The sequence below is a fragment of the Papaver somniferum genome, unplaced genomic scaffold (genome assembly GCF_003573695.1).
Source record: "Papaver somniferum cultivar HN1 unplaced genomic scaffold, ASM357369v1 unplaced-scaffold_67, whole genome shotgun sequence".
Lineage (NCBI taxonomy): Eukaryota > Viridiplantae > Streptophyta > Magnoliopsida > Ranunculales > Papaveraceae > Papaver > Papaver somniferum.
Window position 1 is genome coordinate 733,589 of NW_020649526.1, and position 72,089 is coordinate 805,677.

The following is a 72,089-nucleotide window of genomic DNA, read 5'->3' on the forward strand; positions in this document are numbered from 1 at the left end:
CATTTAAGAAAGATATCTTTCCATCTATCATAATTAACATCTTAATAGAGATAATTTTAGTAGTAATTCTCGACTAGTCAGGCTTTGCCTTTAGACGTTGAACTAGAAATTGAACCAAAGAGGATTCTTATTGAGGCACCTACGAGAGTAAGGTTTTTAAAGTAACGATTTTTTTCAAAAAAAAATCAGTATTCCATGACTCTATAACTGTGTTTTGAACATTATATCAGAAATTTTAAAACATATAACTATGAACCAATGCACTAAACTACGCAACATACCCAACAAAACACAGTCTTGCGTCTTACCTTGGTTTGTTTTTCTGGTAGCATCAAGTGATCTGATGGTTCTCATACTTTCTACCATGTGGGAGGTTTGGGTTTGGACGCAGTAATTTCTTTAATTCCTAAACTAAATGAACAATTCAGGAAGTAGTGTAGGGACCACTGTTTTATGGTATCTTGGTTTGTTTAGGATGAGAGATAACCACCTTAGGAAAACTCCTACACACATTGAAGTATACGTCAAAAGGTTTTGGAGCTTTCCATAACTCATATGGGATATTACATGACCCTTTAATGGGTACTATATTCAGGATAACAAGTTGAGAATAGTGTTCTAAGAACCGGTCTGACGAACCGGTCAAAATTATGGGCGATTCAATATCAACTTAATGTTTTCTCCAAAAATTGTTTTAAATCTTTTGAAGCGGTGAACCTAGTAACCTGTCTGGCTTCGACCGATTTAATCTAACACATTAAATATTCTTATTCTACAAATTTTTGTGATTGTTGATCAGGAAAAAAAAATGAACACCAAATCGTATATATATAAGTTATTTTCATTCATCAACAAAAGCTTAATTCATCTGACATATCTTTAAGTTATGATGGATGGCATATATTAAAATAATTATATTTATGGATATTACCTTATGCTCTCTTAAGCTCAAAGGCTAGTATTATTATAAAACATTAATCTCAAATCCAAGTCTAGGAACACTCTAGAATGTATATAACTTATTAAATAGTGTACCTATTAAGGAGCACCGGATTATTGAAAAGATGCTCCCTCAAGCTTATAAATATTTTATTTTATCGACTCTCCCATGAACACAACTTGAAGATTCTGCCAATGAAGTGCGGGTTCTTTTTCTAGTTAATGTCTCTTTCTTATGTTTTAGCTTAGTTGTGAGTTTATCTCTATTTAGATGTAGTGGTTGTCTTTTGAGTAACTAAATTTTGGCGCCGACTAAGGAGATCTTCGATTCAACCTTATACAATTGCTAAAAAGTTAATTAGCCGTGTTCTTAGTTTGATTTTCCTTTAATGTTCTTAACTTTTCTTTATTTCTTTCCAAGATCTTTAAGTTCGTACCGCTTATTACCTTATAAATTTCTGCATTTTTAACATTTTATTTGAGTCATTATGTGTATCTTAAATTTTATTATATGTACTTCATTTACGCAAGATCACGACAAGAGAAATAGTTTTGTGCGTTCTCTGTTTGAGAAACAAATATAAGAAAACTCACGAGAAGATTACTGTTTAAACCCTTGTAGAGAAGAAAGTTAAATTTTCCAACTAAAAACTACCAACGGTTTTGTTACTATTCAATTCATGCAAGAAAAACACATTTTCTAAATACATGTGTATCATGTCTGAGAATAGTATAAACAATATAAAAGCGTGTAGGTACGCCCGTAAAGCGTGTCCAGTTGGGATATTAGTTCGAAGGGACCTTGAAAAAAAAAAGTAAGCACGTGCAGTCCGTATACCGAAGAAAGTGTTAATGTTTATGATTTTCTAATGTATTAGTCCTTGTCAGTTTGGTAAAGTTATCTTGAGCTACGGTGCGCAGACTAGCTAATTGATAACTATGTCTAAAAGTCAAGACGATATGATTCCCTAAAAAATAGTAATTATAGTGTTGATCCACTCGATAAAATCTACGACCGGACACTAAAAACTTTTAACGGAACCACTACGGTCCGCCTAGGGAAACACTTCGTAATCACCACGAAAATAGAGGCTACAAAGTAAGTCAAAGAAAAATGATGGAAGAAAACGAAGACGCGGTTAGGAATGACAACATAAAGTTATCGTCAAAGACATGGCATAACAACAAAACGGCATGACGATGAAGGACCATACAAATCTCGCAACCAGTGGATGTCAGAATCGAATGACAAATAAATGACTCAGGTACAAAAATCTACCCGAAATTAAACTCAACATTATATTAAGCAGACTTATACACCTAACAAACTCCGTTGCATAGAAATTCACAACTGTAAAGACGCTAGTCGAAGCAATTGCAAAGAAAACAACGGAGGAGCGTAGCTGGATAAGAAAGCAAATTAATCCAAAGCATGAAAGCGGAGTATCAATGGAAGACAAAATACAACTTCATGGTTAGAGAGCAAAAGAAATAATTATCCTCGAAATCCAGAAACTTTTTTACATTATGATAGAAATCACTAATTAACATCACGATTAACAATTACGAGCATATTTATTAAAGGTTTATTTTCTTAACCTGTTTCCTCCGTTATAGTACCGCGTCCGGAGATGGTTTATTTCTTCACATCTTTTCTCTGAGACGAAGTGCCGCGTCTGGAGATGATTTATTTTCTTCACAAGTTTCCTCCAAAATGAAGTGACACGTATGGAGATGATTTATTATCTTCACATGCTCCTTCGATTCCACTTTCACAGAATTCTCCTGCCACGATAGAGTGTGCATATATGAAATAGTCTATAATCATAGGCAAACAATATGCAATTAAACTAAGAGTTAGAAACCAAAACTTCACCTTGTACAGATTAATAAGAAGCCAAAAGTACGATAAGAAGCTGAAAAGCACTAATAATGAAACCAAAATGACACAATTCCAAAAATATAATTACAGAAATTTCAGGTACATAATCCAGCGAGAAAGATGAGCAACCCAACGCTGAAATATAAAAAAAAATTGTGTAAGAAATACCCCGTTTACGATTGGAATTATGAAATTGGGTACTCAACGCCCCCTAATACGAAAATATGAGGGCGACAACAAAAATTTCGACCATCTCTGAATGGCGTCACGTGTATATAGGTGAGGAAATAACCATATTGGACAAACAGAGGCAAGATAAAATCATTAGTGGTAAAAAAAGAAAATCTTTATTCTCGATTGATACAAATGCTTTATAAGTTTGATATGTTTCTGGATATAGCAGGATAAATAACGTGTCGGGATGTTAGGTGATGTTTAAAGTCTACTCGACCTCGGATGGAATTTATAGTAATGTAATCAGTCCAATATTATGTGGAACCAAAATAAGAGGGACAGTGCAGCCAACCGTAAGGACAAAGTAAATTGATCATTCACTAAGAATAATCAAAGTTACATATTGAATACAGGAAACGAAAAACAAATTCTAATAAACAAAAAATCAATAGAAGCCATGAGAGGAAAAGCGAGTGGAGGATATAACAAGTAGGGAGCAGTGTTCTAAAAATCGGACCGAATCGACCAGTAAACCGGTGAACCAGTCAAAAATCTGGGATGGTTCAATATCGACCCAATATTTTCTTAAAATTAGTTTTAAATCTTTTAAACCATGCGAACAAGTTGAACCAGTGAACCTGATGACCCAAACTGGTTCTGACCTGTTTGATCAAACATATCATATATTCTTACATTTGGGCGAAAAAAATATTATTTATATAGGGTGGAAGAGGTGACAAGGAAATCGATGACATTAACGACGAACATTAAAGGTTACAAAGTTAAATACTCATTAGTGCACATTATGATTTTCGAGAAAAAAAAACAATTTGGTAAGAAAAAAGTTTAAATCTTAAACGTGCACCTTTTCAAAAATTATTTTAGTAAGAACTTAAATTTTACTTTATATTTTATTAGAAATACTTTAAAAATTTAGTCTAAAAATAGGTTCTTGATGAACCCACGCTCGATCCCAAGCCCACGATCATTTTCGGCATGCTGACAGACCGACGACGTACATGTGGTTGTGCTTTCTACCATACTAGTCTTTCCTAAGTTCACCCTTTCACGCACAAGTGTATTGACCCAAAGAGTATACCTTTACTATGTTATAACCATTGTAACAATTTGAGATAAACAAGGCAACCTTTATTGTGTGGGACCAAATATTTCATTCACAAATGAAAATAAGACAATATACCTTGAGGTCTCAACATCAATCCTCACTATAACCATTTCGTTTTTCAGAAACCTCTCATTTTCTCCAACATTTCATTTTTTAAATGTGATTCTGACCATGCAAAGACTTGTGTTACCACTTGCATAGGTGCATGATGAACACAAACTCAACAATCAGGTTTGCTATAATAGAAATACATGTAAATGAAAGTGAAACCTGACAAAGTGCTCGCGCATGTGATAACACGACTTTTCATGTAAATAAGTTAGATGTGTGGATTGGTAGTTTATTTTTTATATTGGAGAGGTATGGGAAAACTTCACAGCACCGACCTCTCCCCTCAGCAGGTTTAGCTCCAAAACCAGTTTATTTGACAACACGCCTTAGCGGGCCCATTGTCGACCATATATATATGGGAAGGGTTGTGAATTCCACTACTCTTGCCTTGTTGTTATTCATGAGGAGAAAAAAATGAGTATAAATTCCACAGTTGTAGCATCACATTATTCTTTCAAGATTATCTGGTGTTTTCTTTAAGTGAAATTAACAATTCACTCATGATGGAGAATTTTGTGGAAAATGCCGAAAATTACTTGTATTTTTGACATAAAAAAATATATGAATACTATTTTCTTTGATAATCACACTCTAGGTAAATCAATTTTTCTTTAGAAGATAATGAACGACTTAAAATTATAGCAAATAGGTCCATGTTAACATTAGGAAACTTTAAATAGCCGTATGAGATGTGACCAATGGAAAAAGAAAAAGTCAAACTACATGCTTTCACTTGGTACTCAAACTTGTACAGTTGTATCCTTCTAAGATAATCCACAAGAGCAAATGCTAAAAGCTAAATTTATATGGTATAAATAGCTATTGTTTCAGCTTTAATGAGTTTATAGTGGGAAAATAACAAAAACTAGTCGGGCTTTATCTGAGATAGGGCTCCAAATCTTTATAGGCTTTTAAGATAATCCACAAGAGCAAAGCTAAAAGCCAAATTTATATGGTATAGATAGCTTTAGTTTCAACTTTAATGTGTGTGTTTTTGTTAGTAAAAAGGTTGATATATTAAAAGAAAATGTAAAAAGGCCTAAGCCCCAGTTCTATGAGTTTCTTACATTATCTGCAGTTTATGATCACTTTTCAGTGTGTTACAAGCTCTCTAAAGGAGTTAAAATGAAACCAGTTTTGATTTGTGCCCCAGTTGTAAAGTAAGAGCTTCACTTCTGTAATCACTACCTTATCCTCTCTTAATCTCATGTGTGCCATGACCCTTCTGTTCCTTTCATCCCAGATGGACCAACAAATTGCAAATATTACTAAAGGCCACAGTTTTCTTCCCATGTTCCTTCCTCTGCGAAATTTCCAAGCTTCCAATTGAGCAATGAGGGTTTCACCCTGTAACCAGCTAACATCATATCCTTTGAGAAAATAGTTCCACACTTTAGAGGCATATGCACAATGTAGAAATAGATGGTTCACTATTTCTGAATGCATCTGGCACATGGGGCATAATTGATTTTGTACCTGGCAACCCCTTCTCATCAAATTATCCAAAGTTGGTATAGCATTTAAAGCTGCTGACCATAAGAAGAACTGTACTTTAGGAGGAACATATTGAATCCAGATGCAGGAGACTGGAATTTTATTTGGAAGTGCTGGCAGCTGCTCCACCAACCAATTATAGCATGTTTTAGCACTAAAGCCTCCTGCAAGTGTGCATCTCAGCTCATCTGTAGCCTCATCATCTAAAACTGGAGGAGTACCCAAGTCTGCAAATAGTGCAAGCATTTCTGTAGTCTCAATCTGTGCCAAATTCCTGCTCAGAAGTATGTTCCATGTATCATTTTGTACTATGTCTTTGATAGTGGCCTTCTTCTGTTTTGACAGTTTATATATTTTTGGGTATTTCATCTTCAGTGGCTGAGTCCCAGTCCAATTATCCCACCAAAAGCTAACTGCATTACCTTTTTAAACTTCTGTGACTGTAATTGCCTCTAGAATTGGTTTACACTTTTGTATTCCTTTCTAGATGCTTCTTCCTTGAGGTTCTGAGTTATCCTTGATCCATAAATCTTCTTCCTGAGCTTTCATTTTTTCTTGTATCACTCTTCTCCATAATAATTTTTTTTCCCTAGAAAATCTCCATGATCATTTTGATAGTAAAGCTTTATTGGTAAGTCTGAGATTTTCTGATTCCAAGACCTCCAATTTCCTTTTGTGTGCATACTCTATCCCAAGCCACCCATTTGATCTTCCTTGTTTCTGTTGTTGACCCCCATAAGAAGTTTCTCATTATTTGATTGAGTTTCTTTTCCACACTTGCTGGCATGGGAAAGATAGATATATAGTAAATGGGCAGGCTTGGAAGTGATGTTTTAATCAACAGAACTCTCCCAGATTTAGTGAAGAATCTTCTCTTCCAAAGTGCAAGCTTCTTCTAAAATTTTTCAATTATTGCATCCCATATTTCAGTGCAAACTTTAATGTGTCCATAGTGGGAAAATAACAAAAACTAGTCGAGCTTTATCTGAGGTAGGGCTCCAAATCTTTATTAGCATGGATTGTTCTGACAATGAGTCTCATGTAATTAATATTAATAAGGATTGTTCAGAAATTGAGTCTCACACAACTAATATCAGGAAAGCTCGTTCTGAGATATTCAGATATTTAATCTCAATTCGTGCCTGGATACTTATATCAATGAAATTTTCATATGCTAATTTGAAACTTCCAAATACTGTAAATTATAAGTATAGCTATGCTTTGACTTAGTATCGCTAATTATGATAATAATTTGATTATGTGATGGAGTTATGCAGTCAATTTTTATGCACGCTCTTTTAAAGAGTTTTAATTCGACATGTTCATCTAGTATACAGAGTAGCTAACGGATGGTCCCATTACCTCATGTGCTAAGAATGTCGTCCATCGTTAAATAACTCCCAAAATTAATCAAAAGATAAGATTGGAATGTCACTTGATAAAAATAGGACTCGTATAAAAATCTCTATCGCAAAGAAATAAAGTTTAAACCATGATAAAATCATGCATATGATATTAATAAATGGTCTTATATCTGATACTATGCTAAAATCTGACACACGGGACTATGATATTATTTGGTCCATTTAGAAATTTAGAAATTTAGAAATGCGGTCATCTTCGATGTATAAAAGCGAGACCCACGAGACTGATCAAACATTTAAAGTTATATTTTTTTTTGGATGTTCCAAGTAAAAAGTTGAAACAAGACATAGGGGAATAACATTAGACAATTTGCGAAATGAGGAAAACGATTACGAATGGATAATCACTTTTGATGCTTCTTATTTGGATACTGATCATAGTATAGGTTTTGCTATTCTTATTCATGGAAATATAAGTGTAAGAAAAGATGTTAGGGTAGGTTCTGTTGAGCATCCTACCTACTAGATGCGGGGGTTAAAGGTTTTCATATTATTGTGGACTAAAGGCAAAAAATATCACATCTTTTTTCTCGTAAAGTGATCGTAAGGATTTGGTGTCATCCAGATTAACCTCTTCCACTCCTTTGAGAGCTAAAGATAATGTTATGACGTGTTAGCAATTTTTCAACACTTTTTTCGATGTTTGTTTCAAGTTTATGTCTAAAAATTTTCTTTACTTTATAGACGGTATTGCTAGAAAATTATTTCCACTGAAAACATGTTATGTGATGAAAAGGCTTCTTTTTCGGTTATGCGAAACTTTTGTTTATCTTTTTCTATCTCATGTAACAGTCTTTAATTTTGTCCACCCTCCTCTAAAGACTGTATTATTTTTTTCTTTTTTTTTTGAAACTGATAGATTTAATTGATTATAGAGAAGTGATTACAAAGGTTTTATCTTCCTGCAACTGAGTAATTATGTTACCAGGAGGATCAGACAGCCAGACTCCACTTAGTTTATCAACTCTTGCAGACTTATAAAGAATGTATGCGACTTTATATATAAAGATTACAAAGGTTTTCTCTTTCGGCACATAGATACATTTTCAAAAGGTAAATTTACTAAATAAAGATTTTATATCTAAAACTAAGTTTCGAATTGTCCAATCTATGTTGAACGAAGCTTTATTCACTGCATCAACAAATATTTTTCAGTCTTATTCAAATTCCACCTTCTCGAGATTTAATTCCTTCGCCCATTGACATGCCTCCCAATGACTCTGCATTCTACTTGATTTGGACCTGATGAGTCTGCTAGACATATGCATTTTGAGCCCCTGTGACAACCTGCAAAATCACGAATAGTAAAACCAATGCCTCCATTTTTTATTGTATACGAAAAGGAACCATCACAGTTAAATTTAAAAGTCCCCCTTGGTGGGGGTGGGGTGGGGGGGGGGGGGGGGGGGACCAATGGAGGTTAACACGAGACTGCACATGAACTAGGCCACGAGATATCTAAGGCTTAGTTTCAAATTTAGATATCTCTTTCCTGCAACAATGAATAATTTTTCTGGGATTGTATTACGTCCTTTGAAGACCTTGTCATATCTTTCGTTCCATATGCACCACGCCACAATAATCATTTTGCGGAGTTCATCTTCTTGTAACTGATTAGCAAGAAAATTCTCGATCAATCCACAGAGCCAATCTTGCAAGCTTATACCAGAATGAATATGAATTCCAAGAGTTACAAACCAAACTCTTCTAGCTGTGTCACATTCCAGAATGCAATGAGAAGAAGTTTCATCACGTTGAGTACAGAAAGGACAACTTACCAAAGTTGATGATATGAATCGGCTTATCTCTTGTAGGTAGAATTTCTTTAACGCATTTCCAAGAAAACTGATTAATCCTTGGGAGAAAAGGAAGTCTCCAAAGTCTATTGAAATAGGTTGCATACTTTTTCCAACTGAGTTATTAATATTTTCTCTTCATACATTCTCTGGTAGGCTGATTTGACAGAGAAGAAACCATTCTTTTCAAGAGTCCAGATCATTCTATCTTCATGTTGGTGGTAAATATTGAGTATGAGCCTTGTTGTAGTTGTATCAAATAGATCAAAGATTAGATTATAATCCCAGCTTCATGTATTATGATAAACCAGTTAATGGAAAAAGATATAGGTAAGATGGTTAGCCACTTCATCTTTAGGTTGAGGTGGACCTTCTAACTGAGCAATCCATTTGTGCTTCCAAATTAAAATCTGTTTCCATTTCCAAGAATCCAGCAGCTATATCTCTTAATAAACTCAAGTTCACTGCTAATGCTTCTCCAAAACTAAGTAGAGTTATTGCTTTTTTAAATAATGAAGACTTCTCCATTTGAACAATATTTTGCTTACAGGGATTTTGCACAAATTGTAGTATTATCTGTGCATAGTCTCCATGCAGATTTGGCTCAAAAGGGCTCTATTGAACAGTTCTAAGTCCCTAAAACCTAAGCCTCATCCTTCTTTGGGTTTGTTGACACCCTTCCAAGAAATAAATTGTTTTCCTCTATTAGTTTTCTTGTTCCTCCAAAAATTTTGTTGCACTGAATTCAATTATTTGATAGTAGTATCTGGAAGTTCGAAACTGATCATATGATGAACATGAATTGCATTGGTAACATTCCTAATCATTACTGATCTTGCAGCCTCAGACATATTTCTACTCCTCCATCTAGATAATCTAGAAACCATGTTTTCTATGAGAGAAGAGAATGGGATTTTCTTATTTCCTTCCCACAAATAAAGGAAGACCCGGGTATTTTTCTTGTTTGATATCAAGCTACCTGACTTAGAGAATACCACTAATAACTTGGCAGGAAGAATGACTCATATTTCTTGAGAAAAAAACAACAGACTTGTGAAAGTTGATAAGTTGACTTGAACATGCACTGAACTCCTTTATCACCTGAAGTAAATTGTTTGTTTGCACTAGGTTTCCTTACAAAAGGGAAGACAATCATCTGGAAATAAGAGATGATTAATTTTTGGAGATGATCTTGAAATCTTCATACTTGTTAATTGATTTGTAACTTCATGATGATTTAGTTGTCTTGAAAAAAATTTCATGGATATGATGAATATGTAAGGAGAAAGAGGATCTCCTTGCCTAGTTCCCTATTAGGTCTGAAAGATCTTGAAGGAGAACCATTTATCATCATTTCTACTTGACTGGTGCTTATGCATTGGTGAATTAGATGGCACAGCTTCTCACTAAAACCAAACTTCCTTAGAACCTCAATGAGGAAATCCCATTCCAACCTGTCAAAATGCTTTTGACATGTCCCTTTTTATGGCAAGATGACCCGTTCTTCCTTTTTTTCGTAGCTTTAACTAACTCTTGGACAAGGAAAATGTTCTCACAAATTAACCTGCCAGGAACATAAGCGGATTGCATGGGAGAAATAATGTTGATTATGCTTTTTGAGTCTTAAAGCAATGATCTTTGAGATCAATTTCTACACAGTATTGTACAATGCAATGGATGATGTGCAGTTAAAGATTCGGGAATCAAAGTAACTCTACTATTGTTGATCTTCTTCAGTAGAAAACTAGAACTGAAGAAAGATTTTATTATCTTACAGACATCTTATTTCACCAATTGCCACTGAGTTTGATAAAATCCAGGTGGAAATCCATAAAGCACCATATATTTCTTCATCTAATGGAATGAAAATCAGTTTTTCATTATCTGAATCAGAGATGTAAGTTGGGACATGTTGGAGAAAGTGATAATTGTCAGCAGGATTTAAAGTGGTACTAATCTTCTTAAAATGAGTTACAAGAAGATTTTCAATAGAGTATCTATCTTGACACCAAGTTTCATTTGTAGATAAAAGAGAATCAATCATGTTTCTAGATCTTCTTTGCTTTGCTCTAAAATGGAAATATTTTGAGCTTTTATCCATATCATTATAAAAGTGATCTCTTGATTTTTGTCTATTAGATCTTGCTTGTACCTAATTTAGAGCATCAATTTCCTTCTCAATCCTCGAAACTTCTTAAGTATTACTACCCTGAATAGCAGTGGCTTGCAGGTGTGATAAGTCTTGTTGAAGTTCACTGTTTCTAGCTTTTATTTGACCAAAAGTATTCTTACTCTAGATAGATAATAAATGTCTAATATTATACAATTTATCATTTAAAATGTAAGTTGCAGATCCTGCCATGTTAGACTTCCAAGTATTTTAAATTTCATTTAAACATTTTGAAGCCAATGTTCTAAGAATTTCCAGTTCTTTCCTGTGATGACACTGTTGTTATAAATAGATAACAAGATGGGAGTACGATCTGACCCTAATTGAGGACGATGGATTAGTTTAGCATCAGGAAAACAAAGAGTCCACTCACTATTAATCAAGGCTCTATCAAATCTATATTTAATTTTTATCGGTGCCATGACTGTTGCTAGACCAAGTATAAGGGTTGCCGCTAAAGCCCATATCATGAAGATTAGAGTTTATAATATAATTAAGAACTTCAGTAGATGTGAGATTGGTACCAGTGTTTCTTTCAGATGTATCCATAGTAATATTTAGGTCTCCTATGAGAACCCAAGGAATAGAAACAGTTTTACTAAGACTATTAATGTACTTCCATTGGATTGGTTGTCTTTCTCTATATGAGGTGTGATAGACATACGAGAGGAACCATTCACCTGTAGCAGGGTCATTATTGACAATGTCATGGATCATATAAGTGGAAGAATTTACTACTTGTAGAGTGAAGCCATCTTTCCATAAGAGTATGATACCACCAGCTTGGTTAATAGAGGGAACATAACATTCATTTTGTAAACCTAGAAAACTGGTGAGCTTAATAATTTTGTCATCATTTATTTTAGTTTCCGATAAAAAAATGATATCAGGGGAGTAAACAGAGTTTAGATGAAAGAGATGGTCTCTAGTTTCTTTACTTAAAAAGCCATGGCAGTTCTAACTTAGAATTTTCATGGTTAAAATACAAAAGATTGGCTATGACTTGATACTCAAGTCACTCTTAGGGTTGTTTACGTTATTAAAATAGGTAAGCAATAAATGACAAGCAGAATGTACCACTATGAAGTTTAATGATCTTATAGATAAATTAAAAAAATTAAAATTATACTAATGATTAAGAAAAAAGTTTTTTACCAGAGTTGTAGGGGCCTCAGTCAGCGCATGAGATGTCTCATTCGTATCAAAATCTCTCTCATCAACCAAATCGTGCACGACTGATGAGAAGAGTTGTAGGTTAGAAGACTTCCATTGTGAAAGCAGCTGATGAATGGAGTACCACTCTAATAGAAAGGCTTTTGTCAAAAGACCATATTGATACTGATGTAGTTAGAAAAGAAACAAATACTATTTGAAGCAGATACAGAACTAAAGAAGTTAGAACCATTGAAAAAAATATTTTTCTCTTTAAATTCCACACTATGGAAGTTATGAATGTTGTTCTCACCAAGGGACCATGGAATATCAAAAAATGTCATCTAAATCTTAAGAAGTATGATGCAGTCATCGCAGCTAAGGATTCGGTTTTTCACATCAAGAATGGACCATTCAGTTCAAAAACATCTTGTTTGAACATAATTCTGAAGAGGTAGTTAATGAGGCAATAGAAGAACTAGGTATCATGATCTGGGTTGATCCAGAAAACTGTAAACCATTTTTTGGAAGTACAATCATATCTAGAATCAACATTGATTTAAGGAAGCCTTTACACATAGGAGGACGGTGGAATACAGCTGCATGAGGTTCAAAATGGGTTTGTTTTCATTGGGAAAGGCAACCACATAACCTTTTACCAAAGTGTTTGATAGGTGTTGTAAAACACCGTAATATCTCTCTATTGTTTATGCTTTCTTTGCGAGTTTTCTTGTAAATTATGTGTCTTATGTTTGCTTTTGAGTATTTAGGTACTTTGGAGTCATTTGGAACAAAAGATGGAGAAACTATCTATTTGGAGCGTAAAGGGCACAAAGATCAATTCACAAGCGAGTACTAAAGGCAGTTGGACCAAGGTTAAGGGTCGACCAGTTCTATAGAAGCACTAAAGACAGGCCCAACTGAAGTTAAGGGGATGTCACTTTGGGATGGCCTCTATACGCTATCATGGTTGTGGTGTTAGCACCCAAATCCCAACCCTACGTCTAATCGAGAAGATATTTTCTTCTCTTGTCATTTTACTTTCCTCTCATTCACCTGAAATTGAGAGATAACAACAGTTGCTACCGAAACCAAGAGAGAAAAGCTGCTGCTAGAGATTGGATCGAGATTCAGAGAAATTGAGATGCAGTCGAGAGTGGAAATTGAGGAAGCTGATACTTTTCATGGGTGTGAGGTGATAGACGCATTTATGTGTCTATTTTGTTCTCAATGTTATGTATTGTTAGTGCTCGATATTGTACTAATTATGGTTTTTTGTGTGTTTGTAGGTATTTTTTAGCAATAATCATTTTTGGAGAAATCGGCTCGAAAAGATGCTAAAGGCACCTCCGGAGGACACCTGCTATTCAGAACCTCATTTTGGATAAGGGGTACCCTAGTGATAAGGGGCATCCACCGCTATTTGCACCATGGAGCTACTATTTCCACCTGCGGCTAAGTGCACCCCTACTCTGGTTAGGGGGCGCACCTTCTTCATTTTCAGAAAACCAGAAAATGGCGGGAAGAATTGGTTTGAAAAAAACGAGAACTTCTGGAAGAATTCGGAGGAGATTTTCTCGTGATTTTCTGTTGGACTTGGATATATTTCATCCTGTTGCGTTCTAACAGGGTTGGTAATTGTCTTGGAATCGAAAAACCTGGGATGTGTACGTGGATTTCACAAAACAGAGTTATTGAGGAGTTCTTGGGTTTCTGGGAGTTATGTGTGAGATATTCACGTGGATATGGGTTAGAAACAGTCTGTTATGACATAACAGGGTTGTTTACGTGTGACAAAAACGATAAATAAGGAGTTTACAGGGGAATTAGAAAGAATATCGAGATGTTGTTGATTATTTTTGGGAAGAATTCGTATGTTTGACTTAGTCTGTAGTAACTGGCAGTGTGTTGGAGTATGCTAGATTGAATATGACCAGACGAAGGAGATAAAAAAAAGGAGAATTCAACAGCTGCATGAGCGTGTACAAGTCAAAAAGAAAAGGAAATCTCGGTGATTCCCGTAGGAGCAAAGAGAAAATATTCTTGCATTCAACCGAGAAAATTTAGAGATTATGACGAGAGATTTTCTCCCCTGTTGGCTATATAAAGAGGTTACGTGACTCATAGAAGGGATGGAGAGTTAAGGGACGAAAAAGGGTGAGAAATAGAGTTGCAGATCTTGTCTCTGCTGCTGCCATTGAAGGAGAGAACGAAGAACATAAGACCCTAAAAAACTGTCGTTCATCTACAGTGACAACGACACAACACTGGAGGGTCGTAGTGCTACAGTGACAGTCACAGTTATCATTTATCGTTCTCTGTAACTGTTTGGTTTGTAACAATTATATTTGTTACAAACCCGGTTTTAATCATTTTCTCCCATTTTCATCATTTGTAAACACCTTTTTGAGCAATAAATTATCCTTTGAGCGTGTCTACAATATGAGGAGCTAAAACCCAACATTGGGACAACGGAAGAAGCTGGATTTCACCATTGGGGTAACTTAATTGATTATTTATTTACTATTTGCTTTGATTTTAATGAATTATGATTTCTATTAAATACTCGTGACTTTGTTTGATGGAGCATGCTTAGTTCTAGGTAATTTTGATGCGCCATGCTTATGACCTACGCGTAACATTTTATGAAATCTCCTTTGGCAAAGAATAGAGTTGGTATTTCCTTTGTGTTGATCTATAAATGTCTACAATTAATTTCTGAACCCCATGAACATGAAAAACAGTGAAATCCTGAGTCCCAATAAATTCTTCATCCCGTGACATTTTTTTGTATATATTTTTATTTTATTTTAATTTATTAATTCTTAAAATCAATCTCATCAAGCCTGAGTGAACGACAACTCTATTTACCACTATAAAAATTCTATCATGAGGCTAGGTTGAGTTGCAGATAGCCGAGAGAAGAAGATTTGAGAAGAAGGGTTTTGATTTGAATCTGAGAAGAGCTCGTTCCTGCTGCTATGGATCTGTCGATTGATGAACAAACAAGGAGAATTGATGGGCTTTGATTTGTGTGATACTGTTGTTGAATCGAGAGAGAGGAGTAACTGAATCTAAGATTAGAAATTGGGGTTTTGCTGTAATTGAAGCGAATTGACATATGGGTTCGAGTGAAGAAGAAGAGCAGATGGGTTTTGAATGGAGAAGCTTGAAATATGAGAAGATGGGTTTTTGGTGGAGTTGAGATGAAATTCAGAAATGGGTTTGATTATTCTGCTGCTGCTATGAAGATGCAGTCTGGAGTTGATGTTGTAATAGCAAGAACAATAGAGATGATGAAGCAGATTCAGAAATTGGGTTTTGTGTTGGTTTCTGCAGTGAGTTGAGAATTGAGAAATCAGTTAAGAAGAACAAGATTTTGTGTTGCTGTTGCACAGGGAGTGATGAGAATGAATGAAACAATAGATGTATGTTAGGAAATTGTTGCAGGGAAAGAAGAATGGCCTGAACTCGGCCTGAGAAATGCCAGAAAACAAACGAAACTCTGCCTGAATTTCTTACAGGCGAGTCAACTCAGCGATGACCGACCCATCCGAGTAAGCCAACGCATCCTGACTAAGATCAGCTGATTCATTGGCTGACTCTCTCCTCCCTTGACTCTCTTGACTAACGGTTGACCATATTGACCGTTATATTTAACAGAACATTTACGGAATATTCAGTCTCTGAGGAGATACTCAGGAAACCGGACCAGCATTTTCAGGGAACCGACGACCAATTTGGACGAATTTGGCAGAGATTTACACATGGGTATTTCTTACACATGGGCTTGGTGGACCACTTGGAGATGGGTTTTGAGAAGACCTAATATTAGAAAGAGTATCCTTTTGGAATGAAAGAAACATATAAATAGAAAAGTCTTTCTCTAAACATATAAATCTCCATGAGAGAGGTTTCTACTTGTTTTTCTAGGGTTTCGCATGATAGTTCTTCTTTGCTTTCTATGATGATTTCCAAAAAACACAAGTAACTAAGTTTTATTATTGGTTAAAGATGTAGTTGGATTTTGCAACCAAGTTATTGATTTTATGAATTAGATTTCTCTCAATATTATCGTTTGATTTCTACTGCGTATAATAATTGCATGATTGATGTATTGCAATATGATTGAATGTTTGTTTGGTTGAGTCTAGAACTGATTGAACTCACATCCATATCTATAGCTAATTTAGGGTTCATCATCGAGCGATAACCTTGAATACGAGTAGCATGATATGATTACGGTTTGTAGTGATACACTCTTGTAATCATATGTAGAAATTGACCATTGCCCGAGTTGTCATGCGCAATGTATGACAATTGCATTGATTAGCCTATTTCTTAAACTTAATGCTCCTAGGAATTGAACTTCATTAGCGCAAAGCGTTAGGTTATTCTTTAGGTAGAATTCAAATACGCATCTCTAATGTGTGTGTTGATGACTTAGGAAATTTACGGAGTATTCTTGCAATAAGGTATTCTTTGGCTTTTGATGATAACGAGATTAAATACGAATTTTAATCATACATTCAAAACTTGTTTGCTAATGAAGATGAAACCTTTATCCAATATTTTCTCATCCTTAATTTGAGTGCTTTATTGTTTTGTTTGCTTTTATTTTACTTTTAGTTTATATAAAAATCAGAAAACCCCCATTGTTTTATATAGGAAACCATAACATATTGACAACCTAGTCCTCTCTGTGGGAACGATCCTTTCTTACCCTTGCTATATTATTTATTTTGAGTTGTGAGAAAGTAATTTATTTTTGACGCCTACGACAGCGATCAGTGTTTTACTATAGATCACAAAGATGACGAGTATCTCAATGTTGCTGATGACCTAATGATAAGAAGATTCACATAGGAGGGGTATATTTCCTATATCCATGAACTAGCTACAGCCTATGGAGTTGAAATCATTGAAGATTTGGAACTTCTTGTTCAACAAATATGTGAAGCGAATAGAAACCAGTCTAATCAGAGTATTGAAGAAGCTGAAGAATAAGACATGGAGGAAACAAGGACTAACAAAAGATCTAGAACTCTGGGTGGTGACCGTCATTTTCCCCTTTATGAAATTTGTTGATCTTTATTCCTTTACTCATGGCCATAATTTGTTTGTTAACTTTCGATCATGTTCTTGCCCTCATATACTTTAATTTTTATATGGCTGCCGGTGAAGATACCCTAAAGCTTTTGCTCTTTAGGGGTCCCCATTGTTTGGAATATTCATCCGGTAATTGTGACCTCTTTGAGTGTCGTTGTTGATTTGTTTCCTTTCAACTTAAACTGCATTAAATAGAATAGATCATCATTTGAGTGTCATTAAAGCAAGAATCAAATATTTCTTATGATTAATTCGATACGATCATTACAAAAATTATTTGTCCTAGAATTTTGCTTTTCAATTTTCTGAAAATAGAACATGGACGATAACTTTACAAATGAACACTATGACAACAATTTACGTGGCACTGGGATCTCTTGATTTATTCGTTAAAAGGTTCACCATTTTCACCTATGCAGGTTTTAGTTGAAACTTGATATCTAGCTAGGTGTAATAGTTAGTTGATGATATATTTAGCAGTAGTTGTTACATCAACACCTCGATTTTGTTCGCAAGTAAAATCGATGCCTATTTGCCCAATGCCCATGCCCATCTTATCTTATATCTTCTATAATACAAAACAGAATGGGTTTTTGAGCTTGGACGGTCGGATAACATTTTGAGAGACAAACGTTGCATCCGACCATCCCAGTCTCATCCCAGCGAAAGACATCCGATGGTCGTCATTTCTGTAACCCCTCTCATTATGAATCAAAATTTATTAATCTTTAATTATTGCATAAACTCTTAACTCAAGATATTCAAAGAAACATTATATGAAATCATAATATATCATACATGCATTAATTGGATTTAGTGGTGGCATGATGAATCTAATGGGAAATGAGATTTATTTGTTTATCTCTATTCATAACTATAAGTGAGATATGCATACACACCATTACTTATATGATTTTGTGTTCGTTTTTAGATAATGTATATGATTTTGGAGTGATAATTAGGGGAAAATAAAGAGGCAGACAGAAGATTTCATTGATAAGAATAATAAGGTTACATGGAACAATATTCTTTACATACATGTTAAGGGAATACCAAAAGTCTTCCGTTTTGGACCGCACATCCATGGGCATGGGACCTTTAACACTCCCCTTGTGTGGTTCAATAAAACTTCATATGCGGTGTTTCACATATAGGCTTCGAATGTTGATCTTCAAATGTAGTTCTCTCCTTTATGACTATTGTGCCGAAATCAATTGCCTTACTAAAAATTTGATAAGGAAAAACCCAGTGGGATAAAACCTTGGTATCTCTCTTCACATGTAGTACTTCACATGTTGTCTCGTACTTCACATGTAGTTCATCACATGCAATACGATCTTCAAAGATCAACGATTCTAAGTTAATTGCCTCGTTAAAACTTCGTTAGGCTAACCCAGAGGGACAAAACGTGAATTAAAGAAAAAGAGTACAATATTAAGCAAACTTAGAATATAGTTGGACTCGAATATGTTGCCTCATTAAAACCTTGACAAGGAAAACCCAGTAGGACAAAGCCTTGACGAAGGGAAAAGAGTACAACGTGGCAGATGCAAGTAAAGGTGATTCGTTCCCGATAATCACTTTGCTCTGTTGAAGTTGACTAGTTTCTTCACAGCTCCTAATGCAGAAAAAGCTTGTCGGAAAGACAACAACCTCAGCTAGGAAATTACTTCGTGGTGTTTTGTTGTTGTCTCATTAAAAACCTTGCCTAGTAACAAAACCCTATGGGGAAAAACAACCTCGGTGAAGGAAAATAGTTCAACACACCATTAGGTGCTCCCCCTGATGTCATACAATTTTCATTAGTCTAATGCAGTCAAAAGGAGTTTATCACACTTTACTTTGATGACTTGAATGTTTATAGGACCATGTTGTTGATTCTGGAAGTTACGTTGCTTAACAAACAAACTATCGTGTTTCATTTCTTTGATTCAGATATTTTCATTAATATCAACGTGATCTTTATGTTTTCGACGTTGAACATACTTGATTCTTTTAGTATTTTCTCGCTAAAAACCTTGTCGATTAACAAAACCCTTTGGGAAAAAACTATTCTCGATCGAAGGGAAAAAGAGTACGACACAGCTTCAATTTCGAAGTAAATTATGTCGACATCGTATCCTTAGATCCTCCCCCTGATGTCGGCATCTCCCCCTGATTACTTTCAGAGTTGTTCCACACAGTTTCTTTAGTCATGTACTTTTCGAAACTGAATATCGGTAATGACTTAGAAAATAGTCTACCATATCTCCCCCTATTACTTTCGACGAAGAAGAGATTATTTTTCCTTCATAATCAACAACCTTTGGATTGCAGTTCCTTTAGCATTCATTGTCATGTCTTTGCCGGGATAAAACAAACTCATGTCAATGGTTACTTTTAAGTACATGATTACATTCATTGTACCATTCCAATGACGTTGCGTTGGTGCTAAGCTGTATCTATCTAACAAGTTCCCTGGGGATGTAAAATTTAATCGAGTACGTTATTATACTAAGTACAACAATGCGTCTATTGTACTTAGATATGGGAATTTGATTTACCAACACATCTTCGGCATCTTCGTTTAGACGAAATGGCCAGTTACTTATATTTGAACCTTGACTAATCATGGAAGTGCTATCAGGATGCATGTCTTTGTTAAATTGCCTGAAAACTTTAGACGTATGCAAACTGGTGGAATAATATACCACAGGCTCAGTATTCGGTCGAGCTTTCCCCAGACTTTTCATCTCATATTCGGATTTCAAATAGCTTTTAAGGTCTCTTATTACATCAAGAGTACCCATCATGTATGTACCATCGACATAGATAACTACAATTCCAAATCGGGAACTTTCTTGTGAATACGCAAGGAAAAATACCTTACTTGTCTATCCCTTTCAAATCAAACAGTCACTTAGACGGGTATACCACATCCGCCTGATTGCTTCAATCTATAAGTGAGTGTTATATCTAACTGTAAACGCACTCTGTGGTTTAGAGTCACTTGATTTGGGAAACAAAATTCTATCAAGTACTTTTGTGAGTATCTACTATCTCTTGATTCTTTCAGAGATACGTAGCAATCACATACATATGTTGCATTTCAAGTCCTTTTGAAACTAACAAGCTAACTGAGTAGACGAACACTATGAAGTTCATTACAAAACAATTCCAGGGCTTTGTAAGAAACCTCGCGCCACAAGGCGAGTCTTTATCCTTTAAGACTGCTTTCTTCTCATTACGCTTTGTGACAAATTAATCATGTATGTCCAATAGGATTTACACTTGGTTGGTTAGAACTACCACACCAAATACCTGTATATTTGTAAAAGAACCAAGTTATACCTAGATTGTATAGGCCAAATATGCTCTTCGTTGACATTAAGCAACAAGGAGCTTGGTTCGATCTCATCTTGCTCTATTTCCTCAAACAAGTGTATATGAAATTAATCATCAATATGATCACATGATCTTTCCATTGACTCATGCACATTCTCATAATCCACTTGGGATGTCATTATTCTCTGGAATCATTAAACTTCGGAGCGTCCTCCAGTTTGATTCATGGACATATTCAGAGACAATCTTATGAGATGATTTCTGATGATATAAGTAAGTTGTGCCTTCCTCACTTACTTTCTTTCTAGGTGAGGATTGATCGAACCAAGTGGTCTCTCCAACTTCCTTTATGGAGCCACGGCCTCAACCACACTTCCACTAAGTGTAGTTGCAACACCTTAGTCTATGGTGTATATCCCTTATTGAGGATTTGTAACCTTGCAGGTAGGTTTGCAGCTGGTATGTGTGATCTCGTCACTTTACCGACATCAGTGTACATTCTGAAAATCGAATATTCTTTATCACTTTACATTTACATTTGTGGAGTACAAGAATCAATATGAGACACAATGGGAACACACCACGACAATTCCTGTCGTTCACTTAGAAAATACTTTTTCTTTATCTCCCCCTAATGACGGGAAGACTGTCTCATTAAAGTGATAACCCGTAAATCTAGCGGTAAGAGATCTCCAGACATGAGATTTTAAAATGCGGATAATTTTTGGAAATTCTTGTCCAACATAATCACTTAATCATTTCGATGACCCATCATAGTACGATGTGGAGTCATAAGGGCACATATATAGTGCAACCAAAAGTGCGTAAGAATACAAAATGCCAGGCTTATATCCAGTTACCAACTGGTACGCAAAGAATGGTTGATCAATTGTGGGTCTAAAACGAATAAGTGAAGATGCGTGTAATATTGCATATTCCCCAAGCAGTTAAAGGTAGGTTTGTACGCATAACCATGCCTTAGGCACCATTCGATCATAGAATCAGAGTAATTAAGATGTATCTATTACCATTTATGAGACCAGTTGTGGATTCGACCATAGAATCAGAGTAATTAAGATGTATCTATTACCATTTATGAGACCAGTTGTGGATTCGATCATGAAATCGGAGTAATGAGATAATATAGTTATTGCTATTCTATGAGATCAAGCCGTGGATTTGATCAAAGAATCAGAACAATTGTTATTGCCATTCCATGGGACCAGTCGTGGATTCGACCATGGAATAAGAGCAATTGTAATTAGGAATAATTAACTTTGTGTCTCTATACTAGCAGAGCAAGCTGTCTAGGAGCATTAATTATCCCGATATGAGCTTGTCAGTAAGTCATATCCTTTATATAGTCAGGGTAAACTCGTTGTTTGTTCCTGAAGACGTTATCACTCTATACTAGCAGAGCAAGCTGTCTAGGAGTCGTCCATCACGTGATGCTATATAGAAATAATCACTGAAAGTATTCAGTATTCATGAGATATGTCGTTGTCCAGTCGTGAGACTACATATCCACATGTACTCTGAGAGAAGGTACTCTCCGTTGAGAATTCGATGAGAGACCCGTGTCTCGATACTCGCGTATGATTGTTGAATCAGAGCTTCGTATAATTATGAGTTTGTGAATTTATCCTTTGTCGAAAATCCACCATCTACAAAGTCCGGTCCTAAAGTTGATGACAACATTAAATGTTGTTAAAAATGGTGGGCATAAAATCATCGGTAATTGAGCAATTTGGTCCTGAACAGGATGGGTGTCTAGAACAACAAAATCCACTAGATAAATGAACCTATCAACTTCAATCAAAAAATCATATATGACACCACGAGGAACTTTGACATACTTATCAGCTAACTGCAGTGTCATTTTGGTCGATTTCAACTTACCAAGACCTAGCTGGTTGTACACATGATATGGGAGTAAGTTAACACTAGCTCCTAAGTCAAGCAACGGCTTATCAAGTGATTATCGATCACACAGGATATGATGGGGAATCCAGGGTCTTTATACTTAGGGGGTGTTTGGTTTAAAAGTATTGAACTTAACTGATCAGCTAAAAAGGATTTCTTTTGCACGTTAAGCTTACACGTTCGTGTACAAAGATCTTTAAGAAACTTGGCATAAAAAGACATTTTTCTAATTGCTTCTAACGGGATGACGAATATTTCTATTATTTCGTTGAAAGTCAACTCCTTGTTTGTTGGAACTAATAATCGTAGATACGGGGCTGGGCCCAAAATTGGACCTATCAGGAACATCAGTGGAATCATTAGAGACTTTCTCAGTCTCTTCAACTACTAGCTCCTCTTGGGAGTATTAGGTAGATCTACAGTATGTCCACTATTAGGCATGACTACCTTATTTTCTACCATTTTACCGCTCATATGGGTTGTTATCGAATTCATATGGTTTGATGTTTTCTCACCAGTTAAAGATATTTCATGAACTCATCTATGATTGGGTTGTGGTTAACTAGGGAACTTGCGTTTTTCTCTTTATTTCAACGAGTCAACGATTTGACCAACCTGGGTTTCTAGATTTGAAATAGCTCGAGTGTTTTCCTGCAAAGCCTTACATTTATACATTATAGACTTTGTTGAGAAAATTGATGAAATGTTGCAGTGCTATGAGCTAACATAGTAAGCGACTCCTCTAAGCTAGCCATCTTCTTCTCTAAAGGGTTTTGAGACTCTACTGGATTCTTGGGATATCCTCTCTAGGATTGAGCATGATCCATCCCGTTTTTACACAGGAAAAGTTAACTTTGTAGTTTTCGTCGGTGTTTTAGTCCATGTTTTTAAATTTTGAACTACCTAAAAATATTGGGCCATAAAATTCAAGCCCATAATAGCTCAAAAACTTCTCCACCTTGTGCTGGAGCACAACTTTCCGGGCTACAGAAGCGAGCCTACTTATAAGTTCAAAACTATATATCGAGTGTAAATTTGTGTACCCCTAAAGACCGACATGCACATTCCCCACTATCTTACTAGCTATTTTGTTTACCTAACGTTTTATCTCTTTCCTAAAAACCATTATTACTTATATTTCTAACATGCTACAAAAAAAAATCCATGTTTCTAACGGGTATAACAATTCAAAATATTGAAAAACTAAAGACAAGTCAAGCGAATAATCAATGAGATGGTGGGGAATATCCATCCCACTTTTATTAACACATACTTCTCTCCCACGAACTACAAAACTTCCTATACCATAATGGTCTAAATTAAACACAGACTGGATCACATTTATTGATACCTCTTTCGAAGAAGAGGACCTTTCAATGGGATATACGTTTCTCAAATTTTAGACCGAATAAGTAGAGTTTTTGCATTTAGCGGCGGGTTCGAGTTGGGCCTCCTCAGCTCTGCATGCAGAAGCACAAACACTACTATTTGCAAGCAACTTGTTAAACAATAATTTGCTTTCTAGTGTTTCCATAGTAATAGATAGCAAACAACTAGTGGATATAGTCAACAACAAAAACTTAAAGACACCTCGACGAGCGGAAAACTCTATCACTGAAGCTAAATCGAATTAGCACAGGTACATTATGTAAGCAGGAGACATATTTCGGCAGCAGACTCTATGGCAAAAACAACTCGGATTCAGAGCCTTTAACGCATAGCAACTCACCTGCAAATTTAAAAGCCCACCATATTGTATAGTGTTTTGGATAGGTAAAAAATTGCTAACTTGATGTACTATTTGAATTAAATTTAGTTTATCTTATCTTTCCATAAAAAATGTTTCTACTAGTTGGCTTCCACAAAGTAAATATTAGTTAAATATTTTTGAAAATGATAGTGAACACCCGAATATGGAACTAACAAAGGTTTGCAAATCCCCAATCCAGATAAAGTTTACGATGTATATAGGTGTGTAAATCTCTGATGCATGTAAAATTTATATGTATGTATACAGATATACGAGAATTCTTATAGTTGTTATGTATTGGTTAGATCCTAGCATTTTCTGAGAATAAAATATACTACATCCATTTCTTAAAAAAAAATATTTTCACTTTTTTTAATTTGGCCTATGTTTAGTAACTAAGTTTGAATATCTTATTCAAAATTGTGCATGAAGATATTGCAGGTAAGTAGTAACCTTGGCTGATCCAGAAAATTATGACTTTTTGTTTGTGTAATTTTTGTAGCATAATTCGGTGGTCTCGAAAGTGTAACCTAGAATTCTTAATTTACCAACCCCCGTAAAAGATACTGATTACTGCAATATCCCGCTCGTTTCCGTTCTATTATTATTATACCCCGTAAAAGATATTGATTACTGCAATATCCCAATCTTTTCCGTGCTGTTCTTATACCACAACCAAATGTTCTGATAGATGACAAAAATATGTAAACAACTTTGAAATGAAAGAGAACACTCAGGCAGAGATGCAAAACTACTAAAGCTTATTAAAAAGCAATGCATGAACTCGTTATTACATAATATCTCCTTCAACATTAACATTAACATCACCACACTTCCATATGGAAATGAATCTTTTACATCTCTCCTTCAACATTAACATTACCACACTTCCATATGGAATTGAATCCGGTTTAGGTTCTAACCAATACTTTCCAAACCTGTAAAAAAATATATCTGATATGAAAGTTACACAAGAAACGTAATACACTTGAAAAGCATGGAATAATTCTGAAGATAGGACTAGTTTTTAAAGCTAAACATAAGAAGCGGCCATTTACACCAGATTAAAACGGAAAACTGCTGCTATGTTTTCCTCCCGAATATGTTGTTAGCCACTGGGATATCTTTAAATACAAGCAAAATTGAATGCAACGTCTCCCTACTTGATCGACTTTAAATGCAACAGCCGGTTTGGTTTAGCAAGCATTTGTTTAGAAAATCAAAGTTACTTCTTTTTATTTTCCAATTCTTTGTCAAGAAAATCTATCAATAAAATTTTAGAAAGAGGCTCAAATGGAATGACAGTGATAGTCTACATAGTTTTTCAACCCTCTTTAATGCCTCCAACCTCCAACTGCCCTATTCATGCCATTTTATATATAACACAAAACGTTCATCCAAGAAAGAAAATAATAAAAAAAAAAATTGGGAAAAGCAGAAGAACAAGCTTCTGTTTTTTCCGGACAGAGGAAAACCAAAAGGACCTTGTGAAGTCTCTGATGGAGAAAAACTCAAGTACAGAAAGCCCTACACTACACAAGACCATGAGGCCCATGATGACAAGGGAAATCAATGGCGTCACTGGTAAACAGAATGACGAGGTTTATGCTTTTTAATAGAAATGCAAAGTAGAAGTAGCTTACCTGAAACATTTACACTACTGTTTTGGGATCCACTATCCCTGCAGCACTGCCTTCTCCGGTCATAGCACGATCAGGATCCTGTACACAATGGTATTCATCAGTTCTGTTTTGATTTTTGAATGGAAAGAATATTATCCATCGGTAAAATTTACTATAAAGAACTAAAGATTCAAGAAATTTGGAGCTGATAGCTTTACCTCCATTCCCCATTTAATGTAATCGGGCGACTCGCACGCCTTGTATTCATCAACTAAGCTCTCTATTATTTCTCGAGATTCATCAAATTCAGAAAGATCATTATCCTGGAAGAAAAAATCATAATTCGTGTAAGATGTTCAAGGAAATACTCCCTCCGTCCCACTATTAAATGACCTAGTTCAAGTTTGCACAATTTTTAAGGCAAGTAAGGAGAAAAATATTTTTAAGCATTTTTTACAGTTATACCCTTATGGATAATAAATAGTGAAATTTTGAAATGGTTAATCTCTCAAACTACACCACGAATGTTCGCAAACTTCGTACCATTGAAAAGCATTTTAAAACACCTACGTAACGAATATAAACATGACTATCAAATTATGCATATTTCTTATATTTCTTATAATCAATTAAAGGATAATTTTAGAAATATCTCCTTGTTTAGTGATAGAGGTCACTTACTGGTGGGACAAAATCTAAAAGTAACTAGGTCACTTATTAGTGGGACGGAGGGAGTACTAAATATTTATTTATTCGACTCAACTTCCACAGCACCATGCAAGTGAAAATCATTCTCTTTCATTTTTAGCATTTATAGAAATATTAATGATCCGTTTCTAAACCTGTTTAAGTGATTGACTACAAGCTTTGACTAATAAACATGTGACTAGCATACTGTTTTATAATAAGGTAACAATTTTAAAGTTCACCAGATGCATGGTATATGAACGTGGAAAGTAAGAGAGTTTGTCAAATGGATTAATCAGACAATAAAATCAGGCTTTAAGTTGAATATGTAAAGTAGGTAATAATACATGTGTCTGAGATATAAACCCTGCCCTTTTTTGAAGGCACTTTCAGATCATTTGCTAGATTGAATAAGTTAGATGCATATGTTTAGAGAAGATGATAATAATACATCAAAGGTTACAAGTGTCTCAGCTTGTGACTGACATGTGGATAGGGTATGGCAAAGATAGAGATTCAGATTAGATGACAAAGTGGAGTCCCAACACAGGCAATTCCGAAGAGTGAATTGTGGTGGAATTCATGTTTCAAAATGAAATGCACCTTAAAACAACAAATACACTTAAGAGTGTTTGGCTTACCGCAAACATAGGGAACTTGCGATAATTGTCAAGAAAGGCTTGCTTCTTTCTCAACTTCTCATACTGGCTCAAACATTTGCTGAACAAGTGCCTTATACTCGTATGGCTTGCAAGCATTAAACCGCTAACCTGAGAAGAGAGCATGAAGAAATTTTAGAAATGTTTTATGTATACCTCTGGATTCTTTTGAACCAAAGAATGTCAGCATCAGAAAATAGCGGATTGAACCTATATACACTCAAGCACAAGATAGAACTTACTCTATGAGCAGTTTGAACATAAGGGGACTTCCTAGAGAGTGCAACCTGCAAAAAAAATAAAAATGGATTGAAATGGATACTTAAGTTCTAAATGAAGAAAATGCTTTGTAAAGCATACCTGGATGCTAGCAGGACCCCATTCAATGAAATTAACCAGCTTCCTTTCACGTATTCTCTGCAAACTTTCATGAACCTGATTTTGGAAAAAGAAAGCATAAACAAACAGGCAGAAAAATCAACAAACATTAAATAAGAGTTGATTACTGAAAAAAATTGGACTACAAAAACAAAGTCACCAGCAAGTAGATTAGGCCCTGAGCAAGAGTTGCATTGAAAAAATAAAATCAACAGCATGTAAGTGCAAGTACACCAAAGCTAAAACATCCCAAAGTAATAAAAAAAAAAGTTACTCGAACAATAAAAAAAACTTTGGCTGGTAAATTATCAATATGAAAGACGGATGGGAAATTAATACCAAAAATTAAAATTCATTTAAAATCACAAGGAAATGAATTCAGTGTTTCCTTTTGGTACTTTTTGCTCTTTCCATCCAGAACCAAAACTCATTCACGCAAAAGTTAATGTTCGTAGATAGTTACTTTTTCTTTTCTTTTTTTGTAAATTCATAGATAGTTACTTGAATAACAAAAAAAAATCGTCTTCAGTGCCGCCTACCATAGATCTAAACATATGATATGGTCCGACAATGATATTTGTAACCATGATCCATTTGACAAAAGGAAAACTAACTGGCGATGCCATTTTAACCCCGTGATGTGTAAAAACTGCTAACATTGTTGAACTTCAATGCTCAAAGCCTCAAACTAGTCACTTTTATAACTTACGAATAATGACTACGCCATCATGCTTGCTTGACCATATGAATAATGAATGCTTGTTTTCCCTACTTTTGACAAACTTTAGGTCTCTAGACTTTAGGGAAACAGCATAAATCCTACTTTGACTCCAGGACTAGGGTGTCTAATTCAAACACCAACGGATAAATCCTATGCTAATATTTACAAGAAGACTTAATAACCAAGATGTTGAATCTTCTAGACTAGACGAAAACTGGGTGTACGCAAGTGACATTCCTATTCATTTTGTCTTCTTGAACGTTGAACCAATTCGACAATAAAAAAATATTGAATGAACAACCACTGCCAAGCAGAAAACTGACTTTGCCAAACAAATGTGATGTTTCTTACAGCATATAAGCTATGAACTTCTTAGAAAGGGAAAGTCTAGAGAGAAGTTCACTCAGTATTTTACTTCTATGTAATGAATTACTTATCATGAGAATATAAGATATAAAGATGAAATTTTGGTGATTAAAGAAGAGGTTTTGCAACAAATATTACCTGAGTTGGGTCTACTTCTCCTTGAATGATATTTAATATTGATATATATTTTGCTTGACTAGCTTCCTTAGTTCGAGCATAAGAGGAAACCATGATATTCTTGGTCTGCAAAACCATGTCAGTTGTTTTAGAAGCAGGTTAATAGAAATAGGAAAGTTATGCAAGCATTTCAATCAGCATGGTGATCTTGCCTGCAGAAGTCTTCTCATAACGTCTAGTACTGTAGTTTTGCGGATCACATTAGCCTGCCAATAAAAGAAGTATCAGCATCAGACCATCAGAACAACTTTTATTAGATGGCATTTAATGCATAATTCAAATACTTCGAAGAAAAAAAAAATGAAAAACAAAAACCAATATGTAAAAGAAAAAGAAAAAGGAATAATCAATAATGGTTATATGCTGCAAGGGTGTGAATTCATGAATTCTGTTCGGTAATATTGGAGTGACCATCCATAACAAAAACCAGGAGAGTAACAGAGTCAAATGTCAAATGCATATACATGCCTGAATTTTAGGCAAATTTAGACCTTGTTAAAAAAAAGTTTCAGGAAAGAATATTTTGTATTTCCAAGCAAGGATTAGAAAGGTCACACTCTGTGATACGAAGTTCAATGGGTTATAGTTCAGGCTTCAGAAAAGAAGCGAGTCATCTTTAGTTTGAACTGAAAACTAGGCTACACATAAGGCTAAGTTAAAAGCCTGTTGAATCACACGAAAGGTTGAGAACTTCTATACCATTTGGGGTTAAGTGTCAAAAAGGTCAACAATGAAGGTGATAGCTTTTCTCAACAATTCTCAGGTAAGTAACTTATTGTCGTTTAGGAAACTTAGCAAGACAACAAGCTCAATCTCCACGCTCTGAGGCAGCACCCAGATCGACCTCTACGATGGTTTTGAGACTTTCCTTATTCTTCCTACATACACCATAGTGGGAACCCCAAAACTCCTAGTGGCAAACAGAAACCAGTTTTTCTCAGCTCTCGGTTACTATATATCCACATTAAGTTTTACCAATATCAAGTAGCCACATAATGACAGCAGCCCCACGTTAAACTTATCTCCTGAAAAGCCATCCTCTATGGCACTCTAAAACTTCTCTACTAAAAACTTTCCCAGACAAACCATATTTCAATATCTAAAACTAAAATCATATTTCTAAAATCATCTTATGTTGAATTGTTGGCATGTTGTTTCATTTATATATTCCATAAACGAAAGTGTTGTGGGGATTACAGACTAGTTACCTTTTATTAGGACTGAAAGTAATTACATGCTACAGTAAAAGCTAATGCTAGACAATTTCATTGCAGATAAAGGTCTAAACTCAAAGGATTGCAAAACAAATAATCTCTGCCTACGGCAGGGACCTTAGAATGGGCCTTCCTTCAGTAGTTTCAAGTTAAAATTACGTTTCAAAACATAATTGCTACAAAATGGATAGATTCGTTGGTAACCTAAGTGTTCCTTATTCCAGCACACTTATAAAAGGGAACTTGAGGATTAGAAATAACCTGACGCTCCACTGTAAGTGGTGTATATCCAGTCATAAGAAAATGGCATCTTGGTGTTGGGATTAAGGATGCAAGAAGGCCGACCAAGTCATTATTCATATATCCCGGATATCGTAGGGTGGTTGTACTTGCTGACATCACAGTAGAAACCAAGGAATTTGTTTGTGCAAATGTAGGATTTGATAAATGAAGACGCTCCACGGCTATTCTATTCAGTGCAGTATTGTCAAGCACGACAACACAATCTGCATTTAGTGTTAGCCGCTTTAGCGTCAAAAGTGAGTTGTATGGTTGGACCACGACATCACTTGTCTCCATCTGATTTGGAAATACACTATATGTCTGAACAAGTTTTTTGCTGTAGCGATCATTCAGAGTCTCCAACAAATATGAACCCATTCCTGAGGCAAGACAAAGTAATAAATCAGTAGGATAAACCCCAAGCTCAAAACATGCCCAGCAGTACCTAAGAATATCAATTGGCATCTTTTCCTTCTAAAAGCCCAAGGCTCAAGGTTCAGACGATTTGGTGTTTTTTCGTTTAAGCATCATAATTTCCATCCATTCGTTTAAGCATCATAATATCCATCCATACGTATTATATCAAAATAAGCTTAACCATTTCTTCCTAAACACAACTAATGCAATTGACTTAGATGTTGAAGATCCCTCTCTTCTTAGAAATGTTTTTGCGTTCGAGCTTCACTAAACCTGTGTGAACTGTGAATGGATGGAAAAGGGAACCAGAGACAATGTGAACTATAATTGTGGGGTAGTTACATACAGTTAAACCATTTAACTAATTTGGAACTAAGAGAAACTCACTAAAACCAGAGTGGCTATGACGGCCGCAACCCAGGAGAGGCCATGATGTTCAGAATAGTTGAATCTCAATTTCAGCGGACTTACTTATCGGGCTTATCCCAAGCCCAATAAGGTAAGTCCAGGAGTACCTCATTAAATTCATACAACGTTCTTGCATATAAACCTTATGAATAAAATTCTATAGCTAAGAAAACCAAAATTTTCAAGTAAAAATAGCAAGAAGAACCAATTAGCTCATAAAACCTTTCATTAGTTCGAAAACATCAAACTGGTGGTTGATGGTAAATATAGAGTTTTCATGTTTACTATCTGATGCGTGTATGCAGAACAATTATTCAAGTTCATGCTGGAAGAGCAGTTTGTGCCCCATCACTGGTTTGAGTAGCCAATCATGAGTCAACCAGGCTTATTAAAACTGAGAAGAAGAAAATAGAATATCAGAAGCAATAAAAAATAAGTTAAATACCTGAGCCAGTTCCTCCAGCAATGGAATGGCATAAGACAAATCCTTCAAGACTATCACTTCCATCTGCTTCTCTATCAACCATGTCCATTATATCCTCTTGGACTTGCTCCCCCTGGTTAAGGATCAAAGGTTAAGTAAACAAAATGAAGCTCATGGTATTCTGGTTACAACAGGCTTGTTGAAATATCCTGACACACCCAAGTGAACAAATTAAAGAATGAGAGAGAAAGTAAAACACCACATATGCCTGGAAGCATTTTAGGTATCTATCATGTGGAAGTTTGTTCAGTTATATTGTTGAGCGACATGCCTATGCAATTTCTAAGAATGTACAATCTTGTTTTCTTCCTGAGCAACTGTAGACTGAAAATAGAGTAGCACTGAGCAAAAAGGACGGAATGATTTGATGGCTTTCAGATTTCAGTACACAAAGAACAATGAGAAGGTGGAAGTGTGCTTATACATTTGTCAATCTTGCGCACCAAAGAGAAAGCAAATCAAATGGTTGTGTGGTTGCGAGGTTCCAGGCATGAAATGGTAAATATGAAGGTTTCTGATACTGCCCCTCATTAATGTTTTCACTTCGCATCAATGCACAAGTCACTAGTAAAATAAGAGGATTCCAATTACACAGTATGAGATACCAGCTAACAAACCTGGTGGTACCCACTAGCCCAGTTATTCCCAGCACCGCCTCCATGATCAGAGACAAATATGTTTTCATGATTATACAGATTGCGATATTCACTGTTTTGAATACCATTGATAACTCTAGGCTCCAAATCTATCAATAGAGCTCGTGGTATATAGTGTTGATCATCGGCTTGATAGAAAAATACATCTTTCCTGTCACCCCCCTGCAACAATTAGATTGGGGAAAACCACTGTCAATGTCAAGTTAGTATGTGCATAGAAGGGAGTACGGACCCTTGTGGATATGTCAACATATTAGATATTTGAAATTCTAAACAAAAAGGTTGAATGTCATTTAAAATTCAACATTTTGGTAATGGTTGAATAACTTATGTACTCTTCTCCCTAAATTGTAGGATATAAATTCTTCGACCCAAAATCATCTTTGGTGATGGCTCTGAAGATATGATACCTTTCAACACATAATGCAATATTATAGTTTAGTAGTCTGAGGTTTAGAAATCAAACCCTAGTATACTTCTATGATATATGCAGCCAACGCTTGCCTTAAAATTCTTCTGATTTCTCCAACAGAGACACATTGTACGATGAAAATTACTTCAACCTCTCCAAGATTTTTTTTTTTTTTTTGCATTAATTTTTAACTAAAAAAAAGTTAACCCAATCTTTTTCAGTGAATTAAACTGACTGATTGCCACAAACAGAAGCAGTTAACTTCAATACATTAAACCCACATGAATCACAAAAATCTTCAATACTGGAGTATTCTAAAATGTTTATTTGAGTAAGCGATTTTCTGTAACAACATAAACTGAAAGAGGCGTTTGTTCTAATTTAACCTAGAAAATACACTTCAAGTGGAACAAATACAAGCGAACAGAAGAAAAAGAAAAAAAAAGCAGTAGACTCTAGAGAGTGAAAACAAGGGTTATGAGAGAGATGAAGGAAAAAGAGCAAAACCTGGGTAGCGAAATCTTCAAGAATCCCGTCTTTGCTGATACCATGTTCAAGGCAAAGTTGCTTCCAAAACTCCATTCCGATCTGGTTTCCACATTGTCCAACTTGAAGTGTAATGATCTCCCTAGGCATTTTTTTTTAATTCTTTTTTTTTGGTTGAGCTCAGGAAGGAAAAAAACAAGGGTTTTCGGAAATGAAAGTTTTAGGGGTTTTTTCTTTTTTTTTATTTCTCTTGAACACTCTCGCAGTCGCGCGAATGAGTTTTGAAAGGAGAGGGAAAAAGTGACGGGCTACCGGTGGGGTGTCTCCACTTTTATTTTATTTTTTGAAGGGCAAACGGGCTCAAAGAGTCCAAATTTATTAAAGTGGAAACTACAGTAAAACCAATCCTTCCTCTTTTTCTTTTTTTCCATGAAAAGAAATAAGATCTCCTGGAAACCAACATCGATCCTTTCCTATAATTCCATCGACCTCAAATAATCGTTCTTCTCGATCTAATTCAGGTGTTAATGAAGATTTACAGTTAGGAAGAAGAAAACCCTAAGTATATTGATTTTTCTATTCCTAAACTAAACTTTTCTAATTTTACCCCTGAATTGGTGACACATAAAAGCCCTATATTTTTAGTCTGCCTAGGGCACCTCAGTCATATAAGACGGCCCTGATTATTAACATCACTACTATATCAATTTTGTCGACTTCTTTTTCTCCATTCTTATTTAATAAACCTCACACTCCGAATATCCTAATTTCATTCCTTATTTAAATCTCTCTATAAGGTAGTATGTATAACTTTAACTTTTCTCTAAATTTGCTCTCTCCGGTCTTTTTCTTGTTTCTTCTTTACTCCTCTCCTCATCATTTCTCATGATCCCCGAGTTATAAGAAAAACATCTTCTCTGTTTTAGTTTATTAACTTATCAGCTTAATCAATTAATTAGCCTGCATGAATGACTCGTATTTGACTCTTCTCATACTAAGACACCTAATAATTATAAATGATTATTAAATTATTAAATTTACTAATATCAATAAAAATAATAGATAAATGTGAAAAATACTAGAACCCCCTACTATATGGGTTCAAACATATAGAAGCCCCACTATATGGATCATCCATTGTCAACTCCATATTTTAAGAAAATGATATTACTAGGCCCAAAAAATCAATTTTTCTTCAGATCTGGCCTATAATTAATTATTACGAATTTTAATAATACCAAGACTACCCTTTAGTATTTATACAAGAGGAATATCAGAAGATATTTTCATTTTCTATTTCATTTTCTCTCTCCGTCTAAACCAGAGCTGCTCTCATAGATTCATTTTCTAGGATTTTATCTATTCGGTTGTACAAGATCTAATCTTCTGATTTGATTTCACATCAACAATTTGCAAGCAAATCGATCTGTGATTTAGAAAGAATCAATTATGTATAGAGATTTTTGTTCTACTCTATCTTCTGCTAAAAGAATTTAGTGGTTTTCGATCTATGTCATCTATGGCTGCCGATGTACGACGAAGAGGAAAAAATGACATTGATCTCTACTTCTGTATCTGTATCTACTGATGATGTTTCCAAATCATCATTTTTTTGTGAATAAGTCGAAATCGAGATGCAGAGACAATAAAATTCGTCATCAACTATTAGATCTGAAGATTCAACAACAAAAAGCTGAGAAAGATAAGTTTCTCCCTTCTAATCATGTTTAATTCAATTAAAATTCCTAGTTATGTGATTCGAAAATAAAATTGACTCTAATTTGTTGTTTCGAAGCTACTTCAGGTAAGGTTTTCTATTTGATTCAATAGGTTTTCCTGATTTAGTAGTTCTACTTTCTTAGTTTGATAAGGTTCTGATTTTTGTTTCGTTGACTTTATTCAGATCGGAGAAGAACATTATTTTTATTGAATCAACAGGTTTTGAATCTAGGTATGTTTAGGTTTGTTGTATGTTTCTGCCGATTTGTTGATAATACTAGTTAAATTCTCCATTTAATAAAAACGCTGATCTTTCATAATTCTAATGGAGCTAGTTGTGGACTCTTGTTGGTGTTTTTATGTTGCTTATCTTGACTACACATGTTGAGTTTGGTTAACGAATCTATGGTGGTGTTGATGGTGGAGATGCAGGTTCTGGAGGAGTATGAGGAGGATGTGGTGGTAGAGGTGGTGGTATTGGAGCAGGTTTGAAAGAGGATTTTGAAGTCAGTGGTGGTGTTTTTCAGAATTGATGAATTGAAGGAGATGATGAGAAGATAAAGGATGAACTATTTTAAGTTTCTACTACTGGTGCTAGTGGTGACATGTAATTAGTTGATTTCACAAGGTTCTCTTCTTTTTTAAATGTTTATGTTTTTGTTGTGATCAAGGTTAACTTTTTCTGATAAATTTACTACGGTAGCATCCCTGTCAATGATTGGTTTTTACTGCTGACTTATGCATCCTTATAAAGGTAGTATATGGATTCTGTAATGTATATCAAAGGGGTCGATGCTTTCCGTTGAATGAATGTATATCAAAAGGTAGTATATGGATATAGGTCTGCACATTACATCTGTTTAACTGCACATTAGACAAGCCATATGCATGACAGTTTGCACATTAACTAGCATTGGCAGACTATATATGTGTAACTAGTAGTTACACATCTAATCAAATGTGTAACTTCTAGGTACAAAAGCTAAATGAATGTGTATCTACTAGTTACACATGCAAATTAGATGTGTCACTTATAGTTACACATGTTAATTTGATGGGATATGCATATGTAACCTAATATGAAACTTCTATCTAACTGTAACATTTTTAATTTTACCTTCTTTTTGTAGAGTCTGTAACTCTGTAAGGGCGAACTATTAAGTTTTGTATACTTGCTCTAGTTTATTCAGTTATGAGATAGATTTGACTATTCTATGTCCATTGGTTTTTGATTTTTGGATGTCCTGTTTTGTTCATTTGTATGAGAAGTTTTCTAGCTGCTATGGTACTGATATCATTTGCTTGTCATGTAGTTACTAAGAAGGCTGACCCAAGGTGCTGGATAACAAAGCTTCCAAGGCTGTCAAAGCTGGAGCATCAACCATTAAGAAGAAGGCTAAGAACATCTGCACATCAGTCACATTTCACAGGCCAAAGACATTGCAGAAGGCAAGGAATCCCAAGTACCCATGTATTAGTGCACTACCAAGGAACAAGCTTGACCATTACCAGATCCTGAAATACCCACTCACCACCGAGTCCGCAATGAAGAAGATTGAAGACAACAACAAGAAGAAAACAAGGATGCTTTCAAGAAGATGTACAACATCCAGACAGATAAAGTGAACACCGTTATAAAGTAAGCCTTCTTGATTACTTACGACTAGATACTTCTTTTTCTTGAAAGGTAGTATATGGATATAGGTCTGGAATGGTTTCACTTAACTCATACATCTGTTTAACTGCACATCACACAAGCCATATACATGACAGTTTGCACGTTTAACTAGCATTGGCAGACTATGGATGTGTAACTAGTAGTTACACATGCTAATTAAATATGTAACTTCTAGGTACACAAGCCAAATGAATGTGTATCTACTAGTTACACATGCTAATTTGATGGGATATGCATATGTAACCTAATTATGAAACTTCTATCTATTATAGTGGTTATATTTATGAAATTGAGGAAAGAACATCATGTCCTAGTAGTAGGGAGTAGTAGTGGATGCAGATTAGACTAATTAGATGCAGGTTATACTTATAGTTACACATGCTAATTAGATGTGTAACTTCTAGTTACACATGATGATTGTATGTGTAACTTATGCTAATATGCATGTGTAACTATTGTTTACATATGACATATGCATGTGTAACTACTGATTACACATGCATTTTGTTTTCCTGGGTTCATATCTATACCCTGCTGAATCAGTTGTGTGATCATTTTTTGCGATATTAATGTGCTAGCACAAGGTTCTCAGGTGTTTGTATTATTCTGCCAGTATAATTACTATCTGAAGCTTTACTTTTTGTTGCTTAAAATGTCCGTTGTCATCGATAATATGAAAATGGCTTAGGTACATCTAGACTAGCGTTGTAAAACGTCTTTCTGTTAATACAGTGCTAACAGCGTCTTTCTGCTGAAGTAGTGATATCTTAATTAAGAGCTTCTCATTCACTTGCAAGGTTAACTGTATTATTTTATGACTGGTAATTGCTTGATAGTCACCTCTCGTTTTTGCTAGTGTTATTCATTTAGAGATGGATTTGCTGATTTTATGTTGACATATCTAAGTCTGATGCATGTGTAACAGCAAGTTACACATGCTAATTAGATGTGTAACTTTTACTTACACATACTGATTTTGGGTACACATACCAATGTGCATGTGTAACTCCTAGTTACACTAGTCATATGCATGTGTAACTGCTAGCTACACTAGCCAGATGAATGTGTATCTCCTAGTTACACATGTTATATGCATGTGTAACTCCCAGTTACAAAATTCAGATGCATGTGTAACCGCTAGCTACACTAGTCAGATGCTTGTGAAACTGAAATATACATTGTTTTATCTACTGTTCATTTTAATCGTATAAATACTGATTGCTTGTTGTTATATTTCAGGTTTTAGATAACTTCACAAAAGCTAATTGCTTAAACGTGGTAATGGTCTCGCTGGAACTGGAGTTGACGCTGAATACACAAGTCAGATGCATGTGTAACTCTCAGTTACACTAGATAGACACATATGTAACTCTCAATTACACTAAACAGATGCGTGTGTAACTTCTTGTTAAACATGTTAAGAAATTATTGTAAATGAATATTAAAGTAATAATTGTATTTTTTTTGTGTTTTTTTTGATGTCTAGTTTTTTGCATATATATACAAGTGTAACTTTGCATTACACATATCATAAGGATGTGTAACTTCTGGTTACACATGCCATATGCATGTGTAACTTATGTTTACACCTTCGCACTGTATTTTAATAATTTCGGGCCTAGATTTAATAATTTTGGGCCTAAATTTAAATTTTATTTAATTATGGGCTTGACAATATGCATAAGGGTAGCAAGGTCTTTTAAAAACTCGGGACCTAGATTTAAACTTTTTTTAATTAAGGGCCTCATATTATGAGTTATCCATGGGTTGGGCCTGAGCCTAATTTCCCCTAGATAAATATCATACTTAACATATGGTCAAACCATTAAATTTCGTGGTTAACTATTTTTTTACTGAAGTCAAATCGAGCGACCGTTTTGAGTTTCATATTATTTTTTTATCGGGTATCCGATTGACGCTTTCTAGTAGTCCAATTCGTGTATTTTTCTGAGATCTATCTAATGGTACTATTGGTTTGGCAAAATTATTATTTAATGAATTATTATATTTATTGTTCCAATTTAATAAATTAAGTCATTATGCGGCGAAATCGTGATTTATCTAGTAACATTAGATTGACCTGGTTGAGGGTTCTTACACGAAAAATCTCTAATATGAGGTATATGCCAATCTAATCAGATAACGTCTATATTCTCTTTGAGTTATGAGTTGAAATCTCTCCCGGCGAGGAGCACATCCATATAAGTTAAGTTGACATCTCATGAAGAAGAATACCCGCATGATAAAATTTGGTACCAATAGGTTAGAGTATCCTCGTACTATATAAAATGATGTGAGATCGTTATTCACTCACTATGAACTGGTTGTCGATAATGTTCAGAGTAGCTACTGAAATCATTATGAATAAATAATCCCCTTTTCAAAGGAATTATCGACAAAGTTTATATGATTGACGATTGTGGATGTCAGTCAATATTGACTTTTTCTATCAAAGATGCTACTAATATTTGGTCTCAGCATCAGTTACAAATTTGATGTTTATCGAAAAGCTTCATGAAAAAATTAAAGTCACGTGTTATTCAACGCCACCCTTGACAACGAGTTTCCATAGAAACTTAATCAGGTTGATGGAAGTATAGTTTGGTAGTTTTTAATAACTCGACATATCACTTGGGTATCTATATATAGATTTTAAATGAAACTTTTGCTTGTCGGTCATTGATGTTGTATCATCCTAATGATGCTGGTTGTTGATGGTGAGTATTTTATTGTTCTTGTGCATTCATTGAATGATTTATTTAATTCATTTATACAATATTTCGAACTTATTACTCATGAAATCGTTGTCATGTATTCTGTTTGAGACGTGCTACATTCAATTGTTGTTACTACTACTACTACAAGATTTTTAAATTTGATGAGTCTTCCCATCATTTGGGGGAGAAAGGCCTATCGCCTGAAAAACCGCGTGAGGTATCCTGGTTTTGCACAAAAATGAACCAGGATGTATCTCATCTAGATGTTTTCAGCAACGAAGAACATACAAAAGATTTGATATCTCAGAAATTGCAAATCAAGTTTCTTCATGAGAAGATGTGCATGTGATATCTAGTGTGTCATTTAGGACACATCACAACATAGATGACTAATGGATTTAAAATATTATGAACCTTCTAAAAGGAAGAGCCAGCCGCAATCATTGAAAGATAGTTCTCTCAAAGAGACTATCAAAGGAAGATCTGATTTCTCTGAGTATATGTCTTCTATAAAGAGAATGTCTCTGCAAAGGTTGTGGAACTTCAAAATGAGAAAATTCCAATAAAGCATGCACGAAATAGAGAAATTTATGATCGTCATCCTATGATTGTTCGTGACATATTCAAAGTATCCATTGATACTGCCACAAATGATATTGGTTTTTAAACCAGTGCATACAAAGTGTCACCAAAATACATAATGATTGGTTAAACTGGAAAGGAGAATCACGAGCAGAATAATTATTTCTCGTAAAAATGCATGGTTTTGGTACTGCAGCCCGACACTCGATAATATGAGATACTCTTAGCCACTGTTGAGTGTTTATAATACCAACATCCGATAATGTAATCCCTAGTGGCTACATGTGGGTGTTTGTGCATAGTGAGAAAAGCAAAGTCAACTAATGACACAAAGTCTTTCATAGAAACCTGAGATGGATTACAAAGAAACATATTCCCTTTATATTAAGTAGACATAACTATCTGTTTTGGTATTTCATTAATTTTGGTAGTTCTTAAAAGACTCGACGTGCATATAATAAATGTGGTTACCGGGCATCTGCATGAAAAACTAAATAAAAATGTTTGTATAAAAGTCTCTGAAGGTTTTCAGTTCTCAATAAAGACACCATGTCATGTGTATTCACCAAAGTTTAATCGAGCCTTGTGTGGCTAAAAAATATCTAAACAAATGTGTATTATTGTGAATACTTATTTTATCCAGGGATATATGAACAATCTTATATGCCCATGAACTATGCATCTGTTAAATTGGATATATACAACATCAAGTTGATTGGAACTTCTAAAATCTCTTTAAAGCACAAAAATGTTTAAAGTAGGAGTCCGAGGTGAAATACCTCGGTAAAACAAGGTATTGATATGTTGATTGAGCAATTTAGCTAGCAGTCCATTAATTTCTCCAACTTTAAGGTTTAGATATATTTAAATGGACAAGTTGGCACAATTGCAGTTGTCTGATCTCTTAATTTTAAGATTGACCATTTTACGCCTCAACAAAGGAGATGTATCACTCTGTGGTTTGTGTCACGCAAAAAATGTGTAAATGGTATATTAGCTGAAATATGTTGTAGATAACTGATATTAGGTTTGATGTCAATGTAAGTCTGGTTCCACTCAGCACCAAAAATGAATGTATGTCCATAGAATTTCTTAAAATGCGGTTCTCTGATGATTACATGTATTTCGTTTTTTTTTTACCACACACATTTTTTCCTGACAAGATTTGAAAATTTTTTACCAAGGCACAATATTCATGACGGTCAATATAGCTCGAAATGCGGTACTTTTTGTCGGTCAAGTTTCTACCCTACCCAATTTTCTGACAAACGTTTTAATGTGGCAACATTTTCATCGTGACCAACTTCAAAGAATTCGCGTGGGATATTCTCAAAAGTCCACGAGCAGAATAGCGACAAGGAAACATATACCTAAATTGATAGTCATCCAAGGGCGAGTACTATGTGAAAGCGGTTTTCGGTGGATGACTCACCAAAGCCATGTTATTTTGTATGTTGCCACCTACATGGAAAATTGGATATCTAATGTCATTAGTTTTTAGTTGTCTTTGTAAAAGAGAATGAAAGTAGCAATAACAATTGTTTCTCTTTAATTCTGTGTATACTTTTACGGATCTCATGTACATTTTGTATGATGTTGTAGCTTGTGTTGTTAAAGTAATCGAAGTGCTTGGCTAGTAGATACAGTTACAACATTATTCTGGTACTTTTTTATGTTATGTTTTTGTTTTGATACAATCAGCTGGGCTAAATCGCAAAACCAAAACAAACAAGAAAAATGCTTCAAAAAAAAAAAAAAAAAAAAAAAAAAAAAGTAGATACAGTTACAACATTATTCTGGTACTTTTTTATGTTATGTTTTTGTTTTGATACAATCAGCTGGGCTAAATCGCAAAACCAAAACAAACAAGAAAAATGCTTCAAAAAAAAAAAAAAAAAAGAATAACAAAAAAACAAAACACATTGCATAAAGCCCATCACCTAAAGTACAATTTCCTACTGCTGTCTTCAGAAAGAATAGTCTGAAACTCAGAACTAAACTGACTGGACTGTAGTCTAATAAACTTTCTACTAGGATGAAAACTCGCTAGAAGATCAGCTGCCCTATTAGTTTCCCTTTAACAATGTTAAATTTAACACCCACAAAGCTCTCCAAAAGTAAACAAACCCTTATCCAGATATTCAGTAAATTCCAAGGTGGCTTAGGTTCAATCTTCCTAAGTAGAAAGAAAGTAACCATGAAATCAATACTGACATGAATTTTGCGCATATTATTCTCAATAGATAATCTCAAACCTAACTCAACCCCTTGTAATTCATGAGATGCCACTGAAATAAGTTGACTTCCTCCATAAGCAAAACCACAACTCCACCACTTTTAGTCTTTAGAATAGCCCCAAAACCAGCAAAATTTTCTTTTAAAGACCCATCAGAATTTATGATGACTTCATTTTCATCAGGACCAACCCATCAACATGGCTTCCAGATTTTAGAAGTAAAAATGCAATTTACATTCCAGTTCATCATAAAATATCTATTCTCAAAGATGTCACTACATGACTTGACATGAGCACCCAATTTAAGTTGGATATGTATAATAAGAAGACTAACTTATAAAATAGATATCTTTTTAGCATCAAAGATTCTGTTATTTCTTTCCCTTCAAATCTGGTAAATGAAACCAGTGAAAACCAATTTCTTTATAAAACCAATTGAAAACGCCGGGGTACCAAAATACAACACCAACTTTTTCTTAGGCAATCAGTATGGACAAACTCAACACAACTCCGAGAGTAAAAATTCAATGAAGGAAAGTGCCTAGAGTTATATCTCACTATCTCTCGTTGTTAGAACGTCTACATAATTCAATCCGTGAACCTAACTACAAAGAGAGTTCTTGGACAGTACCAAAGGCCAATGTCCAAGAATCAATCAAGTATTTTCCAACTAACAAGGGTGGACCTAGCTATTGTGATTGATCAATGCAAAACCTGTGATATTTCAATTATAAAGATAAACAATATAATGCGGAAAAAGAAATAACACAGACACCAGAAGTTTTGTTAACGAAGAAACCGCCAATGCGGAAAAACCCCGGGACCTAGTCCATATTGAACACCAAACTGTATTAAGCCCCTACAAACACTAGACTACTACTAATTAACTTCGGTCTGGAATGTAGTTGAGCCTGAACTCAGTCTCCCATTGATTCAGGTACAGTCGCTCCTTACGCATCTTGAATCCCAGCAGGACTCTGCGCAATTGATTCCCTTAAACGGTCTCACACCAACTAAGAGTTGCTTCAACTCAATTGACGACTTTAAACCAAATCTGCCTCCCACAGATTAAGCGTATTTATTGATTTCCTGATTTACGATCTAAACAGATGATCAGATCAAACGATAGATCCAGGTGATGGAAATCGATAGCAACTTAGACAAAAGTTGGGATATCCTCAAAATCCGGACTTATGCAACCCGAAGCGCAACTTAGATTATTATTCATCTCACAAGTATAAAACTTGCGAAATCAACAAAGTATGAGACGAGGAGACTTTGTGGTTATTATGTATCTTGATTGATGGAGCAAGGATCTACAAACAATCAAGATCAAGATACGCAAATTATCAAGATAAAAGATAACTGGACCTGGTTTCATGAATCCCAATGAAGTCTTGTAGTCGCTAAACCCTAAAAGGGTTTCTGGAGAGGACGACTCTAGATAAAACTAGGACAGACCAAAAGGCAGTGTCAGGGTTCAAAGATCCCAGTTGCCAAGAGTTCCCCTTATATATACTTCAAAGACTAGGTTGTTTTAGGTTTAACCTAAGATAGCTTTGGAACCAAGAAATCAATATTCACCGTTAGATGAAAGCTTTGAATCTTATTCACATATACAAGATATACATTATGGTTAGGTAAACCGTAACCGAACCGTGTATAAAAATTATGTTCAATATGGTTAGCCGAGACTAGACTGTTTGAACTTAAAAGCTTAACACTCATTTTCATGTTCACAAGACATTAATTTTGAGTCACAATTATGTGATCAAATGAGTCTAGTGTTTTAGAGAATTGATCAAATGCAAATTACTTCAAGGAAATAATTTAATCGCAATTGAATCACAATTGACATAGTTTATAAATGTACAAAGTACAAGGACTTAAACTGTTCGTGAATCGGCCGAGTCAGAGTACGTGGACCGGTTTGCAAACTTACATGCAATGACCGAGTTCCGGAGTCAACAGGACTACTCAGTTCATAAATCAATTTGCACACTTATGCAATCAGCGAGTTTCAGACTCTTACAGAACTTTTCAATTCACGTACCGGTTGGCAAACTTTGAACTAATTCAAAGTTCCAGAGTCCACAGAACTTTTTAGTTCACATACCGGTTTAGAAACTTTGGACCTTTGCCGGTTCCGGAGTTCACAGAACGTTAAGTTTACGTACTGGTTTGGGTATTAAACTGGTTCTAGAACATAGAACTGTTTCGGCTCGCATATCGGTTTGATTATTTTAATCCGGTTCCCTTACCACAGTTCCACAGCGGTTTGTGTACGAACATACCTATCCGGATCACGCAACAAAAAAAAATTCCCATGACGTACATACGAGTATGCATATCACACAAATCTGAAAGTCGGTATATATCTACTCCCCTACGTGTACGAATATATGTAATACGACCTTAGACATATAACAGTTTTCTCAATTTATAAGACTGATAACCGTGTCTTGTATTCCGAATATAGTAGTTCTATATTTCTTTAAATCGATTTGAAACATTCATGAATAACATCAATGAACATATCACTGTTCCAGGCTATTTTCGAACGATAAACTTGAATCATGATTTGGTTCCAAATAATAAATTGTTTTCCAACAAATTTGATCAAGCATGAACAAATGTTCATTAAGCATAGTCATTATATTTCGAGAAATCCGTAAACTAAATAATTAGTTCTCGACTTGAAATTCTTGTCTATGCAAGCTAGTCTAATTAGTTATGCGACAATCGTCTCAAGATAGAAAAGTGAATATAACTTGAGGAATAGGCGGTTCAGTCTTCACCAACCTTTTGTTGATGAAGTTCTCCAAAAGCTTCGATTGATATTCGCCTTCAAACGGTAGAACGCAAAGGATAACTGGTTCGTTTCTCAACTCCACTATCCTAGACCAAGACTTAACTAATTGTAGACTAGAAATCAAGATATAGTTTTGGCAACTAAATTTGACAACAACCTTGATATAGCAACACTTGTGATTTCGATCGAGGAATGCTCTAACAATCTCCCGCTTTGTCAAATTTAGTAACAAAACTATTTAATACATATTGATAACAAAAATAAAGTTTTGAAAAAACTTCTCGATCCACCATGTCTTCTTGATTTCCTTAGTTTCTCCAACCCTCTTTGAAATCTTCGTTATTTCAAGTTGCAATGATTGTAAACGTGTTCAACTCAACATCATTGTTGTTGAAGAACCAATTCCATAGTGATAACAACTTTTTGAAAACAAATATTCTCAATCGTTGTTATACAGAAACATGATATTAATATCTTCTCTCCAAAGTTCAATTGTATCTTAACTCTGAAGTAATACTATGTTGATATGTTTCTCCCCTTAATCAATACTTACATCTTTTGTTTAATAGGTAAACCTATTAAACTACTAATTACCCCCTACATTTTATGTAGTATGAAACTATTAATTAATTCTCCCTTTTTTGTCAATAAAATTAACAAAGGTACGAAAATCGCGAGATCGTAATGAATGCAACCAAAAGATATCTCAAGTTTTAAGGAATATGGAGATACTACATAATAACAAAGTTAAATGGAACTCCTCATATCAACTTATTTAGATGATATCACATAGTAATAAATACTTAGCGCTCATCCTAGGAGATTAAAAAGATACAAGCATCCCTTTTATAATTCTACGGCCACACTCCCCACAAAGATATAACAATTAACCACAAGTTCATTTAAGAATTCTCCCCCATAAAATGTCATTCCCGAGAGAACAACACGAGTGACTTTTCTATCGTGAAAAAAAAAGGATTCAGATGAAAACAATTCCTTACCTGGAACTCAAGTTATTTTTTTCCCAAACGATATAGATAAGTTTAGAGGCAATCAGGAAACTTGATTTAATGAACTAAAACAACACCAATAGACTTCCATAAGTGTTGAAACGTTGCAGTGTATAAAGGTTTGGTGAGAATATCAGCCAATTGTTGTTCTGAAGGCATAAACTTAATGCTGACAATAACATTTTCATAGAGATCTCTAATAAAATGGTATCTTATGTCAATGTGCTTAATTCTTGAGTGCTCAACAGGATTCTCAGTAATTCGAATCGCGCTTGAGTTATCACAAAAGATCTTCATTGTTCTAGAATCGATTCCATAATTAGTAAGCATTTGCTTCATCCATAAAAGTTGAGTACAACACGAACCTGCAGCGATGTATTCAGCTTCGCATGTTGATAGGGATTGAGAGTTTTGTTTTTTGCTTTGCCAGGCAACAAGATTTAGTCCTATATAATAAAATCCTCCAGATGTACTTTTTCTATCTTCCACACAACCTTCCCAGTCTGCATCGTAATATGCTATAAGATAAGTTTTACTGTCAAATGTATAAGAGATACCACAATCGATAGTATGATGTACATATCTTGTGATCCATTTTGTAGTTGCAAGATGAGATTTTTTAGGCTTAGCCTGAAATCTAGCACAACAACCAACGCTAAAAGCGATATCTGGTCTTGTTGCTGTTAGATATAGAAGACTTCCAATGATGGATCTATATAGTTTTTGATCTACATCAACTCCATTTTCATCCTTATGCAACTTCCCCGTAGTGGGCAAATGAGTTAATTTGGGGGTACTTTTCTCAAGAAGAAATCTCTTAACAAGATCTTTTGCATACTTTTCTTGAGAAATATAAATTCCATCCTTGTGTTGTTGAATTTGTAGCCCAAAAAGGATCTTAATTCACCAACATTTCTCATCTCAAATTTCTTGTCGAGAGAGGTTTGAAACTCTTTAGCATATTTCTCGGAAGTAGACTCATAAATTATGTCATATACATAAATTTGAGCAATAAGAAAATCCTTCCCACTCCATTTGGTAAATATAGTCTTGTCTGCTCCTTCTCTTGAGAATTCTTTACGACGAACAAAAGTAGTAAGCTTTTTATACCATGCTCGAGGTGCTTGTTTTAATCTATATAATGCCTTATTGAGCTTAAAGACATGATCGGGATACTCTGGACTTTCAAAACCTTTAGGTTGAGCAACATATACCTCTTCCTTCAAACATCCATTCAAGAATGCAGATTTTACGTCCATTTGAAATAGCTTAATATTAAGAAAACAAGCATGAGCTAACAATAGTATTATGGACTCAAGGAGAGCAACGGGAGGAAAGGTTTCGTCAAAGTCAATTCCTTCAATTTGTGAGTATCCTTGAGCGACAAGTCTAGCCTTATTTCAGACCACTGTACCGAAATCATTTGACTTGTTTTTATATATCCATTTTGTACCAACAATATTAATGTTAGGGGGAAAAGGTACAAGTTCCCATACCTCTTGCCTTTTGAATTTATTTATCTCTTCATGCATTGCATTCACCCAGAAGGGATCATTCAGAGCTTCATCAACATTCTGAGGCTCCACTTGCCAGAGATAACAACCAAAGTTGCAAATGTTTCTGAGTTGATTTCTCGTCTTAGCAGTGGACTCAGTACCTCCAATAGGATTGTCAGTATCATGATTCCTTTGAATCCACAAATGTCGTGGAGTGGCGTGTTCAACAGGAACACCCTTAGTATGGTTTTTCTCCTCGTCATCAGAAACGTCGAGATCAGTAACCATTGTACAACTTCCACTGATTCCGGAACTTCTTTAACTTTGTTAGTTATCTCCAAGGGAGGCACCTCAGCAGGAGAGTCATCATGATGAAGGTCCTTCAAATCATCAATGATAATATTTGTTGATTCCATCATGACACGAGTTCTGAGATTGTAAACTCTAAAACCACGTCTGGCAGATGCATAGCCAAGGAAAATACCTTCATCACTTTTTGAATCAAATTTTTCTTTCTGGTTTCGATATTTGAGAATGTAGTACTTAGTACCAAATACACGAAGATAATGTAAGTTAGGTTTCTTACCATACCATAACTTATAAGGAGTATTCAGAGTTCGTGAGTATAGATACACACGATTGATCAAGTAGCAGGCTGTAAAGACTACTTCTCCCCAAAACTTTAACGGTAAGTTTTTGTTATGGGGCATTACCATAGACATTTCATGTATACTTCTATTTTTCCTTTCTGTAACTCCATTTGCTTGCAGAGTGATAGGTGGAGAACATTGTTGAATAATACCCAGTTGGGCACAACATTCAAATACTTTGGTATCTTTGAATTCAGTTCCCCGATCGCTCCTAATTTTCTTTAGTTTACGACCTTGTTCACTCTGGATTGTATTAACAATAATCTTGAATTCACTTAGGGTCTCATTTTTGTGAGACAAAAACGCCACCCAAGTAAATCTGGTGTAATCATCAACCATTACCAAAGCATTTTTCTTCCCTCCAACAGTAGGTTGTTGAATGGGTCCAAAGAGGTCCATATGAACTAAATCAAGTGGAGCTTTGGTGGCAATGTCTCGAGATGATTTATGCGAAACTCGTACTTGTTTTCATTTTTGACAAGCTCCACAAACACCATCAACCTTGGCATTGATTTTGGGTACTACTCTGACAAGTTCTTTGTTAATGATCTTTCCAAGAAGGTGAAAATTGATGTGACCAAAACGCTCATGCCAAAGGTGTGTAGATTCCACCTTGGTCAGATTGAAACAAAGATTTTGACTGAATATCTAACAGATAACAGTTATTTTTGCCACGTATTCCCCAAAAATTACTTTTTCGGATTTATCTTTAATGTCATATCATTCGGCACTGAAGATAACTTTATGGTCTTTGACGCAAATTTGACTAACAGAAAGAAGATTTGCAGCCATACCTTTGACGTAAACAACATCATGGATTTCAGGCACGCCAGATAACTTGATCGTTCCCTTTTTGCTAATATAGCAACAACTCCCGTCTCCGAACATCACAAGACCTCCATCAAATTTGCTTGAGTTCACGAACCATGAAAGATCGCATGTCATATGTCGGCTACACCCACTGTCAAGAAACCATTGAAAAGGTGAGGATGACTTTAAAGAAAAATATCCCATACTAACATCAATGTTCACGGAAAAGGAATTTTTTAGTATTTTAGAACTCATAAGGTTAAACAAAATTTTTCTAGCTTTCTTATTAAGATTGCTAGCAACCTTTAATTTCTTCCTGAAGAGTTTACACATATGTTGACAATGATTAGGACCATTACAAAACATACTGCTCGGTTGAACCCACCAAGCGTTGGTATGTCAAATTTGGTTGTCATATTTAGTTCCAAAACTTGAGTCATTTAATTAGTGAACTAGAGTCAACTTCGTTAGGTTAGGCTAGAAACGATAGAAATATTGTGTTCCAGTTACTAACGAGGATCTTAAGATGGATTAAAGACAACGAAGACATTATCCTATAGCTTGAGGTTAGTAACTACATACTTGAATTGTTCCATTTCTATCTTGTTTCTTTCAAATCTTTTAGATTAAAAAAATAACATGCGAAGCTGTATATATTGTATATAATACTCTAGTGATGAGACATGATCATAATAGTATGATCATAGTATTAGGGAATTAGAATACGAAGTATAACGCTTATCTTTTGAACTTCATAGATATGACATCGACATAATATTGTATATATTGTTATGATTATGTGCTGGGTTATGGTGAAGATTTCATCCGAGGAAACAATGTTTTACATTTGTTAAAAGGAAGTACATTCATGAAATTGTTTCGTGAATAGAAAGGGAAATCATTAGGCTTATTGGTCCGGCTATTCATTGCAAATCTTTGGATGACCAATATGTGTGAGATGGTAGAACCGATCTTAACTTGGGTTATGTATCTTGGTATAACTAATCACAATGCCTAACTTATGATTTGGTATGGCCGGTTTTTGTTAATTGGTGTAACCGATCCTAAGTAATCACCATGTGATGGTATGATCGATCCTTGTACTTGGTGTGACCGATCATGAGTGTTGTGTGACCGGTCCTTGTAATTGGTGTAACCGGTCCTGGTAACTGGTGTGACCGATCACAAGTAATACCATGTGTATATGGAACCGATTCGTACAACTGGTGTAACCGATCCTAGTGACTGGTGTGACCGATCACAAGTGTTTCCATATTTAGGTATAACCAATCCTAGTAATTGGTAGAGCCGATTGAACCCATGTATGTGATTTGGTATTTGATCAATCACATAGTAGTCTTGGAAAACAGGCGAACCAATTCTAAACTTGTTTGGAAATGTGGTATAACCGATTCCAAGAATGCAAATCCATGTAAATATGAAATAAGGATTTGTAGTGAAAAGATGTCAACATACTTTGAACATGAGCAGTAACTCTTATCATTTATTGTTCAAAGATATTCCTTAGTACTCAAGGTGATCTTGTGCCGAAATAAATTAAGAATCTTTTAATTAAGGGGTTTGGTTTTATATGCTTTAATTACCAGCAATTAATGCATATCTCTAGAGAATAAAATTTAGTAATGTACATTTACTAATTAGATATTTTCTATGGAGAGATTTCGGAAATACTGGACAAGTATTTATTGGAATTAGGAAAACCGAATTTCGGCATTCATTGCATATCTTGAGAATATCTTTGGTTTTGTAAATTCCTTGGTGTCCAAACATCCTTGGTCTATAAATACCTAATTTTGCATTTCCGGCAAACTATCCTAAGAGCCAGGCAAAATTCATTTTTGTTGCTTCTGGTGGAGCCGTCTATCCGGAGAGAAAATACCCTAATTATGCGAAATCTCTTACGACCGCTCGTTTAAAGACTTTTGTGGGATCAAGAAGATCTACGAGTATCGTTGGTGCGAAACTAGATAATTTCAGTGTTATTAGTTTTTGATTTTATTTTATTGATTAACGGTTGTTGAAACTTTGATTGCACCTAGTTTGTTTATTCTTGAGAACCTTCTCTTTTGATATAAGGATCACTCAAACTAGATCAAAGATTTAACGTTTTTACGGATCTAAGTTTTTCTAGATCTGTAAGATAGATTCATTGATTTTCCATTGTTAACAAACTCTGTTCTGTGCAACAAATCAATAAGGAATCAAGTTTCTTTTTGCAGGTTGTTACTTTGAAGATTAAATCGAAGATTGAAGACTTTGAAGATTTGGAGACTTTATTCTTGTGTTTTGATCTTGGTGTGACTTTCTCTGACTTGATTATCCGGGATTAAAAGGTTGTTTATTTTCGATAAACATAAGCTTTTTGAGATCAACAAGTTGTTTGTGATTTTATCATAAACCTTGTAATCGAGATTGATTATTTCGGTAATCATTGTCTTGTTTGATCTCATAACCTAGGAGCTTCGATATGGTAACGGGTCTTAAAAATAGAAGATCCGCAACTGTACTTTTATCATATATTTCGGTATTGTGATTAGAAAGTGAGTTTGTTTACCAAACAATTTTGATCCTTTACTGTTTGGAATACGATCCAAAGAAATCTTGTCTTTCCAGTTGAAAAATTGGTAGAAGAAGTTATTGTGAACCATTAAGAAGATATACTAGATTTAGTCCTAAAGACGACGCTTGTTCTGCTAGGATATCTAGTATCAAACGTCTATTGAGAACTTCGGTTCTGCTAGATGTTATCAAACAAGAATATTGCTGAATCTGAGTAACTAGGATTTTAGATTGCTTGGTATCGTCTACACGAAGTTGCAGGTTTACTTTTTGTAGCGCCTTAATTCATTGAGTATTCAAAACTGGACTAGGTCCCGGGGTTTTTCTACAAGATTGTAGTTTTTCTCGTTAACAAAATTCTGGTGTGTGCTTTACTATATTTCCGTATTATAATTGTGTTTATATTATAATTAAAGTAAATACACTTGTACGTTAACTAGGCACTTGATATTGATCTTATAAGTGATTCGTCCTTGTACCGTAACTATTATCAAGTGAACATCTTGTTGTTGTATTATCTCGATCTTGTATCCATAGACGATCACACAAGGTGTATTGTGATTCGCTACTTGGCTTGATTTCTCACATTGTTAGGCCAGTCCGGACTAACCTGTTCCAAGTGGACACCATGTTGAAATATTCCTTTAGTGATTGTTTCTTAAAGAGTTTTATACACGGTGGGTCTTGAATAAGTTGTAATCAAAATAAAAGATTGTGGTGTATTGGGTACCCCTCATATTTTCACAAGAGATTTTTTCGAGCCACTTTGAGTCGGAATGGTTTTATTGAAGCCTAAGCCTCTTTTATCTCCATTTTTACGACAATTCATGACACATGAATTAAGAAATTTCTCGAATCCACAAATAGATTGGGAGATATTTCAACAGGGTTTCAAAATCCCAAGAGTTTTGTTGATAGCGGATATATAATGTCCCGCACCTTCAACTTATTAATTCGGATCTTTTCATCCAATTTATCCTGGAAAGTCTTTTCCCTTTAAAATCCTTCACAAAGATTGACAACTTTGATGTATATCTCATAGCAAAGTCCATCGATAACTCTTTTTAATTTGTGTTTCTCATGACACAGCTTATCGATCATCTTCTTTACATCATTACCGAAATCAACATCGATGGTTTCTAAAACACACTCGGGACTTGGTACGATATTTGCTGGTGATACATTTTTTGAGATTTCGTCTATGTCTATATAATCATACTTCTTCAAACACAGACTTGTTAGGTCTTAACGTGTTTGCTTGCTCTGATACCAACTGAAAACGCCAGGGGTACCAAAATACACCACCAACTTTTTTTAGGCAATATGTATGGACAAACTTAACACAACTCCGAGAGTAAAAATTCAATCAAGGAAAGTGCCTAGAGTTATCTCTCTCTCTCTCTCTCTCTCGTTTTTCGAACGTTTACATAATTCAATCTGTGAACCTAACTACAAAGATCAATGTCCAAGGATCAATCAAGTCTTTTCCAACTAACAAGGGTGGACCTAGCTATTGTGATTGATCAACGCACAACCTGTGAAATTTCAATTATAAAGATAAACAATATAATGATGAAAAACAAATAACACAGACACCAAAAGTTTTGTTAACGAGGAAACCGCAAATGCAGAAAAACCCCGGGACCTAGTCCAGATTGAACACCAAACTGCATGGTTTTTAAAATCGTGCGATTCGCTCCATTTTCCACAAAACTTCTTCTTGAGAATCGTTATTCAACTCTTTTTACTACGATTCTTGACTTAATTCGAGCGTCCAAAATGTTTTTTTTTCAAAAATGAGAACGTGTAGTTTCGAACACAGGACCTCTAACGTCACACGCATGGCCTCCAACCAATGTTCCATCTTGGTTGTTGGTGCTAAGACTCAGTATATTTTATATTTATAAGAACTAAACATCAAAAATCAAACCTTTGGAGTTATTTTGTATGGTTCAACAATATTTATAAGCATACATTTACGATTTAAAAATCAACCATGAATCTTCGATTCATGATTTAACATACGATTCGATTCACAAATTTCAAAAAACGATTCACAATTTAAAAACCTTATGAAACTGTATTAAGCCGCTACAGACACTAGCCTACTACTAATTAACTTCGGTCTGGAATATACTGGAGCCCGAACTCGGTCTCCCACTGATTCAGGTACAATCGCGCTCCTTACGCCTCTTGAATCCCAGCAGGACTCTGCACAATTGATTCCCTTAGACGGTCTCCCACCAACTAAGAGTTGCTTCAACTCAATTGAAGACTTTAAAACAAATCTGCCTCCCACAGATTAAGCTTAGTTATTGATTTCCTGATTTACGATCTAAACGGATGATCAAATCAAACGATAGATCCAAGTGATGGATGATAGGTGTTGTAAACACCTTGATATTTTTATCTATTGTATATGCTTTCTTTGCGAGTTTTATTGTAAATTATGTATCTTATGTTTACTTTTGAGTTTATCAGGTACTTTGGAATAATTCGAAGCAAAAGAAGAAGAAAACGTCCATTTGAAGCGAAAATGGAAAAAAGGGCTAGGTTGCGCAAGGAGGAGGTGAAGAATTCAGTTGTCAGTCTCCTAGAACTGACAACTGAACAGAGAATTAGGTTGTCGGTTCTCCAAAAACGACAAGACATATATAGACTGGGTGGCCTTGTCCTATTTGCTGTGTGCCTCTATCAATTGTGGTTACTACCTGGCCCTAAACCTCAGGTTTCTCAAGGGAAGAGAGAAAAGAAGCTATGGCGGCTGCTGTAAGAGAGGACATGGGAGATTGAGAAGAAGCTGAGAGTGTGAAATGCAGAAATCAGATAATCGATGAATAAACCGATGGGGGTTTTGAATCTGTTGCAGTCAAGAAAAAGATGAAGAGGAATTACAGCTTCTGATGTTGTTGTTGTTAATGAAGTTAGGGTTTGATGGAAATGGTGATTCAAAGATGAGAAGAAGAGACAGATGGGTTAATTCTAGAGAAGATTGGATGGGTTTGTGGATTGAAGTGATGAATGAATCTGGTTAGGGTTCTGAGTTACAGAGGGAGATTCTAGTTCGAAGAAAAACATGGAACAATGGGTTTAAAATGGATTTGGTATATGGCAGCAGTATGACTCGAATTTGGTGATTCAAGGTTAGAATTTGATCTAAAATTGAAGAAGAGTAATGGGTTCTTCTCAGATTTAAGGTCTTATGCCGAGAAGAAAAGGATGATGTTTGTTGCAATAGCAAGAAATTACAGTGGCTGTGAGCAGATGGTTCTGATGGAAATTAGGTCAAGAACAACGAGATGTTGAGGACGTTAGTTGGTTGCTGTTGAATCTTGAAGTTGGAATGAATTAGCTTTGTAACAGTCGTGGCTTCTTATGGGGGTTAGATATATGTGTAGGATTGTTGGGTTGCTTATAAATTTGAGAGTGCAGGCAAGAGATGGACCTGAACTCAAATGCATGGAATAAACTGTGATTAGATGAATGCATAGGTTTACAGGGTTCTGGTGGAATTATACAGCTGCTACTGTTGCTGATGTTGTTAATGGAACCAGGGTTTTGAATCTGGGGTTGAAGATGAATTGAATGCAGCTGTTGGTGCTGTCATGAAGTTGCAGTGTAGATGAATTGCAGGTGCAGAGTGGTGAGGTTGCAGCATTTGTGACGACTCAGGTGGTCTGCAGGCTTGGAGATGTTGGCAGTAATTCAGTAAATGGTGGTGGCAGTGACTGAGAGGGGACCTGACCACCAGTTACTACACACAAGAGGAATGGTTGAACTGAGATTTTTGTTGTTGGCCAGAGAAGATGATGGTGGTGTTGTGTTGCGATAAAGAATTTAAATGGCAGTCTCAGGTGTTTGTGTATGGATGGAAATATGAGCTGATCATTGCAGTAGTTGGTGTTGCAGAAATGGAGCGTTTGAGATGGATGGAGCAATTGAATCTGAGGCAAAGAAGTGGAACTGAAGGCTTGAGCAGGCATGTTGCATTGCAGCTAAGGATACTGGGAAAGACTCACATGATATTGCATCATCTTGGCGCAACGAAGTTCAGCCTGCAAGATGGTTATGGCATAACCAATTCAGCCGAGTTAGCATCTGACTCGTACATCTGACTAGCAGCTGACTCACATATGATCCAGTTGACTCGGTGTGACTCACTGAGCTTGACCATGTTGACTGATTCGTTTGACCGGTGACCGGGCGGACTTTGGCGGTCACCTGAACTACTCCTCCGACCACTTTGCCGAACAAATTCCGGCCGATGATACCAGTTTCCCGGCAACCACTTTTAGGGACATATTTTCACATAAGTATTCCTCACATATGGGCTTGATGGGCTCCTTTGTTGGACTCTTTGAAGACTTGACCTAGTTTTGGAAAGCAAAGAAAGAAAGTCTTTTACAACTTTGGAGATCACGTATTATTCTTGGAGCTTTGGGAGATAGCCGATTTTACTTACACTACTAGGGTTTGCTTTGTTTTCATCTAATTATTATTATGTTGATGAACTCCATAGCTATGACTAGCTAATTTAATATTATAGGTTAAGTATGTAGTCTTATTTCTAAAACTTGTGCTTGATTAATGCATTAGTTTTCTCTCTTGATTATCGTTCAAATCTCTATTGTTTTTAATATCACATGATTGATGTATTGTGATAGGATTTAGATGTTTGTTTAGTTGACTGGCCAATCAATTCAACTTGCATCCTTGTCCATAGCTATTTTAGGGTTTTCATCGCGCGATAACCCCAAATACAAGTAGCATGATATGATTACGGTTTGTAGTGATACACTCTTGTAATCATATGTAGAGTTTGAGCATTGTCCGAATTGTCATGCGCAATGTATGACAATTGCATTGATTAGCCTATTTCTGAAACTTAATGCTCCTAGGAATTGAACTTAATTAGCGCAAGGCGTTAAGTTATTCTTTAGGTAGAATTCACATATGCAGCTCTAATGTGTGTGTTGGTGAACTTAGGAAATTAATGGAATATCTTGCTCTCTTGATACTCTAGGCTTTTGAGATAAAATTGTAATTCTAATCATGTATGCAAGCACTTGTTTAAGATTGAAGATGAACTCCTTGACCACTATTCTCATCTTATTGATTACATTCTACTATTTACTTTGCTTTTGATTTACTTTTATTGCTTTGCATAAAATCAGAAATCCCCCCAATTTGATTACTTAGGAAATTGAATACATAATAACTACGATTGCCTCTTTGTGGAACCGATCCTTTCTTGTCCTTGCTTCATTATATATTTTTAGTAGTAAGAAAGTGTAATTATTTTTGACGCCTACTACGACGATCAAATTTTGGCGCCGTTTCCGGGGGAACCCGGGTCACCCGCGTGACAGGCGGGAATACTTACCACTATACTACAACGACGTTAGGTTATGAATAATCGAACGCCATTGTCGTAGAACTTAATGCATATCAAAAATTTTGACGCGTACGATAACGACGTTGTATTTTATTTTCTCGAATCTGAGGATGGTGATAGATTTGTGTTTGTTGCTGTTGAGAATTGGTATTTGAGAGGAATCTGAGGTTATGCAAAGGTGTTGAAGGACTTGTGTACCAATAAAAAAAGGCTCAAAGGTAATGAACTGCTAAGTGTGGGGGAGAATGCTTCGGCAATCTTACAACACAAACTCCCACTTAAGTGCAAGGATCCCGGTAGCTTTGACATTCCCGTCACAATTGGTAACACTACATTTAATAAAGCTATGTTGGACTTAGGTGCATCCGTTAATGTTATGCCTGCATCTATGTATAATTCACTTGATCTTGGTCCTCTCAAAAAGTTTGGAATTGTGTTGCAATTATCTGATCGCTCTAATGTTTACCCAATGTGTATTGTTGAGGATGTTCTTGTACAAGTTAATCAATTAGTCTTTCTAGCAGATTTTTGTGTGTTAGAGATGAATGAAGGTTCACCGGACTCGTCTCTTCCATTGTGACTTGGGCGTCCCTTCATGAAAATGGCGAAAACCATTATTGATGTTGACAAGGGAACGCTGACTATGAAATTTGATGGAGAAATAATACGTTTCAACATTTTCGAGACGATGAGATATCCTAGTGATGTACACTCTTGTTTCTCCATTGGTGTGATGGACACATTGGCGCAACAAATGTTTGAGTTGAATGGTGTTGATACTTTGGAAACCGTGCTCACTACACATATTGGTGATGGTTGGAGTACGGTGATGAGATTAAGTAAACCATTGGTTCTCTTGACTCATTACCGGAAAAATATGCACTTAAGAATATTTCATATGCTTCTTTACCTTGCAATGATGAAAAACTTGTTCCTTCTATTGTTAAATCTCCAAAGTTGGAATTGAAACCTCTTCAAAGTCACTTAAAATTTGTACTTGGGTAACAAGGAAGACTTACCCGTGATTGTTTCTAATGAGCTTAATGAGTTACAGGAGCAAAAATTTCTAAGGGTGTTAAGGAAGTACAAGACGGCCATAGGGTGGACAATCGCCGATATCAAGGGTATAAGCCCTGCCGTTTGTAAGCACAACATCTGTTTGGAAGAAGATGCAAAGCCAACAAGGGAAGCGCAACGTCGTTTGAACCCTCCCATGATAGAAGTTGTGAAAAAGGAGATACTCAAGCTTTTGGACCTGGGTGTTATCTACCCCATATCCGATAGCAAGTGGGTGAGCCCGGTACAAGTAGTACCTAAAAAATCAAGTATGACGGTGGTGGAGAATGATAAGAACGAACTTTTCCCAACTCGTGTGCAAACAGGTTGGAGGGTTTGTATTGATTGTAGGAAATTGAATGCCACCACTAGAAAAGATCACTTTCCTTTACCATTTATTGATCAAATGCTTGAACGTTTATCTGGACACTCTTACTATTGTTTCCTTGATGGCTATTCAGGTTACAACCAGGTTGTGATAGCATCGGAGGATCAAGAGAAAACTACTTTCACTTGTCCTTTCGGTACTTTTGCTTATAGAAGGGTGCCTTTTGGCTTGTGAAATGCTCTAGTTACCTTTCAAAGGTGTATGGCAAGTATCTTTTCAGAATATGTTGAAAACATAATCGAAGTATTCATGGATGATTTTAGTGTCTTTGGTGATTCATCCGATCTTTGCTTGAATAATTTGTCACTAATCCTTGAACAATGTGTTGAAACAAACCTTGTGCTGAATTGGGATAAGTTCCATTTTATGGTAACTCATGGCATAGTTTTAGGCCATATAATATCTTCTAAAGGCTTGGAAGTTGATAAATCTAAGATAGACCTTATTCGTGCTTTAACCCCTCTCACCACGGTGAGGGAGATACGCTCTTTTCTTGGTCATGCAGGTTTTTATCGTAGATTCATCAAAGACTTTTCCAAGATAACATCATTACTTTGCAACTTATTGCAAAAAGATGTGGTTTTTAACTTTGACGAAAAGTGTGTGGCGGCATTCAATCGTTTGAAAGAAATTTTGATTTCATCCCCCTATCATTAAACCAGCGGATTGGAGCAAGCCTTTTGAGCTCATGTGTGATGCTAGTGATTATGCAGTTGGTGCGGTGCTTGGGCAACGTGTGGGGAAGATACCTCATGCCATTTATTATGCTTCTAGGACACTCAGTGAAGCCCAACAAAACTACAGAACCACTGAAAAAGAGTTGTTAGCTATTGTTTTTGCTTTGGAAAAGTTTCACTATTATCTAATTGGTACAAAATTTGTTGTCTTTTCTGATCATGCAACGCTTAAGTACTTGCTTAAGAAGAAAGAGGCGAAACCGAAACTCATGCGATGAATTTTACTCTTGCAAGAGTTTGACATAGAGATCAAAGACACGAAAGGAATTGAGAATACCATTGTGGATCACTTGAGCCGTCTTGCTGTGGACAAAGAAGCTATACCATTGCGTGAAAGTTTCTCGAATGAGCAACTATTCTCAATTGCCTTTGGAGAACCGTGGTACGCTGATATTGTTAATTACTTAGTTTCTAAACAATTCCCAAAGAACTTGTCTCGTGCTGAGAGAGACAAACTTAAGAAGTTAGGAAACCAATACATATGGGATGATCCATACTTATAGAAACATTGTAGTGACCAAGTGTAGATGGGGAAAAACGATTTGCTGGTTTTTAAGGAATTGAGGAGACGACCGTACGAAGAAGACTCCTCGAACCGAGCGAAATGTTAAACCCCACACAGATGCACCGCTGCAAAGGGGATGCTTTAGATTCGAGAGATCAATCTGTAGTACTCCATCCTAAATCAAGACAATGACCGTTCCAAAGTAAATTCGATCACAAGAGAGGATGGGTTGATCTGTAGGAGGGAAGCTGAGAAATGTGTGGAATCAATGGTAATCAAAGATTGTGGGTGTGTGTCTCTGAATATGATAAGCTCCGAGTGATTGAAATTGCTCAATTGAGAGTAGTTGCTCAATTGATGAATTGATGATCTCGTGTTGTCAGTTTGACGTGAGATTGATGATACTGATGATGCTGATAATTCAATCATGATTCAGAGACTTATTTATATTGCTGGAATTGTAGACACCATGATCCCGTGAAGTGTGACAGTTGATGGAATCAAGGAGTGGGAAAGTGGAGATCGTGTTTGAAACCAGTTGCTCAACGTGTGGAGACTTGGTCGATTTTCCACCCACTACCTCGTGAATTCCTTCAACTGATTGCACGACTTGCCCACATTCCATCGTGTGTTTGAACACACGTGCCGTAGACCGCCAGACCAAAACCCTAAGTGATATCCCCCCAAAGTGACATGATTGACGTCTCGTGGTATGTTAGTCAATTGATGACTTCGTGGTTTGATGGGACGATGAGTCCATGTAGTTGCTGAGTTGAACATGATGTTCTGAAACTCACGAGTTGAACATGTCATGAGACAGAGGTATAGTTCTTACGATGAAGTGAGAAAGTATTGCTCATTCGATGGATCGTTGAATATTGATTGTTGAACCAATATTCCTTGGTTCAAGCAAATATTTATCATCTGACCAAGTGTTGCTCATATGATGATTGTTGAATATTTGATCGTCTGAGCATGTGTTGCTCATCTGATGGATTATTGGCAGCGTACCAAAAATATTAATTAGAATACTGGTCGTTGAGCCGAGTATAATTGTAGATTAATGACCAATGAGGTCGTCGTAAAATTATTAAGGTTGGAATCTGGAATGATGATCCTTGGATTCAGAAACCCTAATTTGATGATCAATTCATGGTTCGTCAGAAGTTTAACCATGGGACGAAGGAGGGAGCGACTACATGGGACCGTGGATCAACCATGTAGTGCCCATATGCTCACGTGAGCAAATACGAAGAATTCATGAAGAGTTGACGATTTTTTGGTGGAAGAATGATTAAATGCTGGCTTAATCATTTATTCAAAAATGCTCGTCTGAGCCTTAGGTGAGAAAACGTAATTAATTATGACGAGGCGAGGGACCGACCATGGAGTCATGAAACCGTCCCTGAGTTGTCACGTGACCGCCTGACGATCACTTCATGAAAATCCAAAGTATTTGGAAGAGTTTTGGACCTAATACGAGAAATGGTGCAAATTAGGTCAAAACTGTGAAAATTGATGGGACCGGCTTCCGTGAGCCAAAGAGCCAATCTTGGTCGGTCAAGATAGCGTGCTCGTGTCCACAAGGCGTCCACGTCTCAATCCTGAGAATTTTGATATTTTCTGGCGTGCAATTGAGCATCCATTCGAGAAAATATGCCAAAATTAGGGTTTCGACGAAACTGAGGAAAACATCATGAGATGATGAAAAATAATTATAAAATAAGGAATGAGGAGGCGTGGGACCGTCATGGTCAAGATGTGGTCGACCGGTCGTGACCACGGTCCCGTGGTGCCTTTTCCTTAATTTTATAATATTTTGATGATTTTATGAAAAATTCAGGAATTTTGAGAAATTTGATGAATTTTGGGAGTTTCCATGAATTGAAGGAGTTTTCATGAGTTCAAGGAAGCAAAAAATATTAAAATAATAAAACAAGGGCGTGTGGGACCGTGGAAGGCATGGCTGGCCGGCTAGGGCCCGGTCCCACGAGTTTCCCTAATTTTATAATGATTTTATGAAAAATTCATGAATTTTGAGAAATTTGATGAATTTAGGGAGTTTCCATGAATTGAAGGAGTTTTCATGAGTTCAAGGAAGCAAAAATAATTAAAATAATAAAAAACAAGGGCGCGTGGGACCGTGGAAGGCATGGCCGGCCGGCTAGGGCCCGGTCCCACGAGTTTTCCTAATTTTTTAATATTTTTAGGTATTTTGATGATTTGAGGGAATTTTTCCTAATTTGAGAGAAATACCATGAAATCAAGGAATTTGATGAATTCAAGGAAAACTAATAATAAAATAATAAGGTGCATGTGGGACCGGCTAGGGCATGGCCGGCCGGCCAAGGCCCGGTCCCACAAGTTTTCATAATTTATTTTATTTTATTATTATTTTATGATTTGTGCAAAAATACCATGAAATCAAGGAGTTTTTTCATGAAATTAGAGAAACAATAATAATAATAATAAAATAATAAGGAACCGTGGGTGTGGGGCCGGTTGGGACCAAGGCATGGCCGATTGGCCAATGGTCATGCCCCACACTCTTTTCCTTAATTTTATGTTATTTTTTATGGATTTATGGAAGTACCATGAAACCGAGGAGTTCCTCAAGACGAAGGAGATTTGATAAAATGAGAGAATTTTCATCAAATCATGGAAAATAATAAAATGCATTAAAACTATAAAATTGGAGTGGAATTGACCACGACACGGTCGGTCGGTCGTGTGTCCGTGCTCCCAGCACCTTCACCATTTGAATCGGGGCTTACTTAGAGGTAGCTCAGACGCCCGATTGTTGATTATTTATTACTAATTGTGGAATTCGGTGGAGAATAATTCACAAAACTGAGCAATAAGATGTTTATTATTAATTCATAGGATCAGTTGAGGATTTGACTACGAATTCAGAATAATAAAGTGAGCATTACCATTCCATGGGATCGTTGATTCGACCATAGAATCGGAGTAATTAAGATTTATCTATTACCATTTATGAGACCAGTTGTGGATTCGATCATGAAATCGGAATAATGAGATAATATCGTTATTGCTATTCTATGAGATAAAGCTGTGGATTCGATCATAGAATCAGAACAATTCTTTATTGCCATTCCATGGGACCAGTCGTGGATTCGACCATGGAACATGAGCAATTGTAATTAGGAATAATTAACTTTGTGGCTCTATACTAGCAGAGCAAGCTGTCTAAGAGCATTAATTATCCCGATATGAGCTTGTCGGTAAGTCATATCCTTTATATAGTCAGGGTAAACTCGTTGTTTGTTCCTGAAGACGTTATCGCTCTATACTAGCTAAGCAAGCTGTCTAGGAGCCGTCCATCTCGTGATACTATATAGAAATAATCGCTGAAAGTATTCAGTATTCATGAGATATGTCGTTGTCCAGTCGTGAGACTACATATCTATATATGTACTCTGACATAAAGTACTTTCCGTTGAGAATTCGATGAGAGTCCTGTGTCTCGATACTCACGCCTGATTGCTGGATCAGAGCTTCGTATAATTATGAGTTTACAATTTTAGCCCTTGTCGAAAATCCACCATCTACATTAAGTCCCCTGCTTACTGAGGAAAGCTGTGTTCCTCAGTCAACATTAAATGGTGATTTTCCGTCCATAAATAATAATACCAGCAATTGAACTTAGTCGAAAGTTGAGACGCTACCGGATTTAGAGAGCATGAGCAAACCACGACTTGATGAAGGCTTCAATGTCATGATTGGAGTGTCGTTTGATGAGCATAAATTGGTGTTGAACCGCTGGTTTGGACGATGGTACCTTGGCCGTTTAGGATTCACGGGTCGGGCCCAAGAAAGGAATCCGTTCAAGCGCAGACGCTCGTTCGTTCGTTAGTTTAAGAAACAACAAAATAGACCTGAGTCTAATGATAACAATTTTGTCTATGAGCTTTCACGAAAAACAAAATTTTATTTTTAAAATATGTGAGATCTCACAAAGTGGAATAAACTCTCGTTTCAAAGGTGGATGCTCGCGTGAAGGAGCAAAATATATATATTTTTCAAATTCACGTGAGTTTCACGTTAAAATATGTTTTGTAAAATCAATGTTTTGATTTTGAACAATTGTTGAAAGTAAACAACCATACATGGTGAAAGAATGTCTATATGTGAGTTTTCACAATCGTAGAATGGACGTCTGTCCAGATTTTGAGAAACCAGTGAATGTTCACATTGTAAAATTTATGTGGGTTGTTCACGGTTTTGTGAAAATCCTGTCAGAATTTTGCTCGTCTTAGCAGGTTTGAAGGAACGAGCAAGATTTGAAGTATTAACTCATGTACTGTTAGTGGAATCGTAAACAGGTAAGAGTTGAAAGTTACCATTTTTGCAGACGCTGATGTGAGCATCTTTATTCCATGATCCGTTGTTTTGCTGAATCCCGCACTTTGTATAAATGATGCGCTGAATGTTGTGCATCTGTCACAGCCACTTTGCAAGAATGACTGACTCCCATGATGACATTTTCAAAGACGATGTTTCCAGGTATGACATCTCCGCGGGTGTAACTTCAAGAAATGGTACTTCTGGGACCTCTGAGTGATGGTGAGAGATCCTTCATACTGAGTTGTACTCCTGGTTATTTCATAAACTATACCACAGAATGATCATGTAGTGGGGTTTCAGATCAATGTAGACTCCTCGGAAATGGAAGAAAGTCTTCGGGGCGGAGCACCCAGAAGTAAGGACTACAGGATGTTAGCAAATGACGTGCAGTCCCCAGCCGTTTCTTTGGTGAGTTGTTAGCGCTCCTTGTGTCATGACTTTTTCCTCCCCGTGCAATTAGGATCACGAGACCAAGGTTTTGTTATTTCTTTACAGACCTTTTCTCCATCGATTGACGGTCTTCAACTTGTTCCCAAGCGAACAATTCAGGAATCCAGTACTGATGAAGAAGTCAATGTAAATATCTCTTTCGTGCAGGTGATCGCGACATCTCGTTGAATGAAATAATAATAATTTTTGTTGATGAATCCAGGAAGAAATTATTGTAGATAAGAATCATGTTGATGAAGCGCACTCTTCTTTGGGAGATGGGAATATGGAAAATTCCCGAAATCCCGAACCGAATGGAGATAGCGGTGTTGTCAACGGAGATTCTGGCATCGTCGAGCCTTCAAATGATTTAGAGACTCCTTTAGTAAGTATATCTCCTGGAATTTCTTCAAAGAAGTATGATATCGCTGATTCTTGAATGAATGAATGAAAATCCATGTGAATTTATGGATAACTTTGCCGAAATACGTCACCGGAAAATTTCAGACTTCAGATTTTACTAGAAACGCTGTAGAATCTTCGTCCGAAGTCGGATTTTCGCGGTTTGCATATGTATCTTCAAGCCCAGGAAATTTACAAGATTTAGAGAAGAAGATCTTTGAAGTTTGAGCATGTTTAGGGCCATAAAAAGGCGAAATAGTGAACTTCCAGGAGACCTTCAGAACTTTTTCAGATGGCATGTTGCTTCATGTTTTAGCCACATCTCTTTGATCGTTCATCGGATTGTCATGAAATTTTGAGACGTTGTATAGGACATCCATACGAAGAGAATGGTATATAACCCATCTTCAGATTCCTCGTAGATTGCTCCCAGTTCGTCTTTTAGTACAGGGAAGAGTACAGTTTCTTCAGACGAGGTTACCGTAAAACGTATTTTCATGACTTTCATGCTATTTGTTCGTGCCTTGAGTGTATAATGATTAATCTTGATAATGTTGGATTGCTTGTATTATGTATTTTATGATATCATTTGGTTTCAAGCTTAAATGACTCTAACCTCATGTAATCTTCGTATTAGGTGCCAAATACCGAAGTTGAGGATATTGAAACCAATGAGGATAACTCAAACTTCCCTGGAGTTATTGATGAAGAGACAAACATATCTGAACTTCAAGGCCATGAGAAGGTTGTCATTGAAGTCCTGGAAACTCAGATTATTGATGCTTCAGTGATAGAAGAAACCGAAACACCAGTAGAGAATACTGAAGAAACTGTTTCCCTGGAAGCTGCTCCAGTAATTGAGAACCATATAGTGGTGCATGAATATCCAAGTGCAGGAGTTTTTTGATCCTCCGTTCGATGCTTCACTCCCGTATCATGAACTAGTTGGCGGATTCAGCGTTCCCATTGGATATGCAGGCTTGTACGAGAAACCGTGGAAGATGTATGGGCACATCGTCGTTACCAAGGATCCGGAGCATAGTTATTTCTTGACGAGGCAAGTAGAAGCCATATTGCGTGTTATAAATGATATCCGCATCACAACTGGAAATACTGTCACCCGGGATGTACTCTTTGATTGGGAGTACAACTTGAAGAAAGCTGAAGAACTTGGCTTCAATCTGAAGTGGCTTCGTCAAAAGATTGATGCTATAAGGAAAGCGGTGGAAGGTGACACTTCTTTCACCACCAGTGATGCCGTGTTGAAGAAGATGGATGAAGAAAAGCAGAAATCTTATTTTGCTGACTTTCTTTAGTTTTCTTTCCATGATATCTTGAACCTTGGACTTCTGAGAGATGTGAGGTTTTATTCTGGTCTTGATTTCTTGATCGGTTTTGGATTGTGAAATCGATCGTCTTGACAAGTGGACCGTCAGTCCCCAGTATTTTTTAAGTCTCTCCCTTTCGTTTTCCCTTCTTCTGGTGAGACCTAGATAGAGGACCCAGGTAGAAAAATGATGTAAAGACCTAGGTGGTCGAAGTTGGAGGTACCTTGATGAAGGATTTAGCGGAAGGACCTGGTGGACACCGATCGACTGTGGAAGTTATGAATCCCGTCTAAAAATTGTTGTTTGCATGTTGTACGCTCAGGAAGCTGTAGGAACCTCATACGACGTCGGAATCTGACGATTGACCCCAACTTTCGAAGCTAAGAGACGGAGGAATCATATGCAACCAGATGCTTAAGTTTGGAGATGTCTAGGGCAATCAATAAAGTATGCACTTTCATAACTTGTAATCCCGTGCAAATTTTCAGATTTCATAGACCTGACAGTAAATGCCGTATCTTTCAGCTCGTATGTCCGATTGATGCGCCCTTTTGGTATGTTGTAGAAGAGACATAGACGGACATCTTTCGTTGAGGAAGCATTGTACCATTCCTAACCCATTAGTACTTTTTTGTGAACCCATGGCCTGGAGTGTGTTGTATCTCATTTATAGAGGTGATGAGAACATCTTGTAGAAGACTTTGGATTATGCCCACCAGTCGTGCCAGCTTTGGGAAGACTTTCATGTGAGCATGTTATCAGGTCTGCACATCTTGATATGAATCATTGGTCTTAGAGAAATCCGCTTCATGTGTAACACTTCAGAAAATGATTAGTTGATGAAGCCCTGAGGATGTTGCTTTTGAGACCGTCGTTGGTGCTGAGACCATGAATGATTACGCTCCAGAGATCCTTGTCGATGATGAAATTAGGGATGGTGTTCCTCTAGAGATTATTGTTGATGTTGATACCATGGTTGAAGTTGCTCCAAAGACCGAAAAGGCTAGAACCATGATTATAGATATAATCTTTGCTCCTCCATCCAGTGAGCCTTTTACAAACTAGTTGATGAGTTGAGTGTCCCTGAGATGAAGGTGTACTAAGAGTTCAACCTGAATGCTCCTGAAAGCATAACTTTACCATGAACTGGCTTTGTCAATGAGTCGACATTGTTGTGGTAGATAGCATCAACAATTTTTATACTGAATGTGATTGGTGAAGAGAGGAAGTTCCTCAATCATGCAGGGGCTTGTGATGTGGAAAAATCCAGTTGATGAAGTTTCGCGGAATCACCTCAGGAGTTAGTGCCATCCATGTATGAATGGTGTTGCATCTGCTTCGGAAGTCTTATCATGGGATAATGAAGACTTATCGATTGTAGTTTAGTTACACTTTGATCATGATGGTGTTGAATCAATGTGTCATCGTCGAGATATTTGTGCTGAAGATGTACTCTTTGATTGGGAGTAGAATTTGATGGCTTCTTAGATGCTTGAGCGTTGAAGCGTATATTCCTTAAGCATCGGATGTTTGATCATCTCGGCCATGGAGTATCTTCCATTGATCCATCATCCCTTTCGTTGCGGTGGTGGGATTCGACACTTGTGCAGACGTCAGAGATTTCTGATTTTGTGGAACACATGGACTTGCAGGAGAAACACCCAAAGTGTTCTTTGCCATGTTTGGAATCATATCGGTAATTAATGTTTCGGTGCTTGATTCGGAGGAGCGTCAGATTCAACCACTTGGTAAAATACTAATGTGGTGAAGCTACCATTCATAGCGTCTTGCAGAGTTGCTAGCAGAATTGAGTCCCCATGCTAGGATAGCATGTGAGGAAATAAATGACAGAGACATGGGATTAGACTTGCCTGAGTGCGGAACCTCTTGATGGATGTATATGCATCTTTTGCAGGTTCTTCCTTCAACCTAGTCAAAGTTTGAAATTCCTCCAAGTACTCTGATGATGGAATGTCCGTCAAATCTTCTGGATCAGAACTTTCTTTGTTGGAGAGACGTGTAACCAAAGGCGCTCTGTAAGTACCCATATTTTCAGTGTGGATCCATGCTCGTCTGAAGGACATGTTATATCCTGGATCTTCCTGATTATGTGAAACTTGGTTTCTGTCCAGTGGTGAACTTATGTTCACTTTGAGAGTGATGTAGCCATAAGTATTCTGAGTGCTCCTTCAAGGTCTCTGATTGAGATGGGAGCATGAGCATCTTCTTGTCGACTGATGATTGCGGCTCTGAGGTTTTCAGTGGAATGATGTTGATGGCGGTGTCGGCATCGATCAACGTTCTTCCAAATTCGTTTCTTCGACTGTGGTAAGCAGTCCCCAGTCGTACATCTCTTGGTTTGTGGCTGGAGGCTCAAGAATTATTTCCGGAATGGACTTCTTGACACGATGTGGTTCAGTGCTGTGAACATGTCTCTCTTTTGTGCCTTCGACAGATAGAGCAATTTACGTTCGACCAAGGATTGAACTGCCTCTTTGATAGGTTGTTCAGAGAGTGTAAAGGTTATGATTGGGAGAGGATTTTTGTGTACTCCTCCAGTTCCCAGTTGAAGCTATTGTGGATCAACCTTCTCTTTGGTGACGTGCTTCAAAGTATTGCAGTTACTTGTCGAATGATTGATAGATCTATGAAGGTGACAGTACCTTGGATTCTTCATGTTGGCTCTCTATGATGAGCAACAGTTTGATTGCACCGTCTTGAACCCATACTTCCAGTAACTCGATCACTCCTTCATGAGAAGTTTAGTATGTCCAATCATTTCCCCGTTCGTTGATGCCAGGTCGAGGTTTGTGCAAGATTGGTTATCCTTCCGTGCTGCTTTTGTAGGAAGAGGTGTTGGATGTCGCATGTTTGAGCAGAAGCTTTCCTTTTTCTTCCTTGAGCAACAAAGTTCGTGGAAAGTTGGACATCGTACTGTTTGTTGATCAGGCGTCGGCTGCTCCGAGGTTCCTCGACCTTGTAGACTTTGCTCAGTAAAGCAGTTGTAGTAGTCGCTGATCGTTTTGGCTGCTTCATGAAGTTCTGAGAAAGTGTGGAACCGGAGGTTTTCCATCAAGGCTCTGTAGATCGGGATCATTTTGTTGACGCACAAGTCTACAAGTTGTTGCTATGTGGCGTTTGGGTCGTGGCAGTCCAAGGCTTGAATTCTGAACCTTTTCACATAATCATCAGGATGTTCGCTGCTCCTTCGAAACATCCTTCCTAGATCAGAGAGAGTGACTTGCTCTGACACATTTTCTATAGAAAACATTTATCTCTCCCCAATCGGTGATACTTCACGATGCGATGTTGTTGTACCAGGTGTATGCCCTGCCTTTCAAGGATTTTGAAAATTTATCCAGACGGACGACATGGTTGTGCTCGTGTTCGCCCAATAATTCCAGAAACCGAGAAATATGTTTTTGAGTATTGCATGTTCCATCATAAAGAATGAATGTTGGAGTGGTATAACCTTTTGAAAGAGGAATCCTTTGTATGGCAGTATGGAGTGACGATGGACGAATGATGTCTTGTCTTTTCATCGATCCTCAAAAAAGCACTCCATATCTTCACGAGTGATGAAACTTGCAGGTTCCGTTGCTGGAGAGTCATCTGCAGCTTTGCGGAATTCTTCATCATGTACAACATGGATTGGAGAGATTTCAGGATCAGCGGTTGAAGATGTTTCTTTAGCTTTTCCTTTCTCGCGCTGAGGCTGAGTTCGTTCAGACGCAAGCTTGTCTGTGAGAGTTTTAATATAAACACACAACTTCTTATGTGTTGCAGCCACGTCAGTCTGAACCTTCGTGAGATCAACTATGGTAGGCTGATTTCCTCTGGTTTTTTCAGGAGACCGACCGAAGAGTGGATTGCTGATGGCGCCAATGCCGTCACTTGCAGGGGTGATCACTGGAGCACCAGTATTTGGAGGAGTAGTAGTAACATGTGGCATGACATTGCTGGATGGAGGAGTGGTATTAGCGGTACCACTGAAGCCTGCAATGTTGAGAGGAGTAGTACTTGCGATTGCAGTATCACTAGAAATTGCGATGCGAGAGTCGGGTGTTGAACCCGGATTGGTAACTGAACCGGATCTAAGATCAACCATCTTTTTGAGATTGTGAGATTGCAACCGAGAGAATGATCTCCCACTATGGTCGCCAATCTGTAGATGGGGAAAAACGATTTGCTGGTTTTTAAGGAATTGAGGAGACGACCGTACGGAGGAGACTCCTCGAACCGAGCGAAATGTTAAACCTCACACAGATGCACCGCTCCAAATGGGGTGCTTTAGATTCGAGAGATCAATCTGTAGTACTCCGGCCTAAATCAAGACAATGACCGTTCCAAAGTAAATTCGGTCACAAGAGAGGATGGGTTGATCTGTAGGAGGGAAGCTGAGAAATGTGTGGAATCAATGGTAATCAAAGATTATAGGTGTGTGAATTCTGAATATGATAAGCTCCGAGTGATTGAAATTGCTCAATTGAGAGTAGTTGCTCAATTGATGAATTGATGATCTCGTGTTGTCAGTTTGACGTGAGATTGATGATGCTGATGATGCTGATAATTCAATCATGATTCAGAGACTTATTTATATTGCTGGAACTGTAGACACCATGATCCCGTGAAGTGTGACAGTTGATGGAATCAAGGAGTGGGGAAGTGGAGATCGTGTTTGAAACCAGTTGCTCAACGTGTGGAGACTTGGTCGATTTTCCACCCACTACCTCGTGAATTCCTTCAACTGATTGCACGACTTGCTCACATTCCATCGTGTGTTTGAACACACGTGTCGTAGACCGCCAGACCAAAACCCTAAGTGATATCCCCCCAAAGTGACACGATTGACGTCTCGTGGTATGTTAGTCAATTGATGACTTCGTGGTTTGATGGGACGATGAGTCCATGTAGTTGCTGAGTTGAACATGATGTTCTGAAACTCACGAGTTGAACATGTCATGAGACAGAGGTATAGTTCTTACGATGAAGTGAGCAAGTATTGCTCATTCGATGGATCGTTGAATATTGATTGTTGAACCAATATTCTTTGGTTCGAGAAAATATTTATCATCTGACCAAGTGTTGCTCATATGATGAATTGTTGAATATTTGATCGTCTGAGCATGTGTTGCTCATCTGATGGATTATTGGCAGCGTACCAAAAATATTAATTAGAATACTGGTCGTTGAGCCGAGTATAATTGTAGATTAATGACCATGAGGTCGTCGTAAAATTATTAATGTTGAAATCTGGAATGATGATCCTTGGATTCAGAAACCCTAATTTGATCAATTGATGATCAATTCATGGTTCGTCAGAAGTTTAACCATGGGATGAAGGAGGGAGCGACTACATGGGACCGTGGATCAACCATGTAGTGTCCATATGCTCACGTGAGCAAATACGAAGAATTCATGAAGAGTTGACGATTTTTTGGTGGAAGAATGATTAAATGCTGGCTTAATCATTTATTCAAAAATGCTCGTCTGAGCCTTAGGTGAGAAAACCTAATTAATTATGACGAGGCGAGGGACCGACCATGGAGTCATGAAACCGTCCCTGGGTTGTCACGTGACCGCCTGACGATCACTTCATGAAAATCCAAAGTGTTTGGAAGAGTTTTGGACCTAATACGAGAAATTGTGCAAATTAGGTCAAAACTGTGAAAATTGATGGGACCGGGTTCCGTGAGCCAAAGAGCCAATCTTGGTCGGTCAAGATAGCGTGCTCGTGTCCCCAAGGCGTCCGCGTCTCAGTCCTGAGAATTTTGATATTTTCTGGCGTGCAATTGAGCATCCATTCGAGAAAATATGCCAAAATTAGGGTTTCGACGAAACTGAGGAA

The 72,089-nt window shown here is 36.5% G+C and overlaps 2 protein-coding genes and 1 long non-coding RNA gene across 3 annotated transcripts; 1 reads left to right on the plus strand and 2 right to left on the minus strand.

The window, feature by feature from the left end:
* Nucleotides 1-5,324: 5,324 nt before the first annotated feature.
* On the minus strand, nucleotides 5,325-6,095 carry LOC113343822. The gene has a single exon (XM_026587940.1). It carries the CDS (start codon nucleotides 6,093-6,095, stop codon nucleotides 5,325-5,327), a length of 771 nt encoding a protein of 256 aa, XP_026443725.1.
* Nucleotides 6,096-25,115: 19,020 nt separating this feature from the next.
* LOC113343798 (tubulin gamma-1 chain) lies at nucleotides 25,116-33,661 on the minus strand. Its single transcript, XM_026587918.1, has 12 exons — nucleotides 33,365-33,661; nucleotides 32,407-32,607; nucleotides 31,751-31,862; nucleotides 30,460-30,860; nucleotides 29,137-29,190; nucleotides 28,946-29,050; nucleotides 27,703-27,777; nucleotides 27,585-27,629; nucleotides 27,325-27,453; nucleotides 26,215-26,319; nucleotides 26,018-26,095; nucleotides 25,116-25,312 (listed from the first exon to the last, which is right to left on the minus strand). Exons 1-11 carry the CDS (start codon nucleotides 33,491-33,493, stop codon nucleotides 26,027-26,029), a joined length of 1,425 nt encoding a protein of 474 aa, XP_026443703.1. The 5' UTR covers nucleotides 33,494-33,661; the 3' UTR covers nucleotides 25,116-25,312; nucleotides 26,018-26,026.
* Nucleotides 33,662-35,235: 1,574 nt separating this feature from the next.
* Nucleotides 35,236-36,397, plus strand: LOC113343804. Its single transcript, XR_003357423.1, has 3 exons — nucleotides 35,236-35,294; nucleotides 35,495-35,690; nucleotides 36,376-36,397. It is a non-coding gene; the product is annotated as an uncharacterized LOC113343804 (long non-coding RNA).
* The last annotated feature ends 35,692 nt before the right edge of the window (nucleotides 36,398-72,089 follow it).

Coding starts and splice junctions, on each gene's coding strand:
- LOC113343822 (XM_026587940.1), bottom strand. CDS start 6,095: ATGAAATACCCAAAAATATATAAACTGTCAAAACAGAAGAAGGCCACT.
- LOC113343798 (XM_026587918.1), bottom strand. CDS start 33,493: ATGCCTAGGGAGATCATTACACTTCAAGTTGGACAATGTGGAAACCAG. Junction 31,863..32,406: donor GGGCTAGTGGGTACCACCAG/GTTTGTTAGCTG, acceptor ATCCTTAACCAG/GGGGAGCAAGTCCAAGAGGA. Junction 27,630..27,702: donor GGGGTCCTGCTAGCATCCAG/GTATGCTTTACA, acceptor TTTTTTTTGCAG/GTTGCACTCTCTAGGAAGTC.